We start from the raw sequence: 60,948 nt of genomic DNA on the forward strand, positions 1-60,948 counted from the left end.
TAATGGGGGGGAATACAAGTAGAATCATGCTAGTATTATATCAATCACATGCGATTAATAAGTAGAATTACGCTAGTTATTACATCAATAACATGTGATTAATATACAGCATTCAAAAGATTTGGCTACTCATTAGTCGTTTTACCAAACAGTTTCCTTCAAATGATTTTTATAAACATTTTATATGTTTTAAACTACTTAATACACTGTACATCTTACTCGATACATTACCTTTCAAACTTATTTACAACTGTGTTTCAATCAAATGTTTCCTTATACTCAAAACTGTTTTATCATACTTTTACCTTCAAATTGTTTTATAGATCGACATCAAGTCGATCTTTTCTTAAAATAATATTTATGTTTCTAATGTCTTACAAAATTTATTTATGCTTTTATATTATAAATTGCATGCCTCTATATGTATAGTTATATAAGAAATGTTTAAAAGACTTAGAAAGGCTATCCACCCTATTTCCTTTTCGCGCCTTGAGATGTGGTCTGGTGGGATATTAGGTATTCGTCCGAAAGTCGTTTAAATATTAGTTATATATCATGTGTACATATATAGTCATAAAAGGTCTTTCCAATTCATCCCATGCCCTTAGTTAGTAAGGGTATACATCCATGACCATACGTACCAATTAGACTGCTAGTAAACTACCATATGGGTAGTTTAGGAAGATACTAGAACCGTTACTAGAACGCGATATCATACAATGAGTCAGTTCATTCATGAGTCAATACTTTCTAGAACATTACATATACAACTATACTAGGACGAGAACATATACAACTATACTAGGACGAGAACATATACAACTATACTAGGAAGAGAACATATACAACTATACTAGAACGAGAAACATTACCCTTACATTAATACGTTAACAATTGTGATCCACTGTATCGGAGCATGCCTTAAATGTCATGGCCCGAGTTGTAGCCAGAATTCTCTTGGAGGGAGAGCGTTGAGTTTGCGTATAGATCTATACTGGATTGACAATCCTACACCTTGCTGCTAGTTACAGCCGGACCTGCAGGTCTGCGGGTGCCAAACGTCATTCCGTTATTACGACCGTTCTTTATGTCGTTGTTATCAGTCGATAGTATGGTGCAATTATCACATTATACCTTAATATAAATCCGGTTTAAGGTAGTTAGTACAGCAGTAGTTCCTATAATACAAAACTACAGTACTACAATGATTTACCCATTACATTTTTAGCGATAACCTCACTTAAACTTTATTGTACAAACTATATTTTGTTAAAAGATAGTTACACTTGGGAAATTACACACTTTTACATCAAACGAGCATACAAAACAGTTAAGCCTTGGTAGAAGGCTACTTTAATAGAAAATATAGGTTTTTCTGAGAGATTCAAACTTTTTCAAATTCTTACAATACATAGACTTACAAATTCTTACATACAAAATAAGACACTAAATACTTATGATCTCACCAGCTTCAAAGCTGATACTCGCTTTCAAAATTACTTGTATCCTCAGGTCATCATAAACGGGTACCGATGCAAGGAGAAAGGAAGATGGAGCTTGTTCAAGACTTATCTTTCATTTTGATTTATGCTTTAGTGTTTATCAAAATTTGAAAGAATACAATTGTATAATAATTATTTTATTAATGCAATGGATGATGTTGTTGCTTGTTTACTACTTTACATTGTTGTTGATATTATACATGACGTCCTCCGCCCCAGAACGTTTCCACTGTTCTCGGTTTTGGGGTGTGACAGAATTGTTCACCGTAGCAGGCTTCGAGGACGAAGCCTAGTTCAAGTGGGGGAGATTTGTAACATCCAAAACCTCAATATGAATTTAAAGCTTATTATTTATATTTGCAGGGCAACTCGACGAGTTGGAAGGCTCCAACTCATCGTGTAGAGTATTGAATCTCCGCGTATATTTCTATGTCTACTCGACGAGTTGGAAGGCCCCAAATCAACGAGTTGAAACTGAACATGAAAACCCTAATTTTAAGGGTTTGCACCCTATTTAAAGGCCTAAACTCTCATTGTTAACCTCCCTCATCGTTCCCTCAATCCAGAGAAAACCCTAATCGTGCCTTTTTCCCCATTTTAAGTGTGTCTGAGCTTAAAGAGTATTCTTTGGTGCTTTTCTTGAAGGGGCTTGAAGTTGGTGGTGCAAAGTTGAAGGGAGAAGCTTTAGATCTGGGATTTTCAATGTTGTTGCAGCCATTTGGAGGTATAAATTCGTTATCTTGATCATCCCTTTTTCTAGATCTCTTGTTTTGAAAGTTATGGCCATTATTAACTTATTTTGGGACCATCCTTGGATTTGAGCATGTTATGATGCCATGGTTTCAGATCTGGACATGTCATGGCCTCCATGGACTTAAAGTCGCCAACTTTATCAAGTCTTGGACCTCCTTCATGCCCTAGGTCCCTTGATAAGCCTTATTTGAGTGTTTTAGCCCTCTTGATGCCATGCATGGACGTAAAGCTAGCAACTTTACGTGGTATTTCAGTCCTAAGGGACCAGATCTATAGTTTGGGGCTTTGGTTTCGCTTGAAAGTGTATGAATGCATTAAGGCTAGCAAAAATCCACGATTTGCTCTGCCAACGCTTGAAAGTGTATGAATGCATTAAGGCTAGCAAAATATGCACTCGACGAGTTGGGTCAACATGGACTGTTGGCCTTGACTATTGACTTTGACTTTGACCATGGTTGATAACTCATAGGGTTGTTGATAACTCATAGGGTTGTTGATAACTCATAGAGTTATTGTGATCCCATAGGACTGCTGATAGTCTACATGCATGCCGATAGTCCCAGGATTATTGGTAACCTATAGTTGTTTATATTGATGTGTTGTGTGTGATATTTAGGACTGATGATAGTCCTCAGGATTATTGATAGTTGTCAAAACTGCTGATAGTCCCAAGGTTGCTAATAAACCATAATTGTTTATTATGTTTTGTTGTATGTGATATTTTAGGGGAGCTCATTAAGATTTGGCTTACAGATGTGAATTAAATGGTTGCAGATACTATTGGTGAACACGAGAAGCGCAAAGCATGACTGTCACACTCATCAACAATATTGTAGATTTCATGTTTATTATATTACTCTAATTTTCAAACAATTGAATTTGGAACAAATGAGATTTTATTAACTTGGGTTTTATGGAAATGGTATTTTACCTTAATTAAAATGAAAATTGTGCTTGTGAAAATGGGGTGTCACTCTGTGTGTTTGTGTGTGTGTTTTGGGAGGGAGAAAGTGGGTTATCTTTTATTTTTTACTTTTTAATAAAAAAGTAATATACTCAAAAAATGAAATGATAATGACCAAACGCATAGTTGATTTGATAGTTGTACTAAATCAACATATTTTGACAACCCACAAGAATAACCACATAATTTTAATGAAAACAAAACTGCAAAAATGGTCCATGTGGTATGCATTTTTTTTCCGAGGTTTAATCCAAACCTCGACTTTTTTGGCTTCATGGTCCTTTTGAGCTAGTTTTGCTGCGGATATGGTCCATCAGTAAACTGAAATGACTGTAATACCCTTGGGGTATTTATTTTCTATCTTTCTTTCATTTCTAATACTTAATTATTTATTAAAACAATTAAAAAAATAAAGGGGGTTCTCTCTCTCTCCAAATCCTAAATCTACTAGTACACAAATAAGTCTCAATCTTCGTCATCTTTTCAACCAGATTATGTATCGACTGAGTTTATACAGATCTTCATTTTCCTACCCCACGATTGCTTCATTTCATATCTATTGGAGACAACAAAATACCATCTCTACCGAAAACTTTCACGGATGCCTCGCCGTATTGCAACTGCTGAAGAGAGATCAGAGACAACAACTAGTTGCATAACCATGGCTACCAAGACTATCCACAATCATATCTGCCTTCCCATCTCGCACCTACATCTAGCCTCTACCATCGGTCATTATAGTCTCTTAATTCCTACAAAACCCATGTCATAAATCAAGGTTTGTACAATCAGCCATATCAATACCAAAACCCAAACTATAAATCGTCACTAAACTACAGCCTTACCAGCGACATTACCGGAGATGGAGTTTAAAGAGGGGGGGAGTAAGCGTAGGTAGAGATATCAATGAACAGGGAAGAAAAAAGAAAGGGAGTTGCATAACACCGACACTGGGAAAATCAAGCGAATGAAGAAGGCAGTGGGGTTTGGTTGCTCTTCTATCGACGATGGGATAAAGGAGCTCCGATTACCGACGACCACTAGTCCATTCTAACCACCATACCACCCTAGTTAGCTTACCCAACTCAATTCCACAACTTAGATTTCCTTTCTTATCCAAATAAACCTCGAGGTGAGTTCAGTTTGGCTGCTAGATCGCTACCATCAATTTGTTTCATTCAAAGACATGTTTATTGCAGTTAGAACAAATAACACACATATTGTTAGTGATTAGATGAGTCTCCAAAGATGAAATCCCACAACAGAGGTTTTTCTTTTGAAGATGAAGCTCTACGCTGTGGTGGAGGCGATGAGGAAGGTGGAGTGAAGGGTGATGACGAGGCAAATCGATGAGGTGTTTGCGTTTGTGATGGAGTAGAAAAAAGACCACGGTAAGAACATCATCTTCTTCAAACATGATAATGAAAAAGATGAGGGCATAAAAGGAGTGAAGGAATGAAAGATGAGATATAACACCGTAACATCATCTGGGTTTGTGTGCTTATTAGAGAGAGAGAGGGATACCATCTTATTTTTTAATTCTTTAAATACATAAATAAGTATTAGATTTTTAAAAAACAAAAGAAAAATTAAAAAAATACCTCAAGGATATTACAGTCATTTCAGTTTAATAAGGGACCAAATCTGCAACAAAACTAGCTCAAAATGACCACGAAGCCAAAAAAAGTCAAGGTTTGGACTAAACCTCAAAAAAAAATACATACCACAGGGACCATTTTTTGCAGTTTTGTCTTTTATCAATAATGTATGTTTACAGTCAATCCTTTATTGATATATTTCTTTTTCTTTAGTTCATATATGTATTTAATTTTAATGGAAATCTTTTTGGCATGATGTGTGGAAGGGGGATGCTCTCCTGGCTGTTTCTTTTCATAGGACTTTTGCTCTTGATCCTCATAGATCTTCGTCGGTTCGTGATAGAGTGCTTCTTGGATGGAACTATGTTCTTCTCAGGCAGACCCCTAGAGGGGGGCATTGAGTAGACTCAGTGGGTTGCTTTTACTTCCTTGATGCAAGATGTTCATCTTCATTCGATTCTAAACCGTTTGGGGTGGATTATTGATGTTTCCGATTCCTTTAATGTTTCTTCAGCCAGAGCTTTTTTGGATAGTTGTATGTTGTATAATGGTGGTTTCGAAACTCAATGGAATAATTGGGTGTCAATCAAGGTGAATATTTTTATTTGGAGATTGTAGTTACAAAGTATTCCTTCTAGAGAGAATCTTTCTCTCCGAGGGATTATTATGGATTCGATTCTATGCCCTGTTTGTTCCAATACCATTGAGTCTATTGATCACCTTTTTAGCAGTTGTAACCAGCTGCTAAAGATATGGACTCATGTTGCTATTTGGTGGGCCGTCCAAATCCCTCAACTTTGCTCTATTGATCATCTCCTTTCGTGGTCTGATCCTATTTCCTTAAAAAGAGAGCAACGCCAAGCCTTTGATGCGGTCCTTTGACTACGTCATGGTGTTTATAAAATTTTCGTAATTCTGTCATTTTTGGAACGGCTCAACCTAGGAAATTTTTAATTCTAGATGATGTGATAGATAAATCTTTTTTTTGAATTTCCAGTAGGTGTAGAAAAGCTAAAATTGGTTCAACCTCTTGGTTACATAATCATCTTTTAGCTTATAATTTGTTGTGATAACTTCTTTTTTCTAGCTTCTTGCTAGTTTTCTAATAAAATTTATGCCGTTCAATATTTAAGGAAAATCTCCAATAAAGACTACTATATTGGGTCACTTTAGAGTTTAATCCGAAAATTTATTTTTTGAACAGAGAAGTTCCGATTATCTAATTTTGTATGAAAATCTATCATTTTCTGTTGAAAAAATGTAAGGAATGTTTCACTAATTTAGGTAAAATATAAAATAATCGGGATTTTTTTGTTTAAAAAAAATATTGGGATTAAACCGTAAACTGACTTAAAATATTAAAACTTTATGGGTGATTTCTATTGATTTAAATGAGAATTATAATCGTGCACGAAAAGTTTTAGAATTTTTATATTTTACAGATATTAGTTATTGTTCAAACTTTTAAAAATAAAGTATATTGTGTTAATGGTAACTATCTGGTGAGCAGGATTTTACGTGACCTTTTCATACGTCGAAAGGGAAAGAAAAGGGTTAAAGAATTGAAAATGGAGATCTAAAATTGAACAGATGTACACCTACTTTTGCGTAATTAATATTTTTAATATAGTAAAATAATATATTTTGCCACCTCAAATTAGTTGTTAATTAAATAAAATATCCACATTAATGATAATCACAAACAATTTTTAATGGGGATATGACTGTGAAAAGTAAAAAAAACAATTGTTTGGGACAAGTGTCTCCTATATAATCAGATGATATCCTGTGTTGGAGATTGCCCTAATCGCGTGAAACAATTCCTGTTACATTAAAGAAAACAATTCCGATTTAATTCAATGAACTTGATTATTTATATTGAAAAGGTAATCGTACTTTTATGTTTCTTAATTTTATCTGATGACTTAAGTAATAATCTACTGAATTTGAGGGATTGCCAGATGTTAGACGTGGGTACTTAATTATAATTTTATGTTTTTTAAGAGCTCTTGCTTTAAAGTAATTAGATTTTAAAGATATAGTGACAACTTTTGCTAAACTAACATTCTTCAATTGTCATACTTCATACCATCTTGTGTAAGTACGTAACACGACCCACTAGATGGTTATGATAAAAGTAGTGTCAACCAGGAATTCAATCCATATTAGTACTAAAGTCTACAACTTTCATTGTTTGTTGACACTCTAACGATCGAACATAAGGTGTCATAACCCTGGTAGCTAAAAAAAACCCAAAGATGTGGTGAGATCTATCGCGAATACCCCTACAGACCCCGAAATATATAACTTAAATTTAATCATTTTTTTATCTTTAGTTCATGTACTTGTTTTCATATGTGACTTATATTATAATTTTTGCTCTAATATATCATGTTAAACGAGATACAATAAGTAAAATATGAGATTTGGGGAAAACAGGTAAAAAGGAAGTAATTGGGGATTAATAAGGTTGTGGGCATGCAAAAGGAGGTGTGAATTCCAGAGGCGGGAGGAAAAGTAGGGAGCGATGAGGTTTCACCGTACCATTTGGTTTCGTTGACTTGCCTACTCAAATGATTATTTTAGTTCTATAAGGCTGGATGGTGTGGATGAGGTGTGATGTGATGATAAAAGGGTGGCTCACCACCGCCATGGAAAATGAGATCCGCACCAGCATCAAATATGCCAACAATGCAGCTGAGATGTGGTCAGACCTCCGTGAGAGGTTTGGAAAAAAAAAGTATGCCACACACAAACGGACTGAAGCAAGCAATCTCAAATACTTGACAAGATGGGTTAACTGTTTCAGCATACTACATAAAGCTTCGAGGATTGTGGGATGAGATTCAATTGGCCCTCCTTACTCCTCGTTGCACTTGTGATAAATGTGGTTGTGGTTTGGAAAAATCATTTGTTGAATTGAAGGAGAAAGAAAGTTTATATGAGTTTCTCATGGGCCTTGATAGTGAGTTCTCGATTGTAAGAACTCAAATACTGGCTTTGAAACCGACACCGTCTCTTGGATTTGCTTATCATCTTGTTGTTGAAGATGAACAACAAAGGTCCATCACCAACACCAAGAGACCCACTTTTGAAGCAATAGCTTTCCAAGCCTATACCAAGACCAATACCAATCAACATGGAAACAAGGCAGTGAAGAAAATCACAAAGCAAGGAGAACATTGTAGCTTATGTGACAATGACGGTCACACCCGTGACGGGTGCTTCAAGCGAATTGGCTATCCAGATTTGTGGCGAGGAAAGAACAAACAAGACAAAGGGAAACCAAGGGTTGCTTGTGCAGAAATTGAATCAAGCCCAATAGAAGATTTAACTAAAGATCAATATCAACAATCCCTGAAGAACTTCACACCAGAAGAGTCCAAAAACAAGAATGATGCATCACCAGCAGCCACCATGGCAAGTAAAACAAGTCTAATTGACTCTTGGATTGTTAATACAGGAGCCACCGAACACATGACCAATAGAACCAGTATTCTTGAGAATGTAATTCCTACCATCAATGAGGATCCTGTGATCATACCTAATGGAGAATTCATTTCTGTCAAGGGAAGAGGAAATCACACTCTATCTAACGGGAAGTGAAAGATGATTTGCACATTCCTGATTTTAATTGAAATTTGTTATCAGTTAGCAAACTTAATGATTTAAAGTGTGTTGTATGTTTCTTTCTGGATTTCTTTGTCATGCAGGACCTAACTTCGAGGAGTTTGATTGGAGCGGGTAAATGCAAGAATCGTCTATATTGGATGGGAATGCTTGGAATGAAGATGAAGGCTTTGATGTCGAAAGCTGATATATGGAACAAGAGGTTGGGGCATGTTGGTGAAGAAAAGTTGAACAAAATAAGTTTTCTTAGGAACATTTCTTTTAAGAATAAGGAGCATGTTTATGATTCTTGTGCTAAATCTAAACATATGGGGTAAATATCGAACCCCTTCTTGTAACATCCCCCTCTATCACGTATCATAATATTGTCCGCTTTGGGCTCGCGGCACAAAAACTTCCCAGGGGTCACCCACCCCTAAATTGTTCTCGTACGGGTACGCTTAACTGCAGAGTTCTTATGGGATCTGCTGCTCTCACAACTTTAAAACGCTTTGTGACAATGAAGGTATCCATACACCTTATAAGTAAATGTTTCGTTCTCCTTCCAAACTGATTTCAGATCAGGTGCAACCCACCTTCACCCCAACCCTCATTATAGGGTTCGACGTCCTCGTCGAACACATCGACCCGTGACCCAGCTCTGATACCATTTGTAACAACCCCCCTGGGAAGTTCTCGTGCCGAGTGGCCCAAAGTCGACAATATTGTAATACATGCCAGAGGGGGTTGTTACACTTCTTTTTCAAAGGCAAGTTATTTTTTGACAATTGTCGACGATTGTAGTAGAGTTGCTTAGGTTTTTCTTCTTAAACACAAACATGAGGCTAGTGCATGCTTGATTGATTTTCATAAGATGGTCAAAACTCAATTTGACAAGAATGTTAAAAGAATAAGGTGTGACAACGGTGGTGAATTCACGTCAAATAAGATGGTGAGTTTTTATGCCGATAATGGAATTCTCCTAGAAACTACTTGTCCACATCCCCCACAACAAAACGGGGTTGTGGAACGGAAGCACATACACTTACTTGAAGTTGATCGGGCTTTAAAGGTTGAGGAAAATCTTCCGACAAGGTTATGGGGTGAGTGCATATTGACGACCACTTATGTCATAAATAGTTTTCCTTCGAAAGTGATAGAAGATAAAACACCATACAAGTTGTTATATGGTCATAAACCAATTTATGATCACGTGAGGGTTTTTGGATGTTTGGTTTACTATCGTAACACAAAAACAAAAGGTGATAAATTCAAAATAAGAGGAAGACCAAGAGTGTTTGTGGGTTATCCACATGGAACAAGAGGTTACAAAGTCTATGACCCAAGCCACAACAAAATTAATGTTTCAAGGGATTTCAAGTTTGCTGAAAATGCTTTTCCTTTTCGTACCACTGTGAATGCAAATGAAGAAGAACGTAACAGTGAGATATAGGTTCCCTATGATGTTGGAGAAATATGGATTGATCCAAGCGAAAAGAATGATGAGTCAGTCAATGAAGAAGGATCAAGATGATCCATCAGTTGACTTCACAAATGAATAAGAAAGACAAACTGGGGAGGAAATCAATATTGAAAGTGAAGATGAGGATGTCAAAACCAACCAAAATCCTTGTGTTAATGAAGGAGATGTAAATCTTGACCAAGTAAGAGAAAAGAGAAATAGGTCAAGACACAAGCACTTGGAAGATTACGATGTGAAGCTCCCTCAATTTATAGACCATTCACAACCTGCTCCAAGTCAAGAACACTCCACGGTATATCCCTTGGCCAATTTTGTTTCTTATGAAAAGTTTTCAAAATCTCACAAAGCCTTTTTGGTGTCCATCACTTCCAATGATGAGCCAAAGTCTTTCAATCAAGTTGTGCAGGACCAAATTAGAGAGTTGCAATACAAAGGGAAATAATAAATTTAGAGGAAAATAAAACATGGTCCATTGTAGAATTACCAAGTGGAAAGAAACCTACTGATTCAAATTGGATTTACAAGATAAAGTACAATGCAAATTGTGAGATAGAAAAGTACAAGGCCCAACTTGTAGCAAAAGGTTTCACCCAAATGGAAGGAGTCGATTATCATGACACTTTTGCATCGGTCGCAAAGTTGGTTACTTTAAGGACTCTCCTTGTTTTTGTTCTTAAAAGAGATTGTACCATCCACCAATTAGATGTTAACAACGCATTCTTACATGGTGAGCTTAACGAGTAGGTTTACATGAAGATACCGAGGGTTACGAGAAAAGGGGAGTAACCAAATAATGCAAGTTAAAGAAGTCACTTTATGGTTTGAAACAAGCTTCAAGAAGCTGGTACCAGAAACTTACATCGGTACTGACTCAACTCAAGTTTGAAAAATATCATGCATATCATTCTCTCTTCATATACAAACAAGGCAAAGTCTTCATTTCAATCCTTGTATATGTTGATGACATTATTATCGTGGGAAATGACCTGCATAAAATTGAAGAAGCCATGGTTTTCCTTGACACGCAATTCAGCATAAAGGATCTTGGACCTTTGAAATATTTTCTTGGTATAAAGGTGGCTCGCACAAAGGATAGCTTAGTTTTGAGTCAAAGAAAATATATTTTAGACATTCTTGAAGAGACCGAAATGTTGGGATGTAAACTATGTTCCTTCTCGATGGAACAAAACTTGAGACTTGACAAAGAAAATGAAGAACCACGAGTCGATACAAGTAAATATCATCGATTAGTTGGTAAGTTATTGTATCTACAAGTTACTAGACTTGATCTCACATATGTCGCGAATGTTTTAAGTCAAAGAAGGAACATGTAAAGTGGGGGACTTGGTCCTATGAAAAAATGAAGCTAGTAGACAAGAACACATTGGAAAATTAAACCTGAACTGGGAAGGGCCGTATCAATTTGTGGGGGCTAGACAAAATAGTTCATATGTTCTAGAGAAACATGGACAGAGTCTGGTTGCCAAGATCATGGAATATGCGAAATTTGTGCATATTCTACTTTTGAAGCAAAAACGAATAAGCAAACTTAGAAATTGGAGACAGGTAGAGAGCTCAGTACCATTAAGGAACGGTCGTATTTTGTATGTAACATGACTATACTCTTGAATGAAATATCTCACACTTTTGCTTGCCATATCATAACTTGAATTATGTTTCAGTAGAAATTTTAACATAGGTATGATCTGCCACATCATACCTCGATGATGTACATATATAGCTCGAACTATAAGTTTGCAACTTATAGTTCCAGATAAATTTTAACATCGGTATGATTCACCACATCATACCTCGATGATGTACATATATACCTCGACTATAAGTTTGTAACTTATAGTTCTGTATAAATTTTAACATCGTTATGATCTGCCACATAATACCTCGATGATGTACATATATACCTCGAACTATAAGTTTGCAACTTATAGTTCCATATAAATTTTAACATCAGGATGATCCACCACATCATACGTTGATGATGTACATATATACCTCGAACTATAAGTTTGTAACTTATAGTTAAGTATAAATTTTAACATCGGTATGATCTGCCACATCATACATCGATGATGTACATATTTACCTCGAACTATAAGTTAAAAACTTATAGTTTAGTATAAATTTTAACATCGGTATGATCCCCCACATCATATCTCGATGATGTACATATATACCTCGAATTATAAGTTTTTAACTTATAGTTCAGCATAAATTTTAATGTCGCTATGATCTGCCACATCATACCTCGATGATATACATACATATCTTGAACCATAAATGCGTAATTCGTTGATATTAATTAAAGCTAAAAAGTTCGAAATAAGGGAGTCGGTACCATGATTACACATTGACTATGGGGACAAAATAGAATTACCTAACTGGTATTAGACTTACCATGAACATATGTCTAATCAACATATGTTCAGTCTAAGTGAAAAGTTCATAACTTGTCACTTAGGAGGTAATACCACAAGGATAAAGTCTAAGTCTTCACAGTCAAAAATTATTTCAAATCTAACGGCTAAATGACACACAAAAGTTGAAGTAGGTAGAAGGCATCCACTTTGAGTGCAAACTTTAAATAGTTACATAACTTAGCTAGTACATGCACATATACATCCACATAAAATTACAAAAAAATAAATAAATAAATAAATAAAAATCGAGACAAACTGCAAACGAAAGGAAAAGATACATGACAATTTGCATGCTAAACACTACCAGAAGCACCATTGGGATTCGAAGTGGGGTCCAAAACTCCCAACTTTTCCTTCAAAATACCGAGGTCAACAACAACTCCTTCTAAAATCCCGAACAGGTAATACATGTGGGTGATCATGCTCGAGAACTGATCCAACACTTGATGTTGCACATTGGGATACAAATAAATGACATTTTTCCTTTCCAAAGCATTAACGTATTTCTCCTTCATTTCCATACATGTCTGGTGAAGACCAAGCTGAATAGCAGTTGTCTGTACTGCAACATTGAGATCTGCGAAGTCTGCAGAGTTCAATAAAGCATGAACAAAGGATGGAATGATCTCCTGCACCAACCATCGAAGCTCAGAGGCTCTGATCGCGGCTGCCGAGGTCAAGTGAGATTCATTTTCAAGAAGGGAGGTACGAGTCTAATTCACTTGAAGGATTTAATCATCCATATCAGCAAGAAGCCCATCCTGAGCAGCAAGTTCTTCTAACATCTTAATATGCACATCCTTGTCAGAGCAGGAGATCTCCATCTCAGAGAGTTTCTTAGTAAATCGAAGCTTTAGAGACTCAAACTATTGATTCTTCTCCTCCAGCTCTTTGGAGAGAACCGAATGACGATCAAAAGCATCATCTGCTTTAATCTGAAGATCTTCATTCAAATTCTTCAGCTCATTTTGGCAGCAGATACTTTCACTCAGATCGTTCACAAGAAGAACATTTCTTTCAAAAATACCTTTCACCCTTTCCCGAAGTTCTTGTACTTTATGTTTAGTTCGTTCATGAATCTTGCCAAGCTCCTTTAACTATCGTAGGCCCTCCTCAAGCTTAACCTGACGTTTGGCAAGAAGCTTTATATAGATGGGAACGGGCTTTGTCAAGGGTTTCTTAATCAGAAGCACTCGCCAGTCTAGGACTTATAGGAACGGTAGTGATAGTGAAGGGGTGTTGAAACAAAGGAAGTGAAGCAGTAAGACTAACCAAAGTAGGAATCGAAGCTTCCTTACTAGAATATGGGATCACTACGATAAACAAACAAAGAAGAAAAAAAGAACAAGACTTGATAAGTTGGATCACAAGCAGGTATTTATACATAAAAAATAGTGAAATTAACTTATGATCTATGCTAGACAAAGGAGGATTCGATTCGGTAGAAGGTTCAGCAGGAAAAGTGTTTATAAGCATCAATGAAGACCTAGGGGTATCAGATTCCAAGTTCAAAGGATTCATAATCACAATGGTAGCTTCTACAATACTGGCCTGAAAACGACCAAGCCCAACCCCAAATAATTTATGGCGAAAAACCTCAGCAGTAGACAAAGAAGAGGTAACAGAATCTCTTGACAAAGGTTGAGATACCTCTGTGACAATCAGACCCACAGATAAAACAACATATAGAAGGGGGATTTCCATTTGACTTGAGGAAGTGGAAAAAACATCAGTGGAAGGAACATCAGATTCCGATAAGGGGATATTATCCTCGGCATGTTTTAGCACAGGGTCGGTGATCACAGGGCAGTCATGAAGAGCAGAGGATGGTTGGGTCCCTAATGGGTCATCAGACTCAATCGGTGTAGGGGGCACAGGATGTCGGATCCTCTGAATTCTTGCAACTTCAGTCCAAAGCACAAAATACCTATTTCGTTTTAGAGGGGAGGTCGTGGTCGATGGATCAGGACGACTCATTACACCCTCCAAAGAAACAAATCTTTCAAATCCAATTTTCCTTTTTCATAGACCTCTTGCGGTATCCTTAGTAGAGGAGGACTAAGGTTTCCCCTTGCCCGACTCTGCCTTGACATTTTTCTTCATCAGAGAAGAAACGAGTGACACTAAAGCTTCTAAAGATGGAGGATTCATGGTGGAATCCATGCTCGATTCGAAGAGAGAATGGGAGTCTAGTACAACAACCTCTTTAACAACTACAAGGGAATCTGATAATCGTTTCTTATGCAAACAATCTATCAGAGTTACTTCTTGACCGACCATAGTTTCAATCGGTTTCTTACCTAATCTTTTCCAAAGAGGACTCAAGTCAGCCATGCCTAAGGTTACTTCATCTGGATCCGCCCATTTAACGTAATTCTAAGCCATACGGTCAACATTTTCTCGCTCAATGGATAATTCGGGTGGAGCATTGAGACCTCTATCGGAAGTGGCCCCATATGCCATGGGGCTAGAGAAAGCAGAAGTGTCAACAAAGAAAAACTCCACGTTCCACCATTTAACAGAAGTAGGAAGCCCATAATAGAGTTCTACCAAGCCATGGCGAAGGGAAAAGGAAACCCAGTCGCCATTAGACACGGTAATATAGAAATGACGAAACAGAGTTACAGAGGGAGGGATATTTAAAGCAGAACACAAGAGCATGAAACAAATCAACTTTCAAAAACCGTTCAGATAAATTTGAGCGATATGCAGTTGGTAATAATCAAGAATCGCTTCTAGAAAATCAGGGGCTGGGAGGCGAAGCCGTGATTTGAAGTAAACTCTGTACACTTCAATGAAACTAGTCGATGCATCAACGATGGCATGTCCAGACTTTGGAAGGCGAGGATGAAATTGGGGATCAATGTGGTATTTTTTTTTTCAAGAGGGCAGCCAAACTCTTAACGGAAAGTTTAGATCATACGGTCTCAATGCTATAGATATCTTTGCTAGCCATGAGAAAAGAGAAAAGAAGACAAATAAAATTGGGGGAAAAGTTCGAATGAAAGAAACTGAAATAGAGCAAAGTAGTATTTATAAGGGAATGGAAGATAGAATGATAATAGGGGAGAAAAAAAATGGAAGTTATGCATTGTACACCTCTTAAATGGAAAAAACGAAAGGACAATTATAGGCAATGATGGTTTTTAGAAGTTGTCAAACCATCTCATAAGAATTCAATTCAGTTGCTTGGTCTTATCTATTTATAACAGTCTGCATTGAAAACCTCATTAGTTTGAATTATCACTTACAACGACAAGTAATAATCCAAACCGGGTTGGTGGGGACGGGGAACTAAATAGGCTATAGGGTTAGTCCATTGTTCCTATACCCCCACAATGACCGAACTGTCAAACCTTGCGTAACCCCCGAGCTATGTGAAAACCTTGAACCACATTTGATACCTGACCAAGCCTAAAGCAACGAACTTAGGCAAAAGGGCTGACAAAGGAACAAGGCGATGTTTTCATAGTACACAAAGTACATGGGAACTCAAAGAAACAGGAACAACTGTGTAAGAATGATTGATTGAACCTTGTAGAGTTGTATAATGGTTTCCGAGTGTTCTTATTCGTACCTTTGGGGGTACGGCCATAGATGTGACAAGACCTCAAACCAGTTCAGTAGGAAGAAGGGTCGGGATGTTTTCTACTCCAACTATAAATGGGGTATTTGACGCACCCCTGCGAGGTACGTTAAGAACCACTATCTTACTCCAATTTAAGATACGTTTTAGCAACCCTATAAGGGTCTCAACTAACTTAATCATCGGAGCGTTGCCCCGGGACCTCTTCCCGGACAACGAGCTCACAAGTTTGTGAATTTTTCTAGGTAATCCATTGTTACAGGAAGGTACTCGGCTCTGATAATATGGAGGAAGAACCTAGAGACACATCAGTTGACAACATTAAATGAAATTCACACAAGTCCAAATCTATATTAAGTCAAAATCATAACCCTAAAACTTGGCTTGAAATTTTTCATTTGATTCTTTAGCTTAAATATACTTTCTAAATATGGTTAGAACTAACATCCATTCATAAGAGAATGTTCAAAACTCATATTCCACTATTGATTTGAAGTCTTAAAATATCATGTAAACTCAAAATCAAATCATAAGTGAGTAATTTCACTTTATATTAACAAACAAATAAAAAAGTGGAAAATCTACTTGAACTTCATAATCAAGCAACAAGTTTGGATTTGGGGAAATCGTAAACCCTAGATCCAACTTAGAAGAAAGAGAAATAAAATTATACATTCTAAATACTCAAGGAGGTGATTCTAGCTTCTAATCTTCATATATTCTTCAAATCCCCGTCTAATTCATCCTCTACCCCAAGAGATAACCTTATCCATCTTCTTTAATCCCCAATTTTGTTTTTCTCTACTAAATGGAGAAGATGAAGCTTAAACCACAAGTTTGGTCATTTTAAGAACTTTAACCCCTTATTTTCTTTTTTCCTAAAAATTAGAAATTATATTCCTTCTAGTTTAAATCTTCTTTTAAGCCTTATGTTTGATCTTCTAATCATTCTTAATCATGTTAAAACTTACTAATAGTTAATTTTTTCACTTGTTGTTTTATTTATTTACTTTAAAATTTTATTTATATGATGTATTTATTATTTATTTTATTCTAGATTAAAAATTATACCAAAAAATGATTAAAAAAAAATGTAAGTCTAAAATAAGGGTGTTACATAATTGGAGTACATGTTGGCATAAACACTTGACAAGGTCGTAGTACTTTACTGTGTAAAATGGCCATCTAGGTTGTATGACTTTGCAACGATGGTCATAAATATGTATCCCTTACTATCCAAAATTCTCAAACTTTATGCTTCATTGTATATGATTTTGAAAATTTTCTCATATGTCATTTCTTGGCATTATCTCAAATACCACAGGTTAGATAATACCACAAGTTCTCCATACAACATTGTACAACTTTTATAATTTCCCTCAATGGCATACCAATTGTCTTCCAAGTCATTGTTCTAATATAGAAGGGTAAATTACACCATTCGTCCCTCGTGCACATGCCAGAAAGCGTGTTTAGTCCCTATTTTCAAAAATTAACTCCGACCGTCCCTCTATTCGTTTTTCCTTACACGCTTAGTCCCTATTGACATGAAATGACTTTTTTACCCTTAATAATTTATTTTTTTCATTTTATTTGTTTATTTATCAGTTTTAAATTAAAAATAAAAATAAAAAAATATCCTTACCCATCTATTTTAATTTCCCCTTCTCTAAGATTTTCCATAAACCACCACATATAACCGCTGGCACCTTCAACATCACCACCTACTGCCAGCACCTCCAGCAGCAACGCTTATCACCGCCAGCACCTCCGCATCACCACCTATCACCCCACCATCTCAGTAGGTCCTACCACCTCACATACTCTCCTTCTTTTCACCCTCTGTTTTCGTCTCTTATTCTGTCACCAACACCTCTTACCTATTCCCACAATACCACCGTATACATATTCCAACACCAACAATCACCTCTAGACCACAATCCATTAATCTATCTTACATTTTATTTGAAAGCCTATCAGATTTGAACCTAGAGCTTCGTTAATATGGTGGTCTGGTAGCTTCACATGAGTTCTAGCCCTAGAGCTCCACTAAACGCATACATATCAAAATTGGTGCTGAGATCCACAACATAAATTCCAAAATTGAAATCAATGATGAGAGAAAAAAAATAGATAACCATCCCCTGCATCTTTATGAGTTTGAAGCCTAGGAATTGAAAAAACAAACAAAAAAGAAAGAAAGAAACTACGTTCAGATTGTATCGTATCTGAAAGATCTGCACTTGGTGCCGATTTGAACAAATTTAAAAGGGTCTTCAGCCCCTCTTCCTTCTATAACCATATCACTGGAGATACTGGTTGCCTCTGCCTCCGATTCGAACAACGAAGAAGGAAAGAGTCTTAACGGTTCTTGATTGAGACCGGAGAAGAAAGAGATAACGATCGACGGTTCTTCATTTGGGGTGTCTTGATGCTCGTCGGAAGGGATGAAATTGTTGAGGTGATGTTCCTCGACAGAAAGATGAATCCGATGAACTGATGGTGGATTTTAGTAACCTGGAAACGACAAATGAGGTAAAAGGAATGTAGAAGGAAAGGGGGAAAGGAAACGGGGAGGCTGGGTCAGGGTATTTAACTTTTTTTAATATAAAATAATTTATGATTTATGTAATAATAAAATTATAAGGGCAATATAGTCATTTTATAGTTGGAAAGGGATGCAACGTGCAAATTTAAATTAATGAGGGACGAAGCGTGCAAATTTTAAAATAATAAGGGACGGTCCGAGTTAATTTTTGAAAATAGGAACTAAACACGTTTTCTGGTATGTGCACGAGGGACGAATGGTGTAATTTACCCAATATAGAATGGTACACCCTTATAGTAAGGATTTCCAAGGTGGTAGCAAATTCGTACGAGTTTGTCATTAGATTGGTAATGTTGTTTTGTTTTGACAAAACTGTTGCCCAATTCGCAAACTAACACAACTTAAAAAAATAATAATAATAATTAAATAAACTCCATTATTCCATAACTCTAGTCTCGACTGATAGGTCTTAGGAAATAGGTTTATAGTTGTCTCAATGACTAAATAGAATTGTCAAAGTGTTTTCCAGTACTATTAACATCTAAATCAATCCACACACATCAAAACAACATCGTTCAACGTCTATATAGGATCATGATTGAGAGATTTCTATCATTAAGGTTTTAGAGAAATAATACCTTACATCCACGTCGATGTTTTTCATTCTGTAACTGCACATATATAGATTCCTACAATTATCTCATGCATTTCAAAAGGATCAACCGCTTTGGTTTATGGAATTTTATAGGAATTTTATAAGAATTAGAATTGAATTCTGAAAAATTTCCGTGTTTGGTTTCAAAACATAAAGAATTAAATTCCAGTGAAATCCAATAAAAATACCTCAAACTAAGGTTTTTTAAAACCTTGGAAATCAATTCCATATTTTTATTTACTGTCTTATTACTTATATTATCCTACATATCATATTTTTCATTAGTTACTCTCTCGACCCCACCTTTAACACCTATGCCTTCTAGCTCTCACGACACGACCCCACCTGGGTGTTTCACAATTCTTAAATTTCAACTCTCAATGCTTGGTTTTGGTGAAAAATAAAATACAATATGGGATTTGATATTTTGATATTGCTTACTGACATGTGTTCTTCATTTCTCAATTTGGATCTTTTGATTTTTTCTTTCTGAAAATAAAATGTAATATTATATTTGACCTTTTGATCATGTTTCTTGATCTGATTGGACTTCAATTCCCAATTGTCAAAGCTTAAATTCTTTGTCTTTGAGAAGTCACCATTACCCTAAAAAAATTATAATCTATTTTGTATTTAGAAGTGGTTTCTAAAAAGATAGTAAACAATGAACTAATAATAAAAGTTTAAAACTGAAATTTTGTATTGAAAGTATTCAAAATTTTAAATAAGGAGTTAATAAAGGACAGGTTTGTAATTTAATTCAAATTGATTAAATGAATAAATTCCACGAACTGAATTCCATCTCACTTGTTTGAACCAAACACACGATATGATTTCGATTCCGTTAAATTCCAATTTCTTTGTTAGAATCAAATTTCTTTAAAAACAATTTACAAACCAGCTAATTAAATAATAGGAACACTAGGTGTGAGACCCATGTATTACGTTTAATTAAAAAAAACAAATATAAGATTTTAATAATTTGAAAAGTTTGAATTTATAAGAAAAATGAAAAAAAATTGAATTATTAAAATTAATAAGATTTTAATGTATTGAATACATTACATATATAAACTTTTTCTAATAAATATTTTACATATATATTACCTTACATATTAAATATAGAATTTTAATTTAATAAAATAAAAAATACAATAAAATGACAAGTGGAAAATATAAATTTTAAAAATTTTAGAAAATATTGTGTGTCCAAATGAATGAGAAGATGATATGTGGCAAAAAAACCTTCATTTATCATAGTAGATATTTTAATGATTTTGAGTTTACACTTATTTACTACTAGGCTTCCTACATCCGTAGCTGTGTATTTATACACTTAACACCCTTGATAACCTATTATCATTTTAATTGCATTAAAAATAATTAAAATGGTAATAAATTTATTTTTAAAAAAAATCGAAATGTCTAAACTTATTTTGCACGTGTTACAATAACCATGGGCCTCTAGGCACTAACAAATATGGGTTCGTCTATGTAAAACCCCAAAACTATAGTTTAGTCCCATAATTTCTATTTGTTTGTATTTATTACAATGTTTACATAAAATGTCTCTCAACTTACGCCATAATGAGCATAAAAATCCCAGCCACCAAATATTAAAGTTTAGTCCCGTAACCAAAATAGCAACATACGTTTTAAAATTACAAACTATCCAACTTAAATCCATTTATTATTTCACCTTCTAGAAAACATTTCTAAACCAATTGTCATCACTCAAAAAAAAAAAAAAAACGCATAACCAATTCTTATTGGAAATTTCGTGAATGTTACGACCTAGGTTGTGTATTTTAGAGGCTATGAATTAAACAATAAATCTTGTATAAGTAAGCAAGATCCATTTGAGAACAAAATGCACTATCTCACCTAAGAAATACATGGACAAAAACATTGTACTTCATAAAGACTATTGAACGTTTTTAAAGTCAAGTCCACAAGGGGAGCTTTGTAATAAAGTCCAAGTAAGCAAGATGACCATATATTACGAAATTAGATAACAAAATATTCAGTTACATATTCAAACAATCGAAAATGACTTCCATACCCCTGCCTCACTACCCCACTACCCCCACTCTCCCTCTCCTCTTTTTATTTATAAACTATAAACCAGATCAGATGTGTAATTTTATGTCCCACAAATTATACACAAAGAAACCATTTTATTATTCTTATTGTTTGATTTTATCATTTTATGTCATCAAGGACGAACATTTTTTGTTAACTATTATGTTGTTTTTTCCACAAAATTACAAATGAGGAGTCAGAGAGCGTGTTAACAGTTTTAAAGCTAACCAATCAAAATGACTGTTATACCCCCTGCCACGTACCCCACCTCCCTTCCATCTAACCGTGCTCAATTCAAATGTACAATCTATTTTAGCAGAGAGTACACACAACTCAGTAACTTTAGTTATAGACCAACCAATCAAATTGACCATTATACCCCCACCACTCTTCTATGTATATGACCATAAACCAGTGTACAACTTTTTGTTGCACAGAGTACATGTCCTTTTTTACCTCAGAAGGAAGCAGAAAGCACAACTTTTGTTATCGACTAATCAACTAAATTACCATTACACCCCTGCTTCATACCCCACATCCCCCACTCGCATCCCACTTCCAAGGTACAACCTTTATTGCACAAAAAAACACGATGTTCTCATATGTATATTGGGTTTTGAATATTTAATCAAAATGACGATTATACACCTGCTCCATACCCCACCTCCTCCCCCATCTCTCTAAAATCTAAATATATAAAGGAAGCAACTGCCCTTTTTTCTTTTACGAGGAGAACGCCCACAACCATATACCAATCCACGCTCAAGAATCAATAATCAAGATTTTACACACATCAAAAAGAAGAGACGACAGGGTCAAAACGGGAAAGAATCAAACTTTCTGCTTCAATTCTCCACAACATTTCATGTAAGTCTTCATTCATCTCAAATCTCAATCAATCATATTAAGTGGATTCAAACACTATTCACATTCTACCAAAACCATACTCTGTTTTCGTTCTTTCTAGTTTATACAATCATAACATCAAAAAACGAACCTTTTTCTTCAAGATTATAAGATGATAATCGTAACATTCTCTTGATATGTATGATCGATCATAAATAGGATTCATTTTTTACTAATAATTTGGCAACTTTGTGATTAATAAACTAAAAAGATTTGAACTTTGTGTTTGGGTTTATGAAAACTTTATTGATTTGAACATCTGGAAGCTTGATAGATCTCGAAATATTGTAAAAAATATTCCGTGTGTTTGTTCCTCCTTCTGTAAAGTCGTCTTCCAAAAAGGTTTTCATATTTTTTCATTATCTTCAAGAGAAAGTAACCATCTGACTGCTCTCTGTAAATCTATTATATAAATTTCTTCCTTCAATTAAAATACTTACTAAGTTTCAATACATACATAATCACTTGAACATTACTCTACAATATTGTATTATTTAATATGTATATTGGAATATGTAATTGCCATACATCCTGTCTCCATTTTTCCTGCAACTGGGTGTTTTTAATTTCATTTCACTGGTTGAATATTTTAACATATCTATTAAAAATAATAATTTGGTAACAAAATATCAGCCACAATCCTGTCATTCAGTGTCATCTTCTTGCCTTCTTAAATCAAGTTTTCTCACTTCTTTCATGATCGAACATCGTTTCTCTTTCGATCTTGTAGGTCAAACGCATAATCTCCACGTTGCAATAACGGCGTACAAATGAAAACAGAAAGCCTTCGACATTCGAAGGTATGTATATTTATGTTTTATTACTTTTGTATTTTATTTTTAGATTAAAAAGGAGAATTTGTCATAATTAGATGAAAATGAAAATGGAAATACTATGTTTTTACAGCAGCATGGATCATGGCCAAAAATGAACGTGAGAAGATGGTTGAATTTAAAGAAAGGATCAGATGATTTTCATTCTGTAAATGGTATGATTTGATTTACAGTTTTAAATTATAAATTAATATTGCTTGTAATTATGGGAAATGAGCTGTGAATATATTTATTAATTGTTTATTTATGGTATCAGTTGCACCAGATAGGAGCGAGAGAAGGAAGAGTTGTTCCGATGATGGTCGATACGCCGTCGTACCAGAGGAGTTATCAGGTACAACTACTTTAAATGATTTCCTTTATTTATGTGCGACGGCGCTACAGATAACTTCCGTAGTCCTTCAGCCTTTTTAGCCGTCCGATCCAGGCAACACTGCAATTTTTAGCCTATCACTCTTCAGAACTATCTAATCGAACGCCCTCTTTATTTGATTGGACTTTTTGGAAAGTTTAAAAAGGAATTTCTGAAAATCTCTTACTAGATTTTCATTTTATTAATAAAATATATAGTTCAAAATAGGCTAAATTCCTTATATGTTTTGATAGTTTGTTTGAATTTCTGATTCAAGCCTAATAATTGTTTTATAATAATTGTTTTATTTTATGACAGAGGTATGGTTGACAAACGAGGAGTCGAAACCAGAGAAATCGGATCTCAGGTATATTAGCAAAAGCAAAAAATTTGTTTTATGTATACAATTCAAAACCGAATTAAGCTTTTAACAAAATCTTTTAACATCAAAACTTTTTACCATAAAGAAATTGTTAAATTTATTTGAAAATAAAAGTGGTAATAATTAGTAATATAAATTTAGATATTTATTCTGTTTAATAAGATTTATATTTTGTTTTTATAGTATGTTTGTTGGGACATGGAACGTAGGAGGAAATTGCCCCCATAAAGGTTTGGATGTGAGGGATTGGCTTACAACTTCATCCCCTGCTGATATTTATGTTATTGGGTAATAATTCATTTTTTTTCAATTATTTAATTTTAAACAAATTCGTAAACTATTAAAGTATTAACTATTGTATAAAAGATAAGATGCTTTTAACTGTTAAATTACCTTTTTACCCTCTTCATTTCCAGGTTTCAAGAGATCGTACCCTTAAACGCAGGAAACGTACTGGGCACTGAGAACAAAAGCCCAGCTGCCAGGTGGTTATCACTCATTCACGAAGCCTTGAATACTACCCCTGAACTTCCGCATAATTACAGTCCTACCACCACCGTTGATTCAACTCTAAAGTCCAGACCTAGCTTCTCCGATCTTCTGTCTCTTGAAGATGAACAAGAATTCCAACACTTGTTCAACACAAATCCATCAACCGGAATTGATGATTCCAATTCCAAACGGAATCCAGGATTCTGTTTGGTTGCAAGTAAGCAAATGGTCGGGATCTTTCTTTGTGTATTTATCCGCAAAGATTTGAGTCATCACGTTACCAATTTGAAGATATCTTGTGTTGGAAGAGGCATTATGGGGTATCTAGGAAACAAGGTAAAATAAGTTACAAAAATTTGAATACATTTTAATTGTTTTCAACTTTTATTTTGGTCTGAATATATCTTATTATTATTTCCTTTCAGGGATCTATTTCTGTTAGTATGACATTACATCGTACCACATTTTGCTTCGTTTGCACCCATTTGGCATCTGGACAGAAAGAAGGCGATGAATTCAAAAGAAATTCAGACGTGATGGAGATCTTAAAAAAGACAAGATTTTCTCGTTCGTTTAGAACACTTGGAAGACCAATTCCTCCTGATAATATTTTGGGTCACGAGTAAGATTTCTTTTTTTCTTTTTCTTAATTCATTAATGTGTATATATATCTTCTAATTATATCTTTGGTTTGACGTGTAGAAAGATAATATGGCTTGGGGATTTGAATTATCGTTTGTCATCGACCTCGGATGACATTCATGAATTACTACAAAGAAATGATTGGCAAGCGCTTCTAGAAAAAGATCAGGTGAATATACATCTGCAAATAAAAAAAATTCAATATTGCGAAAGATTAAAAGTTATGAATATATATATATATATATATATATATTTATTAATATAGTAATTTTTTATTTACAGTTGGGAATAGAGCAAAAGGCTGGACGTATTTTTGAGGGATGGAAAGAGGGGAAGATATATTTTGCTCCCACGTACAAATACATTACAAACTCTGATCGTTACGTGGCCCAAACTCCTACTACTAAAGAAAAAAGACGTACACCTGCATGGTAAGATCTTGAATATCTATTTATTTAATGTGTTTACTTCATGATAAAATAAAATAAAATAAAAAATGATTTTTTTAATGCATGCGGGTTGAAATTAATGGCAACTACATGTAGACTTTACGGGTATTCTGTATTCTGATTCGGTCAACTCTCTTTTAATTCAAAATATCATTTTTTCTGTTATAGAAACCCAAAACCATTGGCTCAAATTCCCCATCATTACACGTTAAAAGTTGACTTTTTTTTTTTATCATACTGAACCTAATTTGTTGACTTCTTTGTGTGGATGTGATAATATGATAGGTGTGATCGTATTTTATGGAAGGGAGAAGGACTAAAACAGAAGTCATATGTTAGGGGAGAATCCAAATTCTCAGATCATCGACCAGTTTATTCTGTATTCTCAGTACAAGTGAATCTACCAAATAAATCGATCGACTGTATGGATTCAGACACTTTAAAATCTTCAGTATTACCAGTTTGTGTAAAGAAAGTTCAAGCTGAAGATCATGAGTGGTTGGTAAACAAGACAAAGAGTTGCATAGAGACCATCCCTAGGTTTCCAAATAGCTAACATCGATCGACAAATTTAAACAACAAATGGATATATATGATAATGATATGACATGTGGATAAGATCTATCGCACCTTGTTTTAGGCTTTTCCTTTTTCTCTAAAAAGTTTGGGACATTGGAGCAATGAGTTGTGATGGCATGCATTAACTATGGATAAAAAGATGAGAGTTGAAGCATGGGCAATACACATGAGAATTGACGCAACTCTTTGGAAGGATTCCGAATGATCTTTTGCTATTATTATTATTATATTAATTTTCGGGTTGTATAAATTAATTTTAGTGATTTTGTGAAAAGAAGCTTTTTTTTTATATAGGAAGGAAAAAACAGTCGGGAGTGGTTAATTGTCAATGTACCCTCTTGTCAATTTTGTCAAATTGTTAATGACTCAATATTGTTTTGCATCTTTCACTCAATTCCTTTATCGAATCGTTGCTAGGAGCTCATATTCTAAAATCACTTTGATAGATTTTAGAACAAAACTAGATTTAATTTTTACAAATTTAAACCGAACTTTTTATAACCCTAAACTAAGATCAGATCAGTTATCTATTCACAGAACTCAGCACAAGGAATTAAAACCAGAAAACTACAAACTCTTTTAGTAAGCGATTACAAAATGAAAGTTTGGAAAATTAAGAGAGTTTTTGTACTTGTTTGAAAAAAATGAATAATAATCTGTCTATTGAATCATGAGTTACGGAATATATACCACCACCTTCATAATTAAGCTTTGTTTAGCTGATTAGGGCATAGAGTATATCCATCTTTTACTTTTCACTTTTTAAGTGTGACTATAGTTTTTCATTCATTCAAAACAAAAAATGGTTACCTTGCATTACCTTTTAATTTTTATTTTTTTATTTTAAAATATTTTATACAATTATGATATTCATTTAGTAGGGAATTAAAAATCATGATTTTTTATATACTTTTAATAAATTTTTAGTATGTATATAATTTAATAAATATTAAAAAAATAAAAATAAATAAATAAATAAAGCTGACCAATCACACAAGAAAAGACCATTTGGCTTGTACGCTTAGCGTACATAGGAGTACGCCAGCATACTCATCAAATATGGGTTTGGACTGTTTTGGGCCTTGGTTTGAGCCATGCAAGGGATTTTGGTTTTGGGTCTTAGTGGGCCATCAGAAGTCAGATAATATGTGCCAAGGAGATGTTCAGGCTTAGGGTAAAGCCCATTAGAAGATTTGGGCCCAATTTGGCAAATTGGGCCATTAATATGCCACTAGTGGGCTTGGAAAGCCTACCTAGTGTTGGGCTTTTGTTTTGGAATTGGACCTAAGTTTGGATCATACTAAACCAGGGGTAGAATGGTCATTTTACCCCCATGCATGGGTATATTGTTTGGTAGAGGCAGCTCGGGAAGTTGGCGAGGTAGCAGCAAAGGAATTCGTGCAGGAAGCTTCGACAGTGCGAGGTGGGTTTTCTCACCATACCAAGGGGTCTAAGGCACCAAGGCCGGCCCATTTTATGGTAGTTGGTATACTTGTTGTGTAGACTTGTGTGGCATATTTATGCAGTGATACGTGCTAGAGATAGTTTTTACAGCTAATGGTAAAGATAGCCTTTAGGCTAACGGTAGAGATAGCCTTTGGGCTAACGGTAGAGATAGCCTATGTGGCTAAGGGTCTAGCTCGATAGCTAATTGATATATGATATGTGGTAGAAGTAGCTTTTATAGCTAATGAATATGTGATATGCAAGGTTTTAAAATCCGGACCGGACATCGAACCGGCCGGCTTAGCGGTTCGATGGTTCAATTGGTCAAACCGGTCGGACCGGTCCTAAAAACCGTAAAAACCGTATATATATATATATATATATATATATATATATATATATATATATATATATATATATATATATATATATATATATATATATATAAAGAGGAACATGAAGAGTACATTGCACAATAAAGTATTAATAAATTTGCTTTTCTTTAACAATGAACAGAATTATAACTATATGCATGTATAAAAGCATAAAAGTTATTTAATTAATTTCTTTGAAAATTAAAAATGGATTGAAAGTATTGATTATTGAACGAGAAGCAAAGAGTATATATGTTTGTTTTTGGAGTCAAGAAGAAAAGTAGAAAAAGTAAAGAAGATATCCAAGTTTGCGTTGTGTTTTATCCCACATCGGTGGGTGTAATAAAAAATAGGTTTATATTGTTTTATATATAGGAGACGCAAATTGATTCAGCTTAAACAAAAGAAAACGCGTGTTGGGTTTTTTAGGTCGGGTTTTGTTTTTTAAAAGTCCCCGGTATAGTTATATATTATTCAAGCCGGTTTTTTGGTCGAACCAGTCCGGTTTAAACCGGTTTTTTGTGAACCGGCCGGTTTTTTACTGGTTCAATAACAGCCGGTTTTTGGGCTACATAAGACCGGTAACCTGACCGGTTCTTGGTTAAACCGGTTCAACTGGCTGGTCCGGTCCGGTTTTCAAAACAATGGTGATATGTGGTAGAGGTAGCCTTTGTAGCTAATTGTTATGTATTATGTGGTAGAGGTAGCTTTTATAGCTAATTGATATGTGGTATGCAGTAAAGATGGCTTTTATAGCTGATATGATATGTGTTGTGTGGATTGTGTGAGGGATATGCTCTGGGGGGACTCACTAAGCTTCGTGCTTACAGGTTTTGTTTATGGTTTCAGGTATCATCGTTTTGGAAAGGAAGGGCTCGGATTGGTCGCAGTGCACACACCTATGATTTCCGCAATGAATGAATTTGGGATGAACTATGATAAATGTTTTTACCTTATATTTTTGGGTAAATGATATCAATGATTTCCGCAATGAATGAATTTGTGATGATTTGAATTGTTAGAGTAAATGGTATCAATGTTTTAGCTATATTAAAAAATGACATTTTACCTTTGATTTTTGGGTCGTTACAAGTTGGTATCAGAGCCTTGGTTTGAGGGATTCAGATATACTTTCGGGTGTGTCTGAACTCAAACTGAGGAACTGTAAAGATTTTAAAAAGAAAAACGTTTTAAGGAAAGAATTTCTAAGACAATAAAGGGTGTGGTGCATGCAATCAGCCGAGCTCGAATAAGTTTCCCCAGAACACCCATATTTGTTACCTGTTATGATTTAATTATGTACTTGTGAATCGCATGCTAGTTAGGGCTAGGGGAGATGCATGTATATGTTGTATGAGCTGATAGATTTGCATGTTAGTGTTGAGCAGTCAACAATAGGTTGGCTTGATATGTGGTGCTTGTAGCCATGAGGATATTGGATGTCATGCTGGAATAAGAATGATAATTGGTAATTGTAATTGCAATGTGTATGTTTTGAAAATTGTATACGGTTACGATCTTATAGCCTTAGAATAGATGATTTAACCTTATTTCATATGGTCTTAAGGTAGAGTCTATTATTCGACAATCTATTAGATCTTGTTCTGTGTATAATTTGCATGCATAAAACAGCCAGCAGCGAGGGTGGATGTGGTCAGCAGGGGTTGTGGTATGTGAGCGGAATGTTCTATGATAGTTCTTTAGATCGGAGTGATATCGCACGAATGTTGCTTGCTTTGTGCTTTGTGGAACTCTTGAGTGATGGGAGTCAGCTACTAAGTGGATATGACGATATCCAGGAGGTGGATGGTTGGCATCATGGGGAGTCCTCAACAGTTGATGGCAGGGAGAGGTTGGGAACCTAGGAAAGCCTAGGATATGCTCCAGTGAGCTTAGTGGGGCGGTTCGGTGAAGTTGGGAACCTAGGGGGAGCCTAGGAGGTGCTACATTAGAGATCGTCTTGCTGTTTAGCAAGCATTTAGTATATGGGTGGAGTAAGTGACTCAGAGGATTCATGAGGATTGCTGAAGAAAGTATGGATAGGTGTGGAAGGTAGTATTGGGCCCGTACTACTAAAAGCACAGGATCCATACTCGAATCGGTGAGAGTCTTGGAGAATCTTAAAAGCTTATGGGAAGGAGAATTCTTGGTTATGTCTTGATCATGGGAATAGCTGCTTTGCAGAATGAGGATGAGCATGAGGGATGGGACATGGTTTGGTACCAGCTCCGGTGGTGAGCCAGTTAGTGGAAGGACTGCCAGGATTTTGGGTACGCCTTGGATCTCTTGTATCAGGCGGCAAGGGTTAATTATGCGATCTATTTCACATTTCGGTTTGGAGACCAAGTCACAAGGATAGTTGGTAGCCCGGTTTAGAGTAGAGATTGCTCCAGTTATTGCAGTATAGTCGTGACGATTGAGCTAGTAAGTGCATCAGGGTGCAAGACCCTGAATGATATGGATCTTATAATCGAGGAAGGAAGATTGATTAGGAGTACCTCATCAGAGAGGTTCAGGTCAGGCGAATTTATTGGAGGGTCTCGAGTGAAGACCCAAGAGTTTGGATCAGCTCTTGAGAGGCCAGCAGGGTCGGATCCAGTGCAACGCTTGCAGAAACTACGCGATGAAGTTTCATTCCAAGGGTTTGGAATGTCATTGAGATCGGATTGAGGTGTTACATCATGTTGTATGAATGTGGATAGGATATTGGGTTGCTCGGCGTAGAGTCGAGGATTTTATGTGGATGCAGTGTTTGTATGGTGGAATATGTGGTATATTGGGGAACTCATTAAGCTTTATGATATCGTTCAAGTGTTCATTAAGGGTGTCGAGGTCGGCATTGTCAATGGGTTCCAAAGAACTTGAAGAATCTGAGGACTAATAGAGTGATGATTGAAAAGGTTTTATATAAATAATCCTAAGTTTTTTTATAAGGATGTGACCGGGAAAATGAGGAATTGATGGCGATTGGTAGTATTATCCCATGAAGGTGGTGAATGCATCATTAAATGCACTGACATTCCCTAACTTCAGATGTGGTGGAACAAGTGATTGGAATATTTAAAGTGAATGGAATATTTAAAATGATTGTAGATCATGGTAATTGTATCGACATGATAAATGAAAACAAAAAGAGGAGACTACTAGCTACCGAGACCATATGGAAGAATTTGGATATAATAAAGTACTGTTTTCTTTATTTTCGCCTTGGGGACAAGGTGAATCTTCAGGGGTGGGGTATTGCTACATATCTCATTCAACGACGTATTTTACATTTTAAAAAAAGGGATATGAGATACTTAGCAAACTAGTAAGTAACTAGGGGGTATTTCAAGTAGTTGATTTATATAATTTATTACAACATAGTACTTATAAGATGTAGTGGGAAATGTAGGTATCATTATATTTATGTGATATATGGTATCTTATACCTTAGGAGAAATTAGCCTCTTGAAAAGCTAAGGTTTTTGGTCTTGTAATATTGTTATCGATAATTTTGAATATTAGTCCATATTTGAATATGTACTTTGTGGATTTTCATGTTACGTAGTTGTTTAACTAAAATCAGTTCATATCATAATCTAACATTATAGGTAATTGACAAAATTACATTGTTGGTCCATGTGGTTTGCCAAAAATAGGTAATGTAAGAACAACTATGATACCATGTACCATAACCGCTCCCTCCTCTTCATCCCTACCATCTAACCTTAAAGACCAAATATGTTCGCCTTCATCTACCTTTGTGGGCCTCTACATTGAACATGGTGGTCATGAAGCTTCAAAATCACATTCGACAACAACCAGTAGTTAGTGATCATGGTGGTGGACAGTGGCTCGTGGTGGTGAATTGGTGATGGACAATGGAAGAAGGGAGAGAAAAACAGGTGGGGTTGGTGGGTAGATGTAATGGGTTTTAATTTAAATTTCTATTTTTTTTAAATGAAGTTAAATAAAAGAGAAATAAAAAAAATGATAATAAATCACTTTTGTAACAAAATGAAACCACAAGGACCTACCACGTAAGAAACAATACATGAACATTAAAAAAATGACATAACATGATTTGATTGATTTCTCACAATAGGAACCAGCTTTTGAAACACAACTTAGTAAATAAAATTTTAGAATGCTGACAAAAATACAATCAACCTTAATGTTGTCATAGCAAGATTAGTATAGAATCCCCCTATCCACATTCTTCTTTTGTCAATGTGGCTAACCTTTTTTCAATTATTAGGATCCACAACACCCTGATTTTTTAGCACTTTCAGAAGACCCTGCACCTTGCCCTTGTTGATTAATCTTAATTGTCTGTGGCTGCAATTATAAAATTATAAACTCAAATTTCATATAAAAAAATATATATGAAAAGTCAAATTAACAAATAACAACATACCTCAGCCTTTGTATCAGTTTCAGCAAGTCTTTGCTTTATATCCCTAGCTATAGAGAAAAACACTTCCTCCACATTCATATTCGTTTTTGCACTCTGTTTAAATTTTAATTTCACATAAATAATAAAAAAAATCTCAATATATATGTAAAAGGAACCCAAAAAAGCATGTGTTTTACTTACAGTCTCAAAGAACTTAATGCCATACTCGTCTGCAAGTGCCTGACCCTTTGAGGTAGGAACAGCCTAAAATTTGAAATTACAATTTTGTAATAAACAAATAAATGAAAAAAAAGTTGCTATTTTTTTAATTTAGCAGAGAGAGAGAGAGAGAGAGAGAGAGAGAGAGAGAGAGAGAGAGAGAGAGAGAGAGAGACCCTTTTGCTTTCATCCATGTCAGCCTTGTTTCCAACCAGTATCTTGTTTACATTATCAGATGCATGTTGTTCTATGTTACGGATCCAATTCCTGATGTCTAAACAATAAAAAAGTTTTATGATTTCATTTCTTTAAAACAATCTAAATATGAAGATGAGATGAGAGGCATAAGCAATTACTGTTAAATGATGATTCATCAGTTACATCATACACCAACAGAATACCCATGGCTCCACGATAATAAGCTGCAAAATACCAAGATTAATCAAGGATTACACCATGTTAAAAGATCTAACAGAAGATCAATGGAACATAAATTCAATTACAAACCGGTTGTGATTGTTCTGAATCGTTCTTGACCAGCGGTGTCCCAGATTTGAAGTTTGATTCGTTTTCCATCAAGTTCAATGGTTCTTATCTTAAAATCAATACTAAAGAATAAAAAGATTATGTTATGACTTATGAAGTTTGTAGTATGAAGAAATACTAGTAACAAGGAATTGAGGATTTGAATGTACGAACCCTATAGTTGTTATGAAACTAGTGGTGAAGGAACCATCTGAAAATCGTAAAAGGAGACAACTCTTACCAACACCTGCAACAATTTATTGAAAGATGATCATATGAATGGCTGATAATACAATTACGCACGATTTTCTAGAGATAAATGTTTCGAAATAGAGCCCTAATAAGAAACCTCAAACATAAAAAATGTGCATCTTCTGTCTTTCTCATGCAATCGCAATTGGAAAAAAGGCAAAGTAGGAAATCACACACTCACTACACACAATTCTCCAATAAATCGAGGTAATTGGTCAAAAAGTCACACACACGGAGAGAGAAATTTCGATAAAGGGGATCAAAAAACAAAAGGGGGAAAAGGAAAAGGACATAATAATGCATACCACTGTCGCCGATTAGGAGAAGCTTTATGAGGTAATCGTAATCCGCTCGTGCTCTGGCTGGTGGAGCCGCCATTTTGGTTGATTTAGATTAAACAGATTGAGCAAAACCCTAGAAAAATGGCAAATTCTTGGAATCTTCTTCCTCTGATCGTACAAAAAATTGGGGGGAAATTATGAGAATGATATTGAGGAAAAACATGTATAGATACAGTGATGATTTGTATGTATATTATTATTTACCAGATCACAGGTAACAGATGTGTGAGACGAAGATGAGAAGCCTAGACGTCGGCAGTCGTCGGGCCTTCAATTATGATTTTATATGTTCTACCCATGATTTTTAGTACGGATAATTTTTAGCCTTTATTTTTTTGGTTGTTGATTCTTTAAATTATTTGAAATTGTTTATATTTTATAATGTAAACAATTTCAAATAATTATGGATATCAAACATAAATAAATAAATAAATAAAATAAAATAATGATTAAATACGAATAAAATTAAAATTTTGTTATCATTTCAAACTACTATCTCGTAAATGGTTCTAAATGTTATTCACAATTAGCACAAGTTGAATATAAAGTTCACAAAAGTGAGGATTAGATACGAAAGTTTGTCACCCTTTCAAGCTATTATCCTGCAATGAACTACAACATGATTATGTGATATGTATTTATTATATAATACTTCTTACAAACACAATACAAAACAAATCGTAGTGACTGAAATCAAAATTATTAATTTAAGTAATTGCTACCTACAAGCAAAAATAAAGTAAAGAATGATTACAAAAAAAGATAATTACTTGAAAGGGTAACACATTTTCAACTAGTTCCTATTTAGTTACTAGATCTTTTTCGTGCTTGATTTAACCATAAATATTTGAAATGTCCACATTTTATCCTTATGACCGGTTATAAGGGTAATTTTGAATAATTTCAAATAATTCAAAGGTAATCAAGCACGAAAAAATTATTGACTAAATGTAAACAAAATTAAAAGTTCATTGTCTTCACAAGTCATTATCATTTTTTTCGTTTTACCTTACTCGTAGATTTAAAAACTACAGATTTTGCAACATCTTGTGTTATTAATATATACTCTCCCCCTCTTATACCATTTACTTTTTCGAATGCCACTTTATCCCTTACTTTGTAAAATATTACTTTTAACCTCTTAATTTTAAACACTAAATTTTGCATCTTTTACCTTTGTATCTTCGCAGCTTGTAGGGTTCACATGTTTGATCCCTGTGTAGAAAATAAATTATAAAAATGATCATTGTAATTTACATAATAGGTCATTGTTCATAATTATATTTATAGGAATGATGTATATGTTAAAACATTATATAAATGCCTCTTCCTAATAAAAAAGTTTTAAAAAGTGAGCTTTTATCTCTATGTAAAAAATGAAATACAAAAATGATCCCTATGAGGGTTTTTTCAAACACAATCCTTATAATTTTGTAAGCAAAAGCTTGTACGTATCCTCGGCGAAGTGGAGATGTGCATTTTCTAGTTTGATATAGTTGCTCCAGAAATATCAAAAAAAGTCAAAAGTTGTTACGGTTTTCGATTTGATTTAATTTGTTTTTTAATTATTTTAAATTGATTGTAACCATGTTGAATAAGCTCCGTTTTAATTTGTTTTGGGTTATTTATTTTGATTTATCGGTTTCTTTAGGCCAAATATTATTGTAAAAGAATTAATGAATTTAACTTTTTTTTGTATTATATTAGATTATCACTTGGTACTATATCAAATAATATTTTGATAAGTAATACTACTTTTCATTTTAATCAAATTTGTTTATTTATAAGCTTTATTAGCATTATTTCGGACTATGGGTGTTTGACGTATTATGTTTGGTGTTTTTTACATATATTTTCAAGTATAAATAGATGTATTGTGTTCGGTTTAATTCCATACTTCATCTCTATAGTAATTCTCTATAAATACTCTATAATTATATTTGCAATCTAAACTCGATTACGAAAAAAATGGATTCGCTAAGTGATATTCAATCGGGCTTGAAGTTCTTAGCAAAGGAAACGTAAAGGCGTCAATTTGGAAGATTTTTTTAGCATCAAAGATGTAGATGACAAGCAATGGACGCGCAATGTCACATATGTATTGGTTTGTTTACAATACAACGGAGTATGATATTTCTGGGACATTGTGTTGTATGTTTTTGTTTCGATAAACTTTGCATTTATACTTTTTATTTTTTTAAATCATGGTGTATTTAATCGAGTACTTAAACGCAATAAAAAAAAAACCTATAATTTTTTTCCCCAAATAGACCGGGCTTTTAGGTAATGGGAAAAAGTTCACAAGCCTTAACGGGCTAGATTTTCAGGGATGGTATGGGCTTGACTGGGCTTGGCTAGGTGCCTATTTGTTCACCCCTATTACACATATTAAATAATCAATTTTTATTTTAATTTGCTTTCTTCCAAACCGGATGAAGTTTAAACCCATTTTCTAAAGGGTTTACCTGGTTGATTTTTTTTCCCCTCCGATTCTTCGACTATCATCTCTTTCATTCTAGCTCTAAAATCTTGATAAACCCTCAGAGGAATCAAGATGAGTTCATACTCAAATCCACCAAATTTCGAAAATCTCCTCCTTCAAACCCTAATGGGTAGGCTTCAAGTCCGTCCACCAAACCCTCTTCAACACCAATCATCGCCATCTGTAAACCAAACCCTAGAATCCCTCCTATTTGATACAATAAACAACCTACCTGATACCGACGATGAAGAAGATGAAAACAACAACAGCGGCAAAACCCAGCTCGCGAAAGAAGAATCGAAGCTGGAAGAGGAGGTGATTAAGATCATTCTTAGTGGAAACACCGAGGAATCCCTAAAACCGAATTCGGGTGAAGCTGTTAGGATCGGAGAGCATCATATTTGCATCGGGTATCATGTGGAACCCGATTCGGAGTATCGGGTGTGGGAATGGCATGGTCACATCATGTTATTTGATGAAGAAAATGGGTATAACTATAACCCAGAGTATATCTATGGGAATTACTTCGAGAAGTTGAGAGTTGTGCCGGAGAAGATGAAAGTGAAGGCTGAGGAAGACAAAGTGGTGAATTCCGGGTTAAAAGAGCTGATTGAATCAAGTGAAGATGCAGGATCGGGTCGGATACTCCATCGTAACATCAATGTTGGGTCCACTAGGTATTACATCTAAACAACCCCATTTCTAATTCATATCTTAGCAAATTATGGAAAGTAATTTTCTTCCATCTTGACTTGATGTTTTGTGTTTGATTTACAGGGTCTAGAATAATGACAATTCCAATCATATGCGCAAACACACTTTGGCATAGCTGTGTGGTTGGGGAGCTTTGACACTTGCATACATTGAATCGAATCGTTTCTCATGATCGCATACAGATTTGACAAACTTTAATTACTGTTGGCATCCATGGCGATATGATTTCGAAAGATTATTCATTATACATTAGTTAACGATTTTAGAGCTATAAACTTGATTTTATATTTATGTTTGATTTAGTTATGATGTGTTTACTTTGCAAATGTTTTAAATCTGAACTTTTTTCTTATATGATCTATCAATGAGAACAAAATGCAAAATCTAATTCAGAAATAACAAACGTAACTTAAAATATTGAATCTAGAGTAGAGATCCAGATCATCAAAATTCAATTCGATTTCTGTAAATCATGTTTCAAACTTTTAAGCAAACTTTTAGCACATTATCAAAGTACAATCGTTCTCTCGCCTTCTAATAACAGATCTAAGAACTAGTGAATTTGGTAACGGCTTTTGTGCCCTCGGAGACGGCGTGCTTCGATAACTCACCAGGCAATACTAACCTAACAGCAGTCTGAATCTCACGGGATGTGATTGTTGGTTTCTTATTGTAACGAGCGAGACGAGACGATTCCTGAGCGAGCTTCTCGAAGATATCGCTGATAAAACTATTCATGATCCCCATGGCTTTACCAGAGATACCGATGTCAGGATGAACCTGTTTCAAAACCTTGAAAAGGTAGATCTTGTATGTCTCGACGCTCTTCTTGCTCTTCTTCTTCTTCTTCTCTATGCCGGCACTAGACACGCCTTCTTTAGGAAGCTTCTTCTCGGCCTTCAATGGCTTCTTTTCTGCTGTCGATGGCTTCTTCTCGGCCGTCTTCTTCATTGGCGCCATATGGTAAGTGAAATCGGTGAATTTGAGATACGCAAGGAGATATTAGGTCAAAATTGACAAATTATTGGTGATAGAAATGCGAACCGATTGATCCAATTTATAGCGTTTCCATCTTGATTTCTATTGGTTGAAAAGGGTTCACGAGGATTGATGACGTGGCAAGTGAGTAAACCGTCTAACCTGTAATTGAAAAACATTATTTTCCGTTTTACAATTTTTTCATAGAAGATAATGCAATAAAACATCAAAGTCGCCACTTTTTAAACGGTTTTTTATCACTTTAATAGGTAATAACCCGTATATTATATCGTTGACAATAAAACAATTTATATTCTCAATTATACAATTCGAACATTGATTTGATATATTTGTAAAGGATTACAAACCGCAATGTGATGATATTGCCTACCTAACTAAGAATGTTGCTAATTGTTACTGATTATGTCCGATAATTAGGGTGTAAAAAAAACTCGAATCCGATTAACCCGACCTGACCTTAACTCGAATAAGGTAATTAGGGTCGGGTTCAATAGGGTTAGAATTCTAATTCGGGTTAACCCAATAAACCCGATTTGTAGATAGGGTCGGGTTTATGGTTTATTTTTTCAATAAAATCGGGTTTCGGGTCAACCCGAATAACCCGGTTAGGAATTCACAACATTTACATATTCCACCACTCTCTACTTGAGCAGTACAAAAGACTATAAACCCTTTGAAAATGTAAATTTTTGTGACTCTAGAAGCATACTAGAGCGGCTGAGAAAGTAAAGATATTTTGATAATTATTTCTACTTTAAACTAACTATAAACATGAATAAACTACATGGTGTTGATCGTTAACTAGAGATTGAAAGTTCATCTATTTAATATTTATAATGGAAGAACTCTTTTAGCTATTGTGGTATGCATATTTTCTCATATGTTGTAATAACCATAAGGTCCATAATCTTTTATTTTTAATTTATTTCAATTAGTATGCATTTTGATGTTAAGAAAAGAGTAAAAAAATGGTTTGAGTTTATATCAGATTTTCACTCTTGAAAAAACATATATATTATGTTTAAATTAAGTGTTTAATGTATTAATCGGACTAACCCGACCCAATTAACCCGAACCCGCCCAACCCATACCTTAATAGGGTCGGGTGTCGGGTTAAATTATTTTTAGTAAAAACCCGACTAACCCGACCCGATTAACCTGAAACCCGATCGGGTTGACCCCCCCTCCTCACCCTAAAAACAAATCATCGTATACATAAAACATATAAGCAATATTTAGACTATTGTGTTCGGATATTCAAATTTTTTATAGGTTTTTCAACAAAACCGAATTATTATTTTAGATTTCGGATTGGTTTTGGCTTATAACATAATAAACGAATATTCCAAAAAAAAAAATAACAATTTATTATTTATTTAATATATTTATAATTATTTATTAATTTTGTAATTTATTTTTTCAAATAAATTCTAAATACATCGACTAATAAAAAACATTAATATGTATTTTCTCTCAATAATTTTTTATCTACGATATATTAAACTATAATATTACTTATTAGTAGTTGTTTATAACTTTTAAACCACAACTAAATAATTTGTTTTTGCTTCTTAAACTAAGTACACCATGCATTAGTGAATACTCATGGTGATTGTGGTGATAAAAACGATGACTTGTACTAAGTGATTGCACCTATTTTATTATTGACGTCCTATGATAACAATTTAAACTAGTGAGTTTCTTGATCAATTTTAATGCTAAATGTACTAACTACCTACTTTAAAAAAAATGTCATGGTTATTATACTACTCCTTCAGTCCCAAATTGATAGTTTATTTTTGATTTTTGAAGTCTTCTTTTGTTTCAACTTTAACCTTAAATTTAACATGTTTCACTGGCCTCTTCCCCACATCATTATCATCTAAATCTAACATGTTTAGAGTTTGTGCAATCTCTACATAAACAAAAATAATAGCTGGAAAAGTGAAATATTTCAACTTTGAAGAATTATAATTCATTGAATATAACACCCAAAAACAACAAAATTATAATCTAAAGTTATCTACGAACTCTAAATTACATGTTGAAAAGAACCACATGTCAATATGACTTCAAATAAATGAGATTTGCTTGTTTAATGAATTTTACAAAATACAAAAGTTTAAATTTCTTACTGAAAAGCTTAAATATTTCAACTTTGATATCCTAACTTTGAAGAATTGTAATTCATTGAATATAACAATAAAAACAACACATTATAGTCTATAATCATCTACAAACTTTAACACGAATCTATATAAAGGAGATCATGAGACTTCATGGGATGTCAGTATCTATTATCTCGGATCGGGAATGTAGATTTACTTCACGATTTTGGCAGTCACTCTAGAAGGCAATGGGAACACAACTAAACATGAGCACTGCTTACCACCCTCAAGCTGATGGCCAGAGCGAACGAACCATCCAAACACTTGAAGACATGCTCCGAGCCTGTGTGATCTATTTCGGAAAATCATGGGATACCCACTTTCCCTTTATTGAATTCTCGTACAACAACAATTATCACACGAGTATGAGGGTTGCTCATTTTGAGGCTTTTTATGGTCGCAAATGCAAATCGCCTCTCTACTGGGCTGAGGTGGGCGGCACCCAGTTGGTAAAAGGGCAGTCACCGAGCAGCACTCTTAAAGGACCAGAAATCATTCGAGAAACGATAGAGAAGATAATTCAAATCAAAGTCAGACTCCAAGCATCGCGATAACGACAAAATAGTTATGCTGACAAACGACGAAAGCCTCTTGAATTCCAAGTCGGAGTTTGGGTGCTATTAAAGGTCTCTCCCCAAAAAGGGATGATCCATTTTGGGAAATGGGGAAAACTAAATCCGTGATACATCGGGTCGTTCAAGATTCTAGCCCCGAGTTGGTCCAATGGCATATAAGTTGTAGCTACCTACAGAGCTCAACAACATACACCATGTATTCCATGTCTCAAATCTAAAAAAGTGTTTATCATATGAAACTCTTATCATTCATCTAGTAGAGATCGAAATAAACGAGAATATACTGTTCGTCGAAGAACCGGTCGAGATAAAGGATAAGGAAGTGAGGCGTACGAAACAGAGTCGCATTCTGATTGTGAAGGTTCGATGGAACGCTAAGCGTGGGCCGAAATTCACATAGGAATGTGAAGACCAGATGAAGCAGAAGTACCATCACCTATTCTCTCGTTCATAGTTCTATCTTTCAAAAGAATTTCGGCACGAAATTCCCTCTAACGGGGGATGATGTCACAACTAGCATTTATAGCTAGGAAATTATGTTTTCATGTAAACATTAACTCTTGTAAAGCTTTTAATCTAAGTGGATATCACGTACTATGCTCACGTCGCAACACCAGAGTCGTTGCTTGATGCCTACGCAAGACCACAATGCAGCATGCTATAAACCACAATGTGACGCAAACTTGGACAACCTATAAACAACTGAAGTTTGCTCATTCCTCACACTAATTGGCTCCGATATCCTCCATTCCCTCTAGGATAAATTCTCATATTCTAAGCCCAATCCTCCAAGGATTTCGACTACTTTAGCAAGGCACTGAAGCATCAGAAGGGACGACAAAAAGAAATTTTCATAATCGAAGTTATGCATGCGAACTTTCAGAACTTTTTTCATAAAACTTTGTAAGTTAAGTTGCACTTACTATGCTTTATGTGTAACTTATATTTATATTTATAGTCGTTATTATGAACATATAAATAATACTTATCATTGATTCCAATTATAATATTGATTGATCTACTTATATAGGTGATGTCTGGGCTATATCTAGTGAGGTGTTTAAAGTGGATTTTCCAAACATTATACTTTGTATACAAGTAGACGTCACATAGGCTTTGTCACACTCCTTCAAAAATTTTGTTTTAAAAAAAAATCATATGTTTGAAATGTTTATTTTTTCAATTAATTAGTTTTAAAACAAATTTTTTATTAACTTCAAACCAAATCACAAATTTACACATAAAAAACAAAACATATTTGAAATTAAACTAATACACACTTAAACTTGAAAAACATCACACACAAATAATAATAATAATAATAATAATAATAATAATAATAATAATAATAATAATAACTAAAAGGCAATGAGTTTAAATTTGAGCAAATTTTAGGGCTGCCTCACAATTTGCCAAAACTTAACAAACCGGAAATCTTTGTTAGTTTCAACACGGTAAACCTCCAGAGAATTTTGTAGCAAAGTATTTTCATTTTCACAATTACCAACTTCATGCATTACCCTACTAAATACATTGTTAAACTGAGTTGTAAGTGCGTTTGTATGCCTCAATTTGGAGTATATTTCTACTTCACCTCGAGGGACCGGGGCTTCGCATTTGTATTTTTCGGTGACTCCTCCAAAAAGGTTATCGCATGGAGGTTAACATGGATTGAGTCTTCTATAAAGTCAAACCATGAACGAGCCAATAACATATCTTCTTCAGGGGACCAAAAACGACCCACAAGAGCCATTAGCAATGAGGTTTTGAAGAAGATGAAAAATAAGAAAGTTAGGAGAATTGAATTGAGAAGATTTGAAGGGGATGAAGAATAAATAATGATAATGATATTTATAGTTGGAGATTGAGGGTTTAAAATTTTGAAATTTTGACCAAAAAAAAAAAACGGTTATATTTTTTAAATTGATTCTTTTTTTTTTTTTTTCTGAAAAAATGTATTTTTTGACAAAAAAAAAAAGTTAATGGGTAAACAAAAAAAATAACTTTCTCTCTTATGGGTAAAAGCTCACCAAGACATCGGGCCGAGGATGCCAAATCCACTCTGAAGAGCCTTAAAATCTCTGCGATTCATTAAAAAAATTATACCACTCCACCTCACCTTAGATCTATCTCATTTTTTATATATTTATCGGGAAAAAAAAATCCTTACAACCATGGTATGATCATAGAACTCCAAAACCTATCACTCTACCTTATTATAAAAAAATTAAATAAATAAAAGAAAAACTATACCACTCCACCTCAGCCCCTTACAGCCTTTATGCAACCCTTTGAAGATGTTCTTAGAAATAGGTTTACTTCCTTGTGAGGATTTGCTCCTGTTATTTTGATTCTTCATTAATAGGGTGTTTGGCAAAGTTTAAAAAATGAGTTCTTTTAATTTGTTACTTTGGAACCACGCCCCCTTTCTTACGACTACCTTTCATAGCAGATATAGCCTTCAAATGGGTCTTGTAAACAAAACACAGACAAAAATCAGACTTACAAGGTACAACTGAATGACTGATACATATAACAAAAAAATATAGTTGTGCTGAATACTGAATGCTTACAGGGAAGGACATGGAACTGCAGCATGATGGATCAACAGATATAACGTTGTCATCAGGAGAAGACAATGTTGCAGACTTGCCAAGATATTTTTCGGGAGATTGAGAATTTATTTTGGTCTGATGAGACAGGTTACACCAATGAAGATTTATTAATTTACCTGCAACATACATAAAGGTGTTTTAAGACCAAACGTCCTTCAACATCAACCAAGAACTGAATTTGTTTGAAACGAATTGGGGATCATGAATATAACTGGATGAACACGGCTCTATCGATGACGAATCATTCAGGACTAATCACGTTAATTAATGGACCTAATTCAATCAGCAGTTGCCTCTAATGACAACAAAAGGCAATCTAGTTCAAAGAAATCATACGTAACGTAATGATCTTAATTGAGTAATGAGTATTGATTATCAAACTCATATGAATACAAACATGGAAATTTTAAGAAACCCTAGATTTCTTGAAAAAGAATAACAATGACCAAATCACACACACACAAAAAAAAAAAAAAAAAAAAAAAAAAAAAAAAAAAAAAAAAACTCTATATTTCTAACATCAGATCTAGGAACTGGTGAATTTAGTAACAGCTTTAGTACCCTCAGAAACCGCGTGTTTCGACAACTCACCAGGCAACACTAGCCTAACAGCAGTCTGAATCTCACGAGAAGTGATTGTCGGTTTTTTGTTGTAACGAGCGAGACGAGAAGATTCCTGAGCGAGCTTCTCGAAGATGTCGCTGATAAAACTATTCATGATCCCCATGGCTTTTCCAGAGATACCGATATCAGGATGAACTTGTTTCAAAACCTTGAAGAGGTAGATTTTGTATGTCTCGACGCTCTTCTTGCTCTTTTTCTTCTTTTTCTCTATTCCGGCACTTGAAACGCCTTCTTTAGGAAGCTTCTTCTCGGCCTTCAATGGCTTCTTGTCTGCTGTCGATGGCTTCTTCTCGGCAGTCTTCTTGTCACCCTTTGTTGGCGCCATCTTGTGAAACCAAAGAATTTACGAGAGACGATGAGATACTAGGTTTAAATTGACAAGCTGTCGGTGGTGGAATTTAGATCCGATTGATTTGATTTATATAGCGACGCCATCTTCATTCCTATTGGGTGAGAAGGTATCATACGGATTGATGACTAGGCAATCGAGTGACCCGTGCTCTCTCTTTATGTTCCATTTTGCAGATATAGTCCCTAAATTTCAACTTCATTTGCAGGATTTCTCCATAGTCGCTTTTATTTTACTAAAATTCGCTTTTATTTTACTAAAATGTATTTGTTTGGTATACTTTGTTATAAGACTATCCCAACTCACCTAAAAAAAATTAAAAAAATAAATTGAAAAGCAAAGAAATAGTGTGAACGGATTGCCCTTACAACCTACCTCACCATAGTTCATCATCTTTCTATTTCCTTTTTTATTATATTTCATTTATTTTATAAAAAAATAGATGTGATATTATTTTTAACAATAAATAAAATATATTACAATACATAAAATAAAATTATCTACAAAATGAGTCTAGTGTTGATATATTTTTTGAATTTTTTTAAAAAAAAAAAATAGAGGATTGGGTTGGGTTGCTAATGTGGATAAAAGTTCATGATTATTTAGGTTGTGTATGTGAACTAAACCGTGGAGAACATCGTGGCGAATTGGTCAAAGAAGGAAATGGGGAAATATGATGGATTTTGTGTCCCCCTTGTTGTTGTTGTGGCTGATACTGAGGCTGGTGCTAAGGCTGAAAATTGTCATCTTCATAATCCACGGGAGGAGGGTAGTTGGATGGAATGACCCATCGTCCGGGGTCGGTTGGTTCGAAAGACCCTATATACTCGTGAGGAAGAATGAGGTATGGCTGATTGTCAAGATTCCAAATGTGACCATCAACTGATTCGCGAATGATGAACATTCTCCAGAGCGCGTTTATGTCGAGACGAGAGGGTCCGGTTGCTTTTTTGAATGAAAAGGTGGAGAGATGAAGTTGAAGTGGTATGCAATAAGGGTAATCAAGCCCTAATAAAAATGTCCCCGGTGTCCATGTTCATGAGGTTGTAACATTTGGTGAAAAAGAATGATGTGAAATCTGGTCGGGATCCATTTTCACGAGTCATGCACCGGAGAAAAAATAGCACCGCTTTAGAAATTTGGTCCGCTTCGGCACATGGCAAAAATGGTACATGTGAGGACTCGATAGGCGAGGCGCAAACACGGATGAATAATATAAGAGGCCTTGGATGAGGATGATGAATATCGTGGTTCGTGGGTGATTTGTTGCCAAAAGTTATGCTCGTTAAAGTTGGCGGACCATGGGTCTTGTTGGTTATATGTGTGGTCCACTTGAGTGCCCATTAGGGCGTTCACAACCCGAAATGGCAGTGATCGATTCTCGCCGAGCATTTGGAAAGTAATGGAGTTCGTTTCCTCATCGGTACGGAAGGTGGAAAGGAATTCTAAAGTTGGTTTAACATAGGTGGCAGCGCGATTATGAAGGAATTGGCCCCATCCAATGTTGTCAAATAATGCTTGGACTCCTTCGAGCACCTCGAGATCCTCAAGGGGCTCTCTATGGAGGAATTTTGTGGATTTGACTTGTCGATTGTTGGAAATGATAAAATCATATGTTTTTCGGTCCTCACGATTCAACAAACGAAATGGGGGATACTTAGATTTTCCTTTTGACCCACCTTTAGTGGAAGTAGGTCCGATCCCCGTTTTGGCACACTTACACATTGACTCGGGACAAAAATTTGTCAATACTAATTTTTAAATCACATCAAAGGCCACAAGAATGGCATCACAATTTCACAACAAATGGTTATTCAAGATGTAAATAATAAAGTCAAAGGAACGAGTGTATCCAATTTGTTTATACCCGGGACAAATTTTGGAAGTGGAGCTAGAACCACCAAAGAGATTCTTCAAGGCACACCCCAAGCATATGATTTTTCTCCATTTTTACGCTTAAATTACTAGAACCACCCAAAAAACGAGCTTTAAGGTGATTTTGGGGTGACTAGAGTGGTGGTACTTGGAATTGGGCGAAAAATTTTGGCGAGTTCTTGGGGAAAAATTGGTATGGTTAGAAAGCCATCGAGAAGAGAAACAAAACCCCGTGCTCGGAATCTCCAATGGTGGTCGGAGTTGGGCGAAAAATGCAAAAGAAGGTGGCAGTAGATGGTGGTGGCGCCCGGAATCCCAGCCACAAATCGGATCGGATTTTGGGTGGGGTCTATAGAGCTTGAGAAAAAATGGAAAGAATGACGGTGGTTTCACAAGATTCCGACCAGTAGAACTCCGAGAAATCGGGTTTTTGTGAGAAGATCCAATGGAGGTTTGGTGTGCTTGAGAGACAAAAGAAGGAGTAGAGAAGAAGAATAAAGGGACGATGGAGGAAATAAATGAGATGGCTGCTCTTTAATCTCCAGTCAACACAAGTAAAAGAAGGTTAATGTTGGTCAACATGAGTCAAACCATTAAAAATCTAGTCAACAACCAACACGCAGGTAGGGCGCGGACCACGTGATGACCGCGTCTATCTGCTTGATAAAGTTCCGCGCTTTTGAATCTTTGTGTGGGTTAAGTGCGGTTGCGGGGTTAGCTGCGTTAGCTGGGTCGATGGAAAAAAATCACCAAGTGTTGGAAACCGCCACACGGGCTAGGCGCGGTCCGCATGCTGGCCGCGTCTAGTTGACTCGAAAACTTTTGATCCTTCACGCGGGCACTGCTCGGGTCGTGGGCTGACCGCTTTTGCTAAACGAGTTGAAGTATTTTTTATTTATGAGGGCTGACATTGCTTCTTCCTATTTTTCAAGCGAGTCGCGTGCCCTTCCTGTGGGTCAAAAATCTAGGTTTTCTAAAAACTTGACTTTTAATTCAAAATGATCCCCATAAGGCCCGATTTCAAAATTTTGACAAAATTCTGGAATAAAACAGGGAATAAAGGGTGAAACATTTCAAAATTTTATTTTTCAAAATCCCGAAAGCGCTTTTTAAAATGATTTATTTGGATTTGGAAAAAGTGAAAGTCAATGCTTTCCAAAAATACCCTTCTTTAACGTCTTTGGCAAGACGTCTTCCTTGCTTGCTTCAACACTTCGGAACATCCAAATGGATGATTTCAAGAGCATTAGCATTGAAACCTTCATAGAATGGCTTCAAACGGTGTCCATTGACTTTAAAATTTTGTCCCGTATTTTCGCTTTGAACTTCCACTGCCCCACGGTCAAAGGTCTTAATCACAACAAAGGTCCAATCCATCTTTACCTTAGCTTGCCCTAAAATAACTTCAATCGTGAATGATAAAGTAAGAACTTATGCCCCCTTTCAAAATGCTTTCGAGTGATGGACTTGTCGTGGAAGAGCTTCGTTTTCTCCTTATAAATCCTTGAATTTTCATAGAAGTCATTTCTCAATTCTTTTAGCTCTTGGAGTTGAAACTTCATTTGTCTTCCCGCCTCATCAATATTATCACTGCATTGCTTAACCGCCCAAAATGCACGGTGCTCTAAATCGACGGGTAGATGACATGGCTTTCCGAAAACCAACCTAAAGGGGGACATTTCTATCAGGGTCTTGTAAGCAGTCTGATAGGCCCATAAGGCATCATCAAGCCTCAAACTCCAATCTTTCATTGTCAGATTCACTGTTTTCTCAACTCTTCACCTCATGATTTGAAACTTCTGCTTGACCGTTCATTTGAGGGTGGTAGGCGGTTGAGACACGATGGCTCACGTTTTACTTCTTCAATAAAGCATCCATCATCTTGTTGCAAAAATGTGTCCCTCGATCACTAATCAACGCCCTAGGCACACCAAATCTCATAAATACATTAGATTTTAAAAAGTAGATAATCGTTTTGGCATCGTCTATCCTGTGGTGTTGGCCTCAACCCATTTAGAGACATAGTCAACGGTGAGCAAAATATAAACGTTTCCAAATGAGACGGAAAATGGGCCCATAAAATCAATCCCCCATATGTCAAAAACTTCACAAACAATGATTGGATTTTGTGGCATTTGATTTTTTTGTGAAATGTTTCCCGTTCTCTGGCACCGATCATAGCTTTTATAAAACAAATAACAATCGCGTGACATGATTGGCCAAAACAATCCACACTCAAGAACCTTTCTCAAAGTTTAGTTAGGTCCGAAGTGTCCCCCACAAGCAAATTCATGACAAAATTGCAAAATAAATTGATGTTCTTGTTGGGGCACACATCGCCTAATGATTTGATCGGGACAATGTATCCGCAAATAAGGTTCATCCCACACGTAGTATTTTTCCTCACTCTTTAATTTATCTTTTTGAACACATGTGAATGTGTCGGGATAACTTTTTGTGACCAAAAAGCTAACGATATCGGCATACCAAGGAATATATTGAGTAAGGGAAAATAGATGCTCATCCGGAAACTCGTCCCGCAACGGGAGGGGAGTTTCATTTGAAGTGATCCGACTTAGGTGGTCGGCAACAAGGTTCTCACATCCACTATTGTCCCAGATTTCCAAATCAAATTATTGCAATAATAAGATCTATCGGATGAGTATTGGTTTCGCATCTTTCTTTGTCATCAAGTACTTGAGAGCTGCATGATCCGAATACATTATAACTTTGGTGCCAAGTGCTTAAAAGCGAACACTATGGTCAATAGATCCTTCTTCGTGGTAGAGTAGTTGCTTTGAGCATTGTCTAGTGTTCTTGATGCATAGTAGATCACATTGGAGGCTCTTCCATTTTTTTGACCCAAAATGGCGACAATAGCATAATTGTCTGCATCACGCATGATCTCGAATGGGAGATCCCTGTTGGTGCTTGTATGATGGGGGCGGATGTAAGTAATTCTTTGAGCTTGTGGAAATCTTCTTTGCACGCCTCATTAAACTCAAAATCAACCTCTTTTTGCAAGAGTTGGCACATTGGTGTTGTTATCTTTGAACCTTCAGTAGAATCCGACATGACCTAGAAAAGAACGAACTTCCCGAACACAAGTCGGGTAAGGTAAGCTTTGAATAACATCTATTTTTGTGTTATCTACTTCAATTCCTTTCTTTGACACAATGTGACCCAAACTAAGACCTTGACTCACCATAAATGGCACTTCTCAAAATTTAAAACCAAATTCGTTTTAATGCATCTTTTTAAAAATTTTGTGAGATTGGTCAAACATTCTTGAAAAGAGTTGCCATATACCGTAAAATCATCCATAAAAACCTCAATTATGTTTTCAACATATTCCAAAAAGATATTAACCATACAACGTTGGAAAGTGGCCAGGGCGTTACACAATCCAAATAGCATTCTCTGGTATGCGAAAGTGCCAAATAAACATGTAAATGTTGTCTTTTCTTGGTCTTCCGGTGCCACCGCGATTTGGTGAAAACCAGAATACCCGTCTATACAACAACAATGAGATTTCCTGGACAACCTATCTAACATTTGGTCAATGAAAGGTGATGGGAAATGATTTCTTGTGCTTGCATTGAGTTTGCGGTAGCCAATACATACTATCTGCCCATTTTGCATGCAGGTGGGGACCATCATACATTTGTTGTTCTCGACCATCGTGATTCCCGTATTTTTCGATACAACTTGCACCAGACTCACCCACTTGCTATCCGAGATTTGATAGATCATTTGCACATCAAGAAGCTTCAATATCTCTTTTTTCACAATCTCCATCATTGGTGGGTTCAATCTTCTTTGTGCATCATGACTTGGCTTGCATTCATCCACCATTAAATTTTTTGTGCACATAAGTGGATGGACTTCACCGTCATCCTCACGCCATCCTCTCTATCCCTCATCTAATTATACCCTGACCTCAAGTCAATATTGGAGAACCAAGATGCACCCTGCAACTTATCAAAGAGGTCATCAATATGTGGAAGGGGATAACGGTTCTTCATCGTCAACTTGTTCAACTCCTGATAATCAATGCACATTTGGTGTGAATCATCCTTCTTCGTGACGAATAAAATCGGTGCTCCCCATGGTGAACTTCTAGGTCTGATGAACTGTTTGCCCAACAGCTCCTGAAGCTGAGAGGATAACTCCTGCATCTCAGGTGGTTCCAGTCGGTACAACACCTTAGCAATTGGGGTCGCAATCGGAACCAAATCAATCTTGAACTCGACTTGCCTCTCCGGAAGCACACTAGGAAACTCCTCCGAGAACACATCAACAAACTCTCTAACAACTGGTACATCTAAAGTGGAAACCTCAATCCCAACCCGAATATCAATCATATAAGCGAGGTAAACCATATATCCATGTTGCAGATACTGCGGGCCCTGACACCAGAACAAAAAGCTGATCTAATCGTGGTACCCTCTCCATAGGTAACCAGTTCTCCCCCACTTGGGGTTCAAACTATCAATCGCTAACCCTCACAGTTGATCATAGCCCTGAATCTGATCAACCAATCTATCTGTACTATCACACATACATCCCCTTGGGGATAGGAATCAAATCAATCAGACATGGTACCCCAAAAATCTCAAAAACACAACCATGATAAATGTTCGATGCAGATATCCCATGTTTGTTGACGATAGAAACCCGCAACGAATACTCCATCTCTCCAAGGGTCATATTGAAACCTCTGCTAAAAGACTGAGATACAAAGGACTAACTCGCATCCGAGTCGAATAATACAAGAGCAGGAAAGGAATTCACTAAGAAGGTACCTAGTAGAAGAATAAGCATAAGCATACTATTACATAACTTACAATAATAAATAGAAACATACCAGTAATGCCGCCCGACGCCGCCCTAGCCCCCTTTGCAATGAGCTGGGAAGCACGACCTCAATCCCTTGGGGGCTCCGCCCTACCTTGGCGTCGATCTACAATCCTCATTGCAGTAGGTGGTGCCTGAACTGGTATGGCAGCAAGTAAGGGGCATTGGGCCTTCACGTGGCCCAACTACTCACAATGATAGCAGATCCTACTACTCAACGAAGGAGCCTGCTGACAACAGTCTTTCGCAAAATGTCCTTCTCGACCGTAATTGTGGCATGAAAAAAAAGAAGATCGAAAAACACCCTCATGAACCTTACCACACTCTCCATAAGTACGCCCCCCTCTATCCCCTTGATCTCGAATCAGCGGGCTTGAACCGATTTTCCGCAGGCTATGACTACACAAGAGGTTGCCTAAGTTCCTTTACCTGGAGCTCCATCTCAATCTACCGCCTCCTCGCGGCCTCCTGTAGCTCCATACGTGTACCATAACATTGAGTGGACACGAACCGGCGGATGTCCATCTTGAGCACGCTTAAGTAAAGGGTCATATGAGCCTGCTCAAAAGCAACAAACTCAGGACAGAAAAGGGCCCTCTCTGTAAACATCTTATGGATCTCAGTCCCCTGACTTAGATCCATATACTTTTGAGCCAATATCTCCCTCTTAACCAATGGAACATACCTCATGTGAAACATCTTAGAGAACTTATCCCAAGTCATAACAACCCTCTACTTATCAGTGTACGAGCCAATCACCAATCTCCATTAATCATTCACCCCTGACCGGAGAAGGTTAAGGGCGCACTTCACCTTCTGGTCAGCAGGGCAGGATCATGTAAACAAAAAAAAAACCCTCAACATCAAACAACCACCTCATCGCAACGGTCGGGTCCTGAACTTCATATAACATCGGGGGTGGCTGCAGCATCAGCAGTAGCAGCCTCAGTAAGAGCAGCGTAGCGAACATTAATCAACTCAACCATAGCTGTCTTGATAGACCCATACATATCTGACATAAACCTCCGAACAACAACAACCACCTCAGTAGCGATGATCTCCCGAATTTGATCATCAGTCAAACCTAGCCTATCTTGGCCACCCACTCCAAATCCTAATCCCTTCGTCTCCACCATTCTGAAATTCAACCAAAACTCATTAGGAAATCCAAAATACCCATTGCTACAATTGCAAGACGAGGCTAATACTTGGGATTTGTGACTTCCTTGTTACGCGTATGTGTCATGTGCTTTCAGTAGTATGGACCCACAATACCTACCACACCTACCCGTATTTGTCTCAAGGATCATCATACCCACCAAACACAATTACAACCACTAGGATGCACATACATTCTATCTTCACACTTTAGATAATGGCTAAACATGCCTCAACTGTCCGGATGCTCACACATAAACTCATCCATGAAATTTCCACCAACCTTGCAACACTCGCGTATGCTAATCATACATAACAATGGATCCAATAGACAGTTGAATACTTGATTCAAACCTAAGCCCTTCATCAAATAATAACAAAAATAAGGATAAACCGGACATTCTCAGACTATAGAATCTTAGTTATGTACAACTATGATGTATACACCAAGCAACTACAATAATGATGTTAATTCAATACAAGAAGTAATTATAGGCTATCAGGTATCATGTATCAGACAATTCTATCATGAAATTCATGGAGATCCCTAACCTACCACTAACATGTTGTTCTACCATAAACAGAACATCAAATAACAGTGTAGGAAACTTGGGGTATACTTTCTTACTCCGGCTGATCGTACATATCGTATCATTCCTTGGTAACTTTTGAAAACTATTTTAAAAACTTTTATACTTCCCTATTTTGAGTATGGATTCGCACGAATGTTCATCCGTTTCTCTCAAAACAAAGCTCTGATACTAACTTGTAACATCCCGAAAATGATAAAATTTTAAAACTTTTAAAAACAACGATAAACCATCATTGTTTACAAAAGAACCATTGTTTCAAAAGTATTATTCAAAATCAGAGTTTTCCCAAGACCCAATAACACAAAAATAGGAAGAAGTGCACGATCACGCCTTCGGTTTCTCGCGATCATCAGAAGTACCTAAAACAATAAAATGAAACTGTAAGCCAAAGATTAGTGATTTTCCCCAAAGTACCATCACACAACATATAAAAATACATTGATTAGCATGTTGGGTCCACAAACTCCCGGTTGGATTACCCTGGTCCACAACCTCCTGGTTGGATTGCCCTACATACCACATACTGGGTCCACAACCCCCCAGTTGGATTACCCTGCATACCATGTATTGGGTCCATAACATTCTGGTTAGATTACCTTTGGCCCACAACCTCCCGGTTGGATTGTCTCGGTCTGTTGATTGACAACACAAAGTAGTAATCTCAACCCCAACGTAACATGTCGACATATAATAGATAACATGCATATGCAACAGACAAATAATTTTATAGCCAATAATCACATGCAGTCTTACAGATATACCGGTCTATCGCATATCAACAACTATCATATAATCATACAGATCTATCACATACAAAACATATCATCAATCAGTATTTAACAAGACGTAAATCCATTGGGGCCGGCCTTGGTGCCTTCGACCCACAACTACAATGAGAAAAACTCACCTCTCAATCTGAAACGATCGTTGAACATGATACAACTTCAAATATCAGTTCTACCGGTCACATATCCAACAATTAGTGACCAAATCAACCCATACCCAAAAGTTCCATAATCCATTAGTCACGTCATGACCCCTAATGGTCACGTCATTACCTAATAATTTCAAAACAGTTGAAGAATGTCATCCTCATTTTGTGACACCCTGTGCTCACGTCGTGAGAACGCTCTGACCAAAAGTTCTTAATAAAACTCTTAATCGCTTTTTTCCCAAGCAACCAAATCCCCCATAGAGTCTTATTCACTCCAAAAAATTGTAAAAATCATGGCTTTTTAGACATGCATGTCCCAAACACTAGCTAGGGCACAAAAAGGAAAAATTGCACCAAATCTCATGCATGAACAATAACATTTGACCATCTACTAAATATAGTATCTATACTACTCAAGGGACACTGGAGATCCATAAAGTTGGCAAATTTATGGATTCCAACCTCTACATCATATTGTACATGAAGGATAGAGCATGAAAAATCTAGATACAAACTTATAAACTTATAAAGCAAAGAACTTGAAACTCACAAAAGGTCTAGAAGGTGTGCAAATGCTTAATTGTGAGACTTGAATGCATAAACAATGGACTAGATGCTCTTCCTCTTCTTTTCCTTGGCTAAAATCACCACAAATAAGCTTCAAGATCAAATATGGAGGCTAGGGTTTCAAATGGGGGGGGGGGGGTGCAAAGAGGTGATGGAGGATGATGGTGGGCTAACCCTATCCCACACTTCCTTTAAATACAAAAACAAAATCCCCAAAACTAGGGTTTCCTCTCAGGTAGGTCTCACGTTGTGACACCCTGTGCTCACGTCGTGAGCCCCAACGATGATGCACATGCTCATTAAACTCCTCCCGACGTGACATATATTCCTCATGTCGTGTGTAGGGTTAAATCCTTGAAAATTAAACTTGAAAAATTCCCAACTTAACTGAATGTTACAACTTCTTCCCATATTATCCCATTTGACTCCAAAACACGAACCGGGGACTTGGATCACATGACATATATTATCCACATGCAATTGGGTCTAAACATTTCCTCCCTCAAAGCCCATAGCCTTATGATAATCAATATTCGGATCACGACCCCGAATCAAGAAACAATCCTAAACAGGGTGTTACAGTAATGTTATCGATGCAAATAATGGGTGATAATTCAAACTGGTGTTTATTTTCAAGTTTTAAAACATAATTGGAGGTTATGTTGATGGTCGCTTTGATCCTTGTTTTTTACTATATCAATGATTTTCTATGATTTCAATTGATGTCTAAAGCATGTTATGTCCACTTGAAGGGTTTGTGTCATTTGATCGGTTAGGACATTCAGAAATGATTTGAATGGGTTTTGGAATTATTGGAAGAGTAAATTCGGCAAATGACCAAAATGTAGGGTGAGTTTGAAGAAAATGACCACAAAAATGAAGATTTTAGAAAATGACCACAGGTTCCGCAGAGGGGATTCTGCGGAACCATAAACACCTCTGCAGAATGTGAACACCTCTGCAAATCTTGGTTTTCTTCATTTTTTTTTTCGTTTATTAATATAATTTTTTTTAATCACATAAGGTATTATGTGATTTTTTTTTTCGTTTTTCGTTTTTCTTATTTAACTACTCGTTTATAACGTTGTGTGTTTAATAAAAACTATACAAATATACTATGTTTTTTTATAAAATTACACACACTAATATTCTAAATAATAAACATACTTTAAGTAGGTTACAAAAGATAGTTTAGAAAACACAAACATACAACCTTCATAATAAACATATTTTGAAATAAACTTCATTAAAGTCTATGCGGATCCTCTACAACTCTGTGGAATCTTTGTTTTTTGATTTTTTTTCGTTTTGTTGTGTTCATTTTCATTTATTAATATTTTTTTTAATACAATAATACCTTATGTGATTATTATGTAAAAAAATTGACAAAAAAAAGTTAAAAATAATGAAATGTTTTATATAATACGTTTGCTATTGATGTATGTTTTCCATGTATTTTTACTGTTTTGTATTTACAAATCACTCTCCACAAACTCAATGAAAATATTTCTATTGGTAGTTGAACTCACAAGCTCACAAAAACCCATAAAAATACGTCTATAACTTTTATAACTAATCCGTAGAGGTGTATACAGATCCGCAGAGGTGTACACTGATTCGCAAAGGTGTACACAGATTCGCAAAGGTGTATACTGATCGTCAGAGGTGTACATTGATCCGCAGAGGTGTACACTGATCCGCTGATAACAGTTATGTGGATTCCCAAACAGTTATGTGGACTGATATTAAACATAAGTTCATTATTTTAACCTTTTTTCGTCAATTTTTTTTAATAAACCATAAGATATTAGTGTATTAAAAAAATTATTAATAAACGAAAACAAAAAATAGAAAAAACGAAAAAACGAAAAAATAAAAATTAAAAAACTCAAGATCCGCATAGGTGTTTCGGTTCCTCAGAGACAAACATATTACATAAAACATTTCATTATTTTTAACATTTTTTTGTAGATTTTTTTACATAATAATCACATAAGGTATTAGTGTATTTAAAAAAAATTATATTAATAAACGAAAATGAACGCAAAAAAAAAAAAACGATGAAACGAAAAAAAAATTTAAAAATAAAAAAATAAAGATTCCGCAGAGCTGTAGAGGACCCGCAGAGCCTTCAATAAAGTTTATTTCAAATTATATTTATTATGAAGGTTGTATGTTTATGTTTTTTAAAGTATGTTTTGTAATCTATTTAAAGTATGTTTATTATTCAGAATACCGATGTATATAATTTTATAAAAAACATAGTGTATTTGTATAAATTTTATTAAACACATAACTTTTATAAACGGGTAATTAAATATGAAAAATAAAAAACGAAAACAATTTTTTTTACATAATAATCTCATAATACCTTATGTGACTTTTATAAACGGGTAATTAAATATGAAAAATAAAAAACGAAAACAATTTTTTTTACATAATAATCGCATAATACCTTATGTGATTAAAAAAAAAATATTAATAAACGAAAACAAGAAAAGAAAAAAAAAAAACAAAAGAAAACGAATATAAAAATGAAAAAAACCAAGATCCGCAGAGGTATTCACATTCCGCAGAGGTGTTTATGGTTCCGCAGAACCCCCTCTCCGGAACCTGTAGTCATTTTCTGAAATATTTATTTTTGTATCATTTTCTTCAAACTCGCCCTATAATTTGATCATTTGTCAAATTTTCTCGTAGAATGAGTTTGGACAACCCAAAATAATAAATTGCTTGTTTTTGGGAATTACTTGGTCCAGTGGAAGTTCTTTATTGGCTTCATTCAATCAAGTAACTTGTTGCATTGAGGTTAAAAGTGTCAAGCTTGTTTTAATCATAAATTTTCCATAGACTTCAAATTAGGTTTGTTTTTTACATATGATCTTCTAAGACTCGAGATGATACTAAAACAATAAAAAATTCATTTTTTTTTAAATTTAAGAATTTAATAAATAACTTAATGGACTATTGAAGAGTATTTGACACGACTTAAAATTCCGTATATTACGTGTTAGTGTTTGCCACTCTAAAAATTAATGTGATAGACATAAAAAAAAATCTACTTAACCATTAAACTATTTTTTTTTTTAATTTAGTTTACCATCTAACATCTTCAGACCTCTTTTTATGGTAAAAAAAACAATTTTACAATCCTCTTATTCGTACGTTTTCAACATGCAATATTTATCTTCAACACGACACAATTTGAATACAAGAGTCCTTCCAAACTTTAAATATGGGTTTCCAAAATGGTGATAAACACAATGAAGATATAGGTTGAAAAAAAGTGAGATATGAGGTGAACATCAGAATCCTTCCAAACTTTAAATATGGATTTCCAAAATGGTGATAAACACAATGAAGATATAGGTTGAAAAAAAATGAGATATGAGGTGAAGATGTTCGTTCGATTTTCGGGTTTGGATCATGTCCATACTTTTTCTTTAAGTTTTGTGCATTGCTTGTAAGAAAAGAAGAAACAAAACTCGAATCATATTTATGGGTTCGAAAAAAATAGGGCTAAGAACACGATGTAGATATGGATTTGAAAAATATCGATTTTTTGAAGTTCTTGAATATTAATGAGGATGAATACGATGAAGATATGAGTTTCATCCTCATCCTTGTTGATCGTTTTATGGTATTTATTTCCTAGTTTGGCATCAAGGCTTCATCAAACTTTGTTTAGAAGATAAACACAATGAAGATCTAGAATGAACAACCAAAGAAGAGAGAATTCTCATGCGACACCCCATTGATAAGATGTACCAAAATATCAACATGTCAAGAGATATTAATACATAATATTTAAGAAAAGCAATATAACACTTATTTCATCAGTTATATAAGTAACCAACAGTAAACAAAACAACATGCAATACTTCCATTCAAAGAAAAGAACAAACTAGAATTCAAGACACAATATCTACAAAAATCCAAACAACCACTCATACTAGCGTCTTCACAACAAAACTGCAATCTTATTATTATTATTATTATCCTATTTACAGGAAACCAATTATCATCATGATCACAAAACGCTTAAGTAGCTTCTGCAACAGATGAAAGGTGCAAGTTGGTTCCATAACCCTTGAGAAAGCTGCTTCCACAGAACTGATCATGAAAAACAACCCCATCCTCGTCTTCTTCTGCATGCTCATGCAACTTGTACCCTGTGCTTGAAGAGTTTCCACCACGTTTTCTTACTTGCTTCTTCTCTTTACCTTTACTTCCACGTGATGATGATTTGCTTCCATTCTTTTGCTTGTTTCTTGAATTCTTCTTGCTACTATGCCTTGAAGACCTGTTGCTTGTTACAACATGTGATACTGAAGTGGGAATTGGATCGTAGACATCGGGTGCCCATTTTACCCTCAGCTTCACTGGTGGAGCCACCCCATGTTTCTCACGGCTACCTTTCATGGCAGATACAGCCTTCAAATGGGTCTGGAAGTAACACAAGATCCAATCACTCACCATAAATAAAGATAACTCATAATTCATAAATGATGAATCTAAGAATACTGTACTTACAGGTAAAGAAATGGAACGGAATCCAGATTGATCCAAAGATTTGATCTTGTCATCATGTAAGGTGATGGAATCTGGACAAGGAAATGTTGCAGACCTGCTGAGAGAATTTTCAGGAGGTTGAGTTGTTGTGTCTTTAGGTTTATGGGGTGGTGAGGAGTTTGAATCCTCATTTGTGTCATCTTGAATGTTGAGAAACTCGGTGACATTAATGCTGAGTTCATCCACAGAAAGGGGTTTAAGAACTCCATGAGTGGGTTCGAGTGGATCCTTTGGCAGATCATGAAGATCGTTGGCATTATCAGCAACTGACAAATCAGTGTCGGAGCAAATGTCCATTTGCAAAAAAAAATCGAGGATTTTGAAATAACTGGCTGCACTGTTGAAGCTTCAAAAGCGAAAGTGTTGCAAGAAACCTGTGTCAAAAAAGGTGTATCGTTTGTCGATTTAGTAAACATGATGTCATGGTAATTTGAAGAGAAACTGTTGGGATTCATCATTCATGCTCATGACCTGATCTTCGATCATACTCAAATCTCAAGATCAAAGCAATTTCGTGTGCATTAGATTTAAATAAACCACCATCACCAAACAGTTTTATTCAGCCGTCGGTGATGTGACAAACGCAGGTAATATTAATGAAAAACCAGATAAACCGTTTACAACAAAGCATTTAATATTGCTATCAAGGTAAGGATTTTTGCTCCAAATAATTTTGGAAATTTAATATACAAATCCAAAGCACGTACACGAAAACGAACGGAAAAAATAAAATTGATGGTACCTTCTCCGGCAGGTTAGATCTGGCTAGACCAAACTTCTCCGGCGCAAAAACGAATCCAACCAGTCCCGTATGTCTTAAGGCGGTTTTCGATTGTCGATCGATCTCGGAATAAAAAAGATATAGCTAGTTGACCGTGTCAAATCAGTAAGGCAATGGAGAAGAAAAACACAGAGAGATGTAGAAAGAGATAACGGATGCTAATTAGAGGGAGGAAAAGAGAAAAAAAGGCCTATTGTTAACTAAGATTACCACGACGATCTCCTTTATGAAGACGACGTTTCAAACGATGAGAACACGAACGACCGCCATAAAAAGAGTTAAGCAAAGGGGGAGTAATAAATTCGAGTGAAAGCACCGAAAGCATTGTTCGATGCTTTTCAAACCCTAGTTTCCACAACGAAAAGAAACTAAACGGCCAAACCCTAATCAAAACGACTGGATCGTCAATTCGATAAGATCCCGATGACTATGCAGATTAAAAGCCACAAATGAGACGTTATTTGATTGATGGCGATAGCGAATGAGCTGATTACATGAATTTGAGGATCGACGTTCAATGATCGGGATCGAAGAACATGGCTGGAAAACGGAGAGAAACCAGGTTTAGGTAAGAAGATTTGTGCAAATGATAATACAAGGGGAATGGATAAACCAGAGAATAGGAACGGCTTGGTCAACGCCCTTCCGACAACAAATTTGGACTGGGCCTATATATTCCACGGCTAACGGCCCTATATGAGACGGGTCAAATACTCAAAGTTCATTGTCGGGTTCGATACTTCGATATACGGTTTAATTTAAACAATAGAGTCACTATTTTTTTTATCAAAACTACATGTTTGGTTTTTAATTGAGCATGTGTGGGTTGGTTTCGTAGCCAAAAACAAATTATATCTATTGCAATTTCTTAATGTATTTCGATAGTATTTGTTATTGGTTATTGGTTTGGCTAGTGGCTTTTGTTTTGTTTTAACTATTATAGACCAAAATGACATTAAAATAGAAAATACATTTCTATTAGAAATGGAAAAACAAAATGTGCATTGCCATCGATAGTGAAATCAGAAAGTATGTTGTTATTAAACATGTATCTTATTTTGTTTTGTGTGAGAAATCCGAGAATATGGGCATGATATTTGTGAGTTTGCATACCTATCTCATATTTTATTCAATTTCAATTCCTCATTTAATTAATATAATTACATGTCTTAAGTGTTTAACACAATTAAGTACTAATGGAGAAGCACGTTTGACCACCATTCCACCAATACTTGCATCTAACTTCAAAAGGGAGCAAAAGGGAGAGCATCATGGTGCTCTCGGCCATGAAGGAAAAAGACAGAAAATAACAACAATATGAAAGATTTTTGCATCCTTTAAATACTCACATGCAAGATCTAAAGCACATAATACTTCCATTTAATGTAAAGTATAGATATATTGCAAGTAATGTATATGTAAGAGGGAGGTTGGCATGCAACATCTCATCCCTCATGAAAGTCATGATTTTAACGAGAAAAATAAGAGAGAAAGTTTGACTTATTTCAACAACTGGTTTAGTCCATGTAACTAGAAAGTTAGATGGTAACCATGATGGGTTTTATACAAACAATCCTATGTGTGCATGCAACCCTAGTATTGGATCTATGTTTTCACTATTAGTTATACAACTTTATGAACACAAAAAGAAACCTGGCATGCTACTATAATTTTCGAAATTCATATATAAAGCTAGA

General features: G+C 35.5%; 5 protein-coding genes and 1 pseudogene across 6 annotated transcripts; 2 read left to right on the forward strand and 4 right to left on the reverse strand.

Annotated features, from left to right (window-relative positions):
• The first annotated feature begins 21,930 nt into the window (after positions 1 to 21,930).
• LOC145032727 (DNAse I-like superfamily protein) lies at positions 21,931 to 26,247 on the forward strand. Of its 2 annotated transcripts, none has more exons than XM_078981634.1 (11): positions 21,931 to 22,085; positions 22,855 to 22,924; positions 23,031 to 23,112; positions 23,214 to 23,291; positions 23,628 to 23,676; positions 23,875 to 23,979; positions 24,108 to 24,519; positions 24,609 to 24,805; positions 24,886 to 24,994; positions 25,108 to 25,256; positions 25,560 to 26,247. In XM_078981634.1, exons 2-11 carry the CDS (start codon positions 22,895 to 22,897, stop codon positions 25,828 to 25,830), a joined length of 1,482 nt encoding a protein of 493 aa, XP_078837760.1. In that variant the 5' UTR covers positions 21,931 to 22,085; positions 22,855 to 22,894; the 3' UTR covers positions 25,831 to 26,247. The 2 variants fall into 2 exon arrangements, with proteins under 2 accessions (XP_078837760.1, XP_078837761.1); XM_078981635.1 differs by having other exon boundaries at positions 23,034 to 23,112.
• A 5,449-nt stretch (positions 26,248 to 31,696) lies between these two features.
• RAB8 (RAB GTPase homolog 8) lies at positions 31,697 to 33,694 on the reverse strand. The gene is made up of 9 exons (XM_078981636.1): positions 33,593 to 33,694; positions 33,353 to 33,496; positions 32,970 to 33,042; positions 32,778 to 32,878; positions 32,627 to 32,692; positions 32,447 to 32,544; positions 32,253 to 32,315; positions 32,073 to 32,165; positions 31,697 to 31,993 (listed from the first exon to the last, which is right to left on the reverse strand). Exons 2-9 carry the CDS (start codon positions 33,423 to 33,425, stop codon positions 31,910 to 31,912), a joined length of 651 nt encoding a protein of 216 aa, XP_078837762.1. The 5' UTR covers positions 33,426 to 33,496; positions 33,593 to 33,694; the 3' UTR covers positions 31,697 to 31,909.
• Positions 33,695 to 35,816: 2,122 nt separating this feature from the next.
• Positions 35,817 to 36,875, forward strand: LOC145032729 (uncharacterized). Its single transcript, XM_078981637.1, has 2 exons — positions 35,817 to 36,547; positions 36,648 to 36,875. The coding sequence occupies exons 1-2, from the start codon at positions 35,943 to 35,945 to the stop codon at positions 36,652 to 36,654; spliced, it is 612 nt and encodes a 203-aa protein (XP_078837763.1). The 5' UTR covers positions 35,817 to 35,942; the 3' UTR covers positions 36,655 to 36,875.
• A 150-nt stretch (positions 36,876 to 37,025) lies between these two features.
• Positions 37,026 to 37,610, reverse strand: LOC145032731 (histone H2B.9-like). The gene has a single exon (XM_078981639.1). It carries the CDS (start codon positions 37,542 to 37,544, stop codon positions 37,131 to 37,133), a length of 414 nt encoding a protein of 137 aa, XP_078837765.1. The 5' UTR covers positions 37,545 to 37,610; the 3' UTR covers positions 37,026 to 37,130.
• A 5,731-nt stretch (positions 37,611 to 43,341) lies between these two features.
• On the reverse strand, positions 43,342 to 43,954 carry LOC145032730 (histone H2B.9 pseudogene; annotated as a pseudogene).
• Positions 43,955 to 57,757: 13,803 nt separating this feature from the next.
• On the reverse strand, positions 57,758 to 59,863 carry LOC145032732 (uncharacterized). The gene is made up of 3 exons (XM_078981640.1): positions 59,213 to 59,863; positions 58,432 to 58,844; positions 57,758 to 58,344 (listed from the first exon to the last, which is right to left on the reverse strand). Exons 2-3 carry the CDS (start codon positions 58,765 to 58,767, stop codon positions 57,940 to 57,942), a joined length of 741 nt encoding a protein of 246 aa, XP_078837766.1. The 5' UTR covers positions 58,768 to 58,844; positions 59,213 to 59,863; the 3' UTR covers positions 57,758 to 57,939.
• Between the last annotated feature and the right edge of the window lie 1,085 nt (positions 59,864 to 60,948).

Source organism: Lactuca saligna, chromosome 2 (assembly GCF_052625555.1).
Source record: "Lactuca saligna cultivar CGN05327 chromosome 2, ASM5262555v1, whole genome shotgun sequence".
Taxonomy (NCBI): Eukaryota; Viridiplantae; Streptophyta; class Magnoliopsida; order Asterales; family Asteraceae; genus Lactuca; species Lactuca saligna.

Coding starts and splice junctions, on each gene's coding strand:
- RAB8 (XM_078981636.1), bottom strand. CDS start 33,425: ATGGCGGCTCCACCAGCCAGAGCACGAGCGGATTACGATTACCTCATA. Junction 32,693..32,777: donor ATTCAGAACAATCACAACCG/GTTTGTAATTGA, acceptor GGTATTTTGCAG/CTTATTATCGTGGAGCCATG. Junction 32,545..32,626: donor TGATGAATCATCATTTAACA/GTAATTGCTTAT, acceptor TTTATTGTTTAG/ACATCAGGAATTGGATCCGT.
- LOC145032727 (XM_078981634.1), top strand. CDS start 22,895: ATGAAAACAGAAAGCCTTCGACATTCGAAG. Junction 23,292..23,627: donor CGTACCAGAGGAGTTATCAG/GTACAACTACTT, acceptor ATTTTATGACAG/AGGTATGGTTGACAAACGAG. Junction 25,257..25,559: donor AAAAGACGTACACCTGCATG/GTAAGATCTTGA, acceptor ATAATATGATAG/GTGTGATCGTATTTTATGGA.
- LOC145032732 (XM_078981640.1), bottom strand. CDS start 58,767: ATGGACATTTGCTCCGACACTGATTTGTCAGTTGCTGATAATGCCAAC. Junction 58,345..58,431: donor TCCGTTCCATTTCTTTACCT/GTAAGTACAGTA, acceptor TGTTACTTCCAG/ACCCATTTGAAGGCTGTATC.
- LOC145032731 (XM_078981639.1), bottom strand. CDS start 37,544: ATGGCGCCAATGAAGAAGACGGCCGAGAAGAAGCCATCGACAGCAGAA.
- LOC145032729 (XM_078981637.1), top strand. CDS start 35,943: ATGAGTTCATACTCAAATCCACCAAATTTCGAAAATCTCCTCCTTCAA.